At 39.1% G+C, this 60,948-nt stretch overlaps 1 protein-coding gene and 1 pseudogene across 1 annotated transcript; both read left to right on the forward strand.

Moving 5' to 3' along the window:
* Nucleotides 1–2,535, forward strand: part of LOC140338478 (cadherin-1-like) — a 21,351-nt pseudogene extending 18,816 nt beyond the window's left edge.
* Nucleotides 2,536–19,750: 17,215 nt separating this feature from the next.
* Nucleotides 19,751–60,274, forward strand: LOC140338377 (cadherin-1-like). Its single transcript, XM_072422580.1, has 16 exons — nt 19,751–20,071; nt 22,776–22,884; nt 46,170–46,378; nt 47,489–47,593; nt 48,821–48,976; nt 50,126–50,270; nt 50,434–50,609; nt 51,357–51,485; nt 51,626–51,808; nt 52,738–52,982; nt 53,365–53,507; nt 54,383–54,607; nt 55,047–55,265; nt 56,726–56,856; nt 57,189–57,332; nt 57,520–60,274. Exons 1-16 carry the CDS (start codon nt 20,015–20,017, stop codon nt 57,721–57,723), a joined length of 2,580 nt encoding a protein of 859 aa, XP_072278681.1. The 5' UTR covers nt 19,751–20,014; the 3' UTR covers nt 57,724–60,274.
* Nucleotides 60,275–60,948: the final 674 nt, after the last annotated feature.

The following is a 60,948-nucleotide window of genomic DNA, read 5'->3' on the forward strand; positions in this document are numbered from 1 at the left end:
TTTAACGCAGCCGCCTGGTTGGTTATCAATAGCGCCAGTAGTGTGAGGGTCCAATAAGCCTTAAATGTTACCTTGCATCCCTTCCAGACAGAATGACTATAACCAGTTCAGTTATTCTTGCCTAAGGTGGCCATTTCTTGCCATAGACCCAGGAGATTGGCTTACCAACCTTTTACAACAATTCCAGTAATCTTTTCATTTCTGTAAATACCTCATCAGGTATTGGAAATTTGCCGGGAAATGTGGACATCCAAGCCAAGTTATGGTGCTGTTTGTTGGACCCAGAAAAGGATTGCAATTATTCGGTACAACAGCCTGAATCGGACAAATTTCCATGATCTTCAAACAAAAGGGTCGGCATAGGCCACTCTCTATCAACGCACATTTCACCACATCTCTATAGACATCCAGGGCTGAGTAAATTAGTCCATCACTAGTTGGGAGTACCCAACTGGTCTCCTCTTCTATTTATTTATTGTGGAAATTCGTTAAGAAAGAGGGGAGGGGAAGGCTATTTGAAAGGTACCCATTATTCAAAATTATATTAGAATAAAATCATATCTTTTTTAAAAAATATTGCTACATGAATAAAACAGTAATATGTATAACTTGCAAAAACATACAGTACAAATAGATAAAATCTATGGGATATGGGAAACCAATAGCAATTTTTTGAGGCTAGGCCCATACCGGTCAACCGATTTACTGGGGCTAATTTAAATTTCTCTTGTGATAGTAATATTTATTTATTGTATTTTATTTATTTTTTGGTTACTGTATGTAAACAACTCAAGTTTTAGAAAGGCATTGTATGCCACGTGTATTGCTTTAGATGCAATAGATGCACAAGGGCAGCACCCAACTCTAGCCCCAGGAACGCGAACTGTAGACAGAATCATTAATTACACACAACAGTCCCAAAATGTGTGGAAGCTTCAGACTCGTGTTATGTACACAAAGGGACAAGGCTGTGATTGTGTGTGCATGGTGAAGAAGGAAAAAACAACCACGCGATTGAATATATATATATATATATATATATATATATATATATATGTGTGTGTGTGTACACAAAAAAGCCATATTTCTCAACTGTGATTGATTTGGGGGGTTTGTCCCTCCTTTAGGTGCCTTCTTGCTCCCCCTTTGCGCTTTGTCTTTTTGGGTGGATGTATCCTCTATATAATTAAATAGTTACAAAGTGTTACTTTGCACTAAACCTTAATCCAGTCTCTACATTACTCCATTTGTTACTTTGCAAAGCTAATATAATGGAAAGGAAATGTAGTTATGTAAAAAGCTCTTGCTGGTTTAATCAATCACTTTTTGTGCATTCATTCTTTTTTATTGTCTACAAAATTAGGGCTTTGCCGGGATGTCATTTACCCACATACAATCAGCTAAAAAAAAAATAAAGTGTCCCAGCGCAGCATCAGTAAAAGTTGTAAGGTGTGCTGAAAAAGGGATAAAAGTGAAAGCAGTGATCAATTGTACCCTAATAATTATTTGCCCAAGGTGTATCTATAACCATTTTTTTCTAGTTTAGAATGGTAGGGTTATAGCCTTGTTTAGGTTTTATTACTATCTGGGGCTCTGTTGAAGCGAAGTTAAACTAAAAAATAAAAAAAATCATACTCATCTCTGCTTCTGCGGAGCCCCCAATTCCTCCAGAGATGTCAACGTTTGGATCCAAAGCCGTCCTGAAATCCGACTTCATCCTGGCGTAGAGGAAGCCAAGGCAGCTCCATATTCATCCGTCTTCTTTTGGCCATGTCACCCAATCTCGCACTGCGTATGCGTGAGATTGGCATTTTTTCCCATTGCAATAAAAAGCATGAATGGAATAATATATAGTAAAAAGGATAAAAAAGCTAATTTTTACTTTACATAAAAGGACTGTCTACACTTTTATGTAAAGAAAAACTTTGATAATAAGTCCGATTTAAGCCTGGTTCAGATGATTGCTGCTGGTAGGAGAATGTGAGAATATGAGAATGAATGAGCACCGTACACAAAGTGCTGATCATTTCTATAAAGAGGTGAAAGGGGACGACAAGCAAGCAGCACCCCAGTCAGTTTTAATTATTTATACCCCTACTGCAGATTTTTCTTTTTGCTTCTTGGCTGGTAAAAAAGTTGTCCCCAAAAATGGAAAATGAGATTTTCAAACTGTTAACTTTTTTTAATTTATTGCTGATCACTTGATTACTTTTTATATTAACACTGTTATTGTATATTTATATTCTGATAACTGTCATTATTATATTTATTATATGAATTCCTTTTGTGTTTCACATTTATTTTTTATTTTACAGGCAAACCAATCCATCCAGCATAATGATAGTGACTTGAGTGGGAACAGAACACTGCTGAAGGGTTTTTATCTGCAAAGTAGATATGAAGAGCCTAGAAAACAGGAGAAAAGAGCTCACAGCGCTACCTATAGGTTGCATATGAAACTACAAAATATAATTAAGCAATGTTTTTTTGTTTAACAAATAATTAATAATGGAAATAAATACAAAATCATTTTAAATTCCCTTTTTTGGCAAATGAAAAGTAAAATACTTTCCATAAATACTTGACTGGGCATTTTCTGACTGAAGGGAAGCGCAGAGGACATGCCATGCATCTATACAAAGCCACACACATAGGGACAGCATAAAATGTAATTTGGTTTCAATACATTTATTTAAACAATAAAAAAAAAACTCCACAACAGGACAAAAAAATTTTAAAACAGTCCAAAACCCAGACGAAGATCCAAATGAAAAACAAGGTGCCAAAACAGAATGACAGGCCAACGTGGCCTTAATACAGCAAAGCAGCAAACAAAAAAACAAAATCATGATGGTGCAGATTGAAATAATGACTTAATAATAACTAAAGACGATGCAGATCTATGGCGTCGTCTCCACCCATTTCATGCCTGTAGGGAGCGCTGCTCACCATCAGGTGTCTGCCAATGGATTGCAATGGAAAGTAGGCCCTAAGACAAAAGAAGTTGTTCCACTTCTAGTAGATACAAAGTATTACTTATCTTAAAAAGAAAAGGAGGGTCTATAGGGGAATCCCCAGTGATGGCAAATTTGTTTAGCCTGAAGCTAAACAAATTTGGTTGGTGAGCCCAACAAGAAGCCGTTTGGTAAGGGCCCAGTGAATTCTATGAAGTTCAAGCATTGCAATCACAATGCCAAACAAAAGCTCCTAAAACAGGGTCATCACAGTAGATTGCAAGTCCAAGACGGGCTCAGGGATACCCTGTATGTGCTGATAAGAGGGCCTGTCCTTATTAGAGCGCCCTCTAGCTGTTAGTGAATGAGTTGATAGTCTGCTTTAATCTCTGAATTTCATCCTCATGCCCCCCTAGGACTGTAGTGACATCATTCATCCTACCTTCAATAAGTGATGTGTAGTGACCCAAACCCTTAATTTCCCAGTAAACATGTTGCCTCCATCACCAAGCACAGGTTCCAGAGACCTGGATCAGTTAAAAACTTCAGGACAGGGCTCATTTATTGGTTTGAAGTACAAGATAGCTTTAATTTGTCAAAGCAAACGTAAACATTTTTGTGAAGCACCAATAATCAAATTAGGGAGTCAAAAAAGTATTCTGGGAAACTTTGTGAGGTGCATGTGACATTCTGAACACTAGGTGACGCTCTTCTAATATCTTACCAGGGAGGTAATTACACATGTCAAAAACTCCCTATAATGACACCAAAGGTAACAAGTTTGTTCTCATTCACAACTGGCTTTCGGTGTAACTAAAGCCTCTGCCAAAGGAAAAAAAGATTTGCTTTCATTTTTTACATGTTCTGATCTCTGTCAAGTGTGATTGGAGAGTGTTTGGCCGTGCAGCACGTCTGTCATTGTCTGTAAATGGCAATACTGCATTATGAATAGACATGTCCTGTGTATATGTATCCAATGATTATGTGGGGCTTCTGGCCACTGGATAGTCATAGGATCCCCATTCTACACCCCTATACCAGCAGGACGGGCACAAGGCATTGTACTACAATTACATTACCAATATTATTTATCATTTATAACTAGCTGCTTGATCTCTACACATAGGGTTCATTTCTAAAGCAGTGAATTTGATATTCTGAAACATTCTTCTAGGTCCATGTGTTTCAATGGCAGTTATTATTCCCCACCAGGGAATGTTGTGGTGTTTACTAAATCCATTCCAGGTTTGATGGATCACCTCGGTTCTCCTATGATAGTCATTTCCAGTCTTGATGAGCTTTATTAAATCAGGTCCAATGATTTAAAATGCAACCTGGCTGGACATGCAACTTCAATGGTCACAATGTCAAAAATCAATTAAAAGTCCATCATCTGTAATTCTGTTTTGGATAGAGCGTGAAAAGGTGAGAACATCTGAAACGTTTCTATTGCTGTCTGTAGCTTCCTGTCCTGGTGATAACTGCAATCCTCCATTTATTTCTTCCTGGTGTCATAAGAATAAGACATGAACCAGCTGTACATTGTGATGCCCATTTCCAATCAAGGTGCTTTGCCAGCCCATTCAAATGCAGTTGGGGAGGGGGTTTAAAAGCCACTTTTCAAGTCTTTCTCCACTCTGTCTACAACTTAAAACATTTAGCTGAAACAATTTGAATACACAAGCATCTGATACTAATCTGGCTTACCTGGCGAGAAAGTTGAACCTTTTACACATCGCCAGGAAGTGATCTCCTAATAAGGAAATCCAGAAACCGGTGTGATTTCCCTGAACCGGCTCGGTAACATGAGAAAGCTCATTATCAGGAATTCAGGCGTGACACATCTGACTATTTGTCATTGGAAGTAGAAACTAGAATACCAGCAGAACAGGGCTCATTGCAACTCATTGCGGTGGGTTACATTAGTGCACCATAAATGCGTAATGCCTTGCAGGCGCACTAATGCAACATTATATATTGTGGTGTGCTAATCAGGAAGTGTAGTGCATTGGCAGCCCCACAAATATAGCTTTTGGGTAAGCCATTCCTTTATTGTATTGAAGTGATTATTACACAGTATTTATATAGCGGCATCATATTATGTAGCGCTGTACAAAGTCCATAGTCGTGACACTAACTGTCCCTCAAAGGGGCTCACAATGTCCTTACTTCATATGTCATTAATACAGTCATTTTTTAGGGGGAAGCCAATTAACCCAACTGCATGTTTTTTTTGGAATGTGGGAGGAAACCCACGCAGACACGGGGAGAACCTGCAAACTCCATGCAGATAGTGCCCTGGACGGGATACGAACCTGGGATCTAGCGCTGCAAAGGCTACCGTGCTGCCCATGTCATATCATAAAGTGATGACTTTAACCCCCTGGCGGGTGAATTTTAAGTACGAAAAGCGGTAACCCTGAGCCACATTCGGGGGTAGCATAAAATTTTTTTACCTGCTTCCCACAATCCAGCGCCGTCCTCCAGCGAACCGCGGCCGTCTCCTGCATCACATCCTCTGCTTGATCAATGGTATGCATGAAGCGTCCGTATGCGGGGGAGGCATGGCCTGGGGGAAATTTAAAAGCGAATTACATTTTAATCCGCTTTTAAAACATTGATCAAACATTAACTAAACCCAAATAATAAATAATAAATCCAAAAGTTTATCTATTATTGTACCCTTGTTTGGACAAATTATTATTTTTTTTAGTTTTTTTTAATAAAATTATTAAATTTATTATTTTTATAATTAATAATTTTATGATATTTCATGATTTTTTTCAAACTTTAGCATTTCTAAGAATTACAGACCTAAAATATTAATCAAAAAATTTCCACGCAAAACAATAAATCTATCCACAAACCAAGCCCAGCGAGTCCCAGGGTGTCCGACTTCTTTCCAACGCTCACTGTTCTGTCCAGTGCCACCATCTTTTTTCTTCTCTTTTAACTTTAACTCAAACTAAGCAGGCGTGAGATTGGGTGATGTGTCTTCCTGAAAATGCAAGAAAAAAGTACTGATCTCATTGCGCATGTGTGAAATTGAGCACTTTTTTTTTTACATTACAACAAAGCCCCCTGATGAAACATTCCCAATTTTGGCCATGCACAGAAGGAGCAGCCCACAGCCTCCTGGTATATGGAGGTTTCCCCTTTAGCCTTTAACACCGCAGCAGTAAAGGCAGAAGGGGACCTTTCCAAAAAATGTAAAACAATAGTACAATTTAAAATAAAACAGAATACTTAAAAAGGATAGCCACCCATTTAATTAATGTGAAAAAAATGTCATGACTTAAAATGTCCCTTTTAAGTAGGTCACATTGGATTTGTATGGGTAGGCGGCACCTATTTCTGAATTTATTACAGCCTCTTGTTTATTATGTAAAATAATAAATTGGTGACATCAAGTCTTCACAACTTCTGACAGCCAAATCCTATGTATTCCCGGACTCGGGATCTGCTGGGTGCTATAATTTGGAGTGCTATAGCTGAAGCATGCAAGATTCAATACCTGATTTATTGTACAGCACTGTATTATCTTTATCAATAAAAGGTATTAATTAGTAAATATTACTAGATCTGTTTTTTATGAACTCATAATTATGAACGTGACTGCACAAGGGAAGAGAAGAACGTCTTGTTAATCCATCGTGCTATCTTTGGAGTTTGGCACAGCCCAGGATGTGTGATGCAACTGTTCTTGTGTTGTATTACCATAATGTATTTGTTAGCTGTTTCTGTGTTTATGACCATAGTTTTGTATATATTGTATTGTATTTATATCAGCTTCCCTGTTTTATAAATAGAGCCCTATATGTTGTACACACTTATCTTTCATAACCTCCTCCTCTCTGGTATTCCACTAACCCGACTCTCTCCTCTACAATCTATTATGAATGTTGCAGCCAGACTCATCCATCCTTCCCTCCGCTCCTCTTCTGCTGCATCTCTTTGTAGTTCTCTCCATTGGCTTCCATTTTACCGTAGAATCAAATTCATCTCCTGTGATTTGCCTTCAAATCCCTCCACAGTTCTTGTCCCACTTACCTTTCTGTCCTGATAGAAAAATTCCCCCCTAGTCGCTCTCTCTGCTCCTCTAATGACCTACTAATGACTTCCTCACTCATAACCTCATCACATGCACGGCTCCAAGACTTCTCTAGAGCTGCCCCAACTCTCTGGAATGGTCTCCTCGTCCTATTCGGCTTGCTCCTACTTTCTGCTCATTTAAAAGAGCGCTCAAAACCCAACGCTTCAACCTCACCTACCCGTCTTCTGTCTCCTAAACCCTCACTACTTCCCACCACTACATATCCCCCTCCTATTGTGTACTACCTCCCCATCTATTAGATTGTAAGCTCTTCTGGGCAGGGTCCTTTCCTCCTCCTGTGTCACTGTCTGTATCTGTCCGTCATTTGCAACCCCTATTTAATGTATGCTGCATAATATGCTGGCACTATATAAATCCTGTATAATAATAATATTCACACCCATTCAGCGTCACATCACACGTGTATTCACAATATTATATGCATACTGCATTACCATCATAGGTATTGATGAAGCATAGTGGCCTTTACAGCGCTAGGTCCCAGGTTCAAATCTCAGCCAGGACACTATCTGCATGGAGTTAGTAGGTTGTCCCTGTGTCTGTGTGGGTTTCCTCCCAAAAAACATGCAGTGAGGTTAATTGGCTTCTCCCCAAAATGGACCTTAGACTACGTTAATGACATATGACCATAGTAGGGACTTTAGATTGTGAGCCCCTTTGAGGGACAGCTAGTGACATGACTATGGACTTTCTACACTGCTGTGTAATATGATGGCACTATATAATAATAAATAATACATTTTTTTGATTTTTTTTTTTTATAATACACAAACAAAATCACAAAATAATACGCAATATATATATATTTAATTATATAAATATATAAATATATATAAACGTAATATTCTATGCAATAAGTGAAGTCTTTATGCATGGAATTCTCTCCGGTCTGTAACTGCACACATCTCTCAGCGGTCTGATATTTGTATTTAATGTGCAGATTATTGCAAAAAGAAGCGACAAATTGCAAGATGGTAATTAATTAATTTTCACAATAACTGGGTTGTTCTGATGCATGTAACTCCAGTGTCATTCATTGAAAACAGCACCCCAATGCATTTCCAAAATGACAATGTGGTGCAACATACTACAAAGCAGCACAGTTTTGTCCTAAGCATTGTGCAGCTTTTTTATTCTCCATTGTGAATTGCCTGACTTGCCGTGCATTGCAATGAACCACAACACACAAAAACAGCCATCCCCCGCAAAGGAGTTTTATGTTTCACAACATACTGGTCTGTTGGTTGTAGATGAAAGGAGATCCATTGGCTCCTACATTGATAAAGAAACACCAACACTGATTAGGAGATGACAACAAATGGAAACCGGAACAGAGAAAATTTGCAAATTAGCCTACAAAATGCTAAATTTTAGGAATTATCCATGTGTCCAGGATTTTATAGGGCGAGGGGAAGGAAATACCTGGGGATGGCTTATTTCAGTGCTTACCTTTAAAAATTCAACATGGCTGATCAATTTGTCAGTTACACAAAAGTTGTCAGCAGAAGTCTATTTATAAAACAGGGAATCTGACATTCCCTCAAACATTCCCGGGTGGGAATCAGTTACTGCCATTGAAACCTGGGATTCCCACTAGATTTTCCTGTTTTATTAAGAGAGTCCCATGTGTTTCAATGGGAGTAATTAATTTCCACCAGGGAATATTTGAAAGAATGTCGGATTCCTTGTTTTATAAAGAGAATTTATGTTTTAGTGTTAAATGATCATTCACAGTCTGTATGCACGCACAATCATTTTTTATGTAATTTTTCTTTCTTTAAAGAAAAGATGAATTGAATCATAGTGAATGATTGTCTTACTGTATGCTTAATAATAATCTCAATCTCTTTCACCACACCTGGGATCTGTGAATCCTGTACACTAACAGACCTTGGTATGGTCTTGAAGGACCCTTCTCCTGATGGCTCCCACCCAACTAGCCTCTTCCCTACTTTATCCCTGCTGTCTCCGCATTTTGTTGTCACTTACAGTATCTTTCCATTTTTCTTATTCCCCATCCACCTTTGGTTGGGTTTCTCATTTCCCCCCTAAGAGATACAACAAAACAAGTTATTCTGGCCCCATAACAATGGGAATCTTGCTGGTGGATTTTCATATTGTGCTGTATTCCAGATGCTCCATTTAATAATATTTAAGGGGATTTCTCTTGTGTGTGTTTGTTTTTTAGATTTTACTTCTATGCTTTGTACCAGTTTTTTATATGCTATATCTATATACTATATTTATATGCTTTTTTATGGCTAGCATACTGTCCCCCTTTTTTCACTTTTCTAGTGTATTTTTTTCCTTGTTTTGTAATAATAATGTTTAAAAAACTTAATTGAAATACAAAATACATTACTTTTCTAACTTATTAGTTTATTGAGACCAGTGGTGGTCAGCTTGTTAAAGTAGCTATATGGGGCCTCAAGGACATTTCTGTCATCACCATTGGACCTACATAATATTTAATGTAGTAATAGTGTGTGAACTATAGGAAATGGTCATACAATACATACAACAGTCATGATTTGAAATTGAAGACATACTGTTGAAGACAAAGAAAAAAATATTTGGCGTCCTGTGGTCCAGGGGAGAAATATTTGGCGTCCTGTGGTCCAAAGGGCCACAGGTTGGACAAAAGAGGTCTAGACCCTATCTTTGTAACCTACTTCCACTATAGTTTATTATACACAAGCATATACATTGATAATTTACCAAAAGATATTGCTTGGTCATCAGTCTCAAAACACAACACCCATGTGTGATATTCTACTCATCGAATCTTTGGGGGTGGGAATGGGAGAACCTGTTTTCAGGATGTTCCAATGGGTGGGAATCGGATTTGCCTAATCATTCGTACACGTACTTCCAGCAAATTCATCCAATCCTTAGCTGACTACCAGCCCTAAAAGTAAAACATAATAAAGTAGTGTGTGCTTTATCTTTACGTCAGAATGCATGCCCCCCCCATCTATGACTCTGACTTCTGACCAACCACCATCGTCACCATCAAGTCTTTTGTCACTACCATTTTGATTACAATTCCCCAACAATCATATGCTTCTCTTCTTGGTCTTGTTTCTGCCATTCCTTGCTGTCGTTTTGCATACAATGCAGCTTGTAAAGTAAAAGAAAGAAAAATACAAAAAGAGAACCACCAAGTGATTGGTTACTTTGGGTGATGCAGAACCTTTCATCCACTTTTATAGATAAAACAAGGTCATGCCTATCCTAAGGCCAGGTATCACACGTCTAAACCTGAGACTCGTTCCTGTGTAACTTCTTGGTTGGCCTCACTCCACCTTCTTGTGTTCTCCTATCCTGGATATCTGTACACACAAGGAGGTTGGAATTTTCCTCCTCACCAGCCCCCATCTCTTATCTCTCTCCCTGTTAACCCTCAGGCTGTTTCAGCTCCTGGTACATCAATTCCATAAAACTGACTCATAATTACGCAGTTCCACAATATTAATGAGGAGTGTCAGGACCATGTTATGTGCTATGAGTTAAAAAAAAAAAAAAAGATAGGAACCCAATGTATGGGTACCTAAAACTCAAATGTCTGGGTCCTGAAACAGGACAGTTAAAAAAAATCCTCTGGCCTACTTCTTATCCTGCAACCCCTACTGTTATAAAAAAATACTCAGTACATTTTTTTTCTAGCACCTTCTCCACGCCCATTTCTTTCTTTCTTTCTTTCTTTCTTTTTTTCTTTCTTTCTTTTCGTCATAGATGAAAGGGATCGATTGGCTGCTACATTGATAAAGAAAAACCAACACTGAATAGGAGATGACAACAAATGCCTGAAAATCTGAACAGAGAAAGGTCAAAATCTGCAATAAAGCCTACAAAATACATCTTAGGAATTATCCATGTGTCTACAAGATTTTAGAGGGTGAGAGGTAGGAAATACCTGGCGATGGCTTATCCCAGTGCTTATCTTTAAAAAATCAATATGGCTGATCAATTTGTCCAAAAATCAGTTACCAAATAGTCTCTTCACTACCTTATTCCCTGCTGTCTTCCTATTGTGTTGTCACTTACAGTATCTTTCCATTTTTCCTTTTCTTTCTTTCTTTCTTTCGAAGAGGACAGCAAATGCCTGAAAATCTGAACAGAGAAAGGTCAAAATCTGCAATAAAGCCTACAAAATACATTTTAGGAATTATCCATGTGTCTACAAGATTTTAGAGGGTGAGAGGAAGGAATTACCTTGCGATGGCTTATCTCAGTGCTTACCTAAAAATCAATATGGCTGATCAATTTGTCCAAAAATCAGTTACCAAATAGTCTCTTCACTACCTTATTCCCTGCTGTCTCCTCATTGTGTTGTCACTTACAGTATCTTTCCATTTTTCTTATTTTTCCTCATCCACCTTTCTATATTTCTCTCTCTCTCTCTCTCTCTCTTTCTTTCTTTCTTTCCTTTCTTTTTTTTTTCTTGTTTCTTTCTTTCGCTTTATACCCTTCACACTTACTAATTTTTTTTTAATTTTCTATTTTCTCCCTTTATACCCTTCACACTTTCTAATTTCTTCTTCCCTCTCCACTTTTCTTCTTTCCTTGTCTTTTTGATTGCATTGTTTTCAAACAAAACTTGAAATATTTGCGCACATTTTGCTTAAATAATAATGTTGTTGCTGTATTATGTGACCATTTTAGATTGTGTGGTCAGACAATTTTTCCAGAAAAAGGAAACAAGAAAACTTTAGACAAATACACCAGACAATGTTAACCAATTAATAGCAGCAAAATTCTTTCCTAATATTGGCTACAAGCTTTCCTTTATAACAAACTAATAAATTGGTATAGCACTTCACATAGAACATGAAAATGTTGCATTTAAATTGCGATACAACCTACCAGTGACTTGAATTTCCATGTCTGTATCCGCAGCATCTTCCACACAGGACTGACCTGTTAGCTAAATCAGTTGCTTGTTCGTTTTTCAAATACTCCTGATTATGATAATGTGAATTTGAAATATGCATTTTCCAAGCAGGTTGAAATAGAAAAAATATCATAAAATGTTGCTACAATTCAGCCCAGATGCACACAAGAAGGTATGCTGAATCTGGTTACAAATGGCCATAATACATAGACACAAATTACAATGAGCATAAAAGCATTCTTCAGGACTTTTAGGCCTTTCAAATAATCATTTTAGTTATCTTACAGCTACAGTTCTAGACTACAGATTTATTCAAATTTCCAATTAAAACAAAAGTAAAGTCATATTGCCATTGTATCATGCAATAGGTCTTTTTTACATTGATGTTAAATATGAGTTCCAACAAATGGAACACAGCTTGCTTCATTAGGAACCTTGAGACCGGCAATAAAACAATAACTTTTCAAATACTGTACAACAAAAATGTAGACTTGTAACAGCATTTATTCAATACAAAGAAGTTGCAGGCATCAAAGACCATTGTATGTCATAATAATGGAATACTAATGTGATTCAATATTTAGTTGGAAACTTTTTTTATTTTTGGTAAAAACGAAAAAGTGCCTGTTGTTATCTGGATTTTGTATGATGCGTGAATTTATATAAGTTCAACTCTTTGGCTGTTGTAATTTTTTGTTGTTATGTGATCCCCCCAAATATGTTGTAAAACACCCTTTGAAAAAACAAAAAAAATGTTTGAAATACAAATACTGTACGATTTATATGAACAGAAAATGACAAACATTTTTACATAGAATATTTATAAATGCTATTTATTTTATCCTCATGACTCACATTTGTGCAATGGCTGGCCATAAATAAAGTGGATTCAAGTGACTTTACTTACTTATATTTCTTGCATGTTATAAGTAAAGAATTTGCTTTAATCTAGGTCCTTTTTTGCTGAAGGGACAGACAATGTAATAAACTTAGCTGCTTGATTGCAATTTTTTTTAATTACACTCACCTGTCATTGCTCCGTCATGGACGCCACCTTTTTCCAGTTTTTCGACCATCTTGATTGGCTAGACCAGGATGCCGTAAGTCTTGCGCATGCTCACAGGATTTCATTAAGTCCCCGGAGGGATATCCTAACATCCTACACTGAGCTGCGCATGTATAGCTCAGTGTCCTTGAAAAAAAGTTTGCAAACTGACAAAATTTTGCAAGTAAATATTTAAAACCATTTTATACTTCTATCTACAATTGTTTAATTGTGTTACAGGGTCTCTATAAGTATTTCATGCAGTGTTATCTAGATAGCCTGGCAGAAAATTGTTTCCCTTTATTGCACCGAGCAGATCTTTAAATCTAGAATTTTCAAATAGCAGACAAAGCAAAGTCCTCCAAATTAATCGCTTGTCTACATTCAACATGATGTCATATTTTTTATTCAGACTTGACAGTCTGTGAAATATTTGTGTCCCACACAAAAATGTGAAGAGCAATGGCTGTATATAAAAGGGAGACATTGTACTCCGCAGAAGTTTATTGCATGGAAGAAGGGGGATATCGGGGACTTATACTGCGATGTCAAACGTTCATCTGTGATAACAGCTACATAATATTACACCTGCTGATATATGGTGGTCCCCTTTAACCGTGATGATGCCAACAAGAACCATGGTGCTGTACCAAGCCATGTAAGTAATATGTATATTACCCTGGGATTATGTACCAGTATGGAAGTGGTATTATAGGGGCAGGATTTTTCAGCACATAGCTGATAGCTGACCTAAATGTCATGGTAGTAATATCATATGACAATCTATTTCTTACATATGACAACCTTAAAAGAAATCAGAGGGATAATTAAAGGACCCTGTGTTTTTCCCATGTAACAGGTTCATTGTACTGGCATTCCTCATCAGACACTGATCATCTTATGCCATATGATTGGGCATGTAGGTTCCTGGGAGGGCTGCCATCTCTTACATAATATCTTATAAGCATCGTAGGGAATGATTTCATTATTTTGGTGTATCGGTGTCACAACTCATTCAGAAGAAGCAGCTGATATCACCAATGAGGAGGACACAGCAGACAAATCTGACCACCTACAGCATTCAAGGTGTGTTTATCACTCCAATACCAATTAAACAAAAGACAAATCCATTCACATTTCATATTAGGCAAGAATATACCCCAGGCAGGCAGAATTAGAACATACCGAACTAGAAGTTTGAAACCTCAAACTTTTATTGACAACATTCTGGTTTTCCTTATTCTTCTACAATGAAAAAAAAATACTATTTTGTCCCTTTTATTGTAACTGAGACAGGTAGTGAAAGGAATGTTTCCCAACTGTAGCCATTTTTTGGTACAACAGGTCTTGGATAGTTTGAAGGAACTTCAGGAACCATCAAAGTCCATTTCACCCCTAAAAATGACCTTCATTTCGCCTTACCATCCCCATGGAAACATTTTGAGTAATCCTACATTTTCAGCAAAAAATGTACAAAATTATATTAGGAATTAGGCAGTATTTAACTTTCTTCAGTGGTAAGAGTAAGTTACAGAACACACAGTTATGTATTCTTGTATACATTTTGTAAAACTTGCTATTCTGAGGATGGTAAATTCCCAGAATATTTTGCCAAAATTGTCAGCCTTTAGCTATTACTTTGTGGAAGGTTCACTCTTTGTGAGATTTTCATTAGTTGGGACTGACCAGGCCCTCTGGGGTATTGGAATTTTATCCACACCCAGCTTTGAGTGACCATCAAACAAAAGGATGTAAACTGCCAGAGGGCCATTCCTGATTTGGAAGGGTGAGGCAGTCTCTGATGGTCTGCTTACATAATAAAGTATTCCTTGAAGTGGTTTCCTTGGAAAGATAGTTCCATATAAAGGGTGTGACCACAGAGATCCTCACTGAATGTGTCTGGGCTTTTCTTGGACAGATAGTAAACCCCCCAAGGCATTTAATTGTAGCCATGAAGATGATCAATATCTCACTTCTGCAGACTATCCATGTAGAAGTAGGCCATGACCTGCTTGGGACTATAATTGGCCATACACTGGTCCTTATGTCTGAGGTATTAAAAAATAGAACATTACTAATCAATGTTTGATCTATAAATCCTTTGAAAATTGATCAGGAATTCTCATTGTTTGCTTTATCAATGCTGCTTCCCTTCATTTTAACTCCCAATAATGTTAACGTTCTCTTCTATAGAAACTTGGTTCAGAGGGGTGGCACTAATAAGCCAAAGAGAAGGGATGGGTAATATGTACATGGTTGTAATCATGTTAAGGATTTATATCTGGGAGATATTTTACATTGGTCATTCACTTATTGACCATTGTACAGCCACCTTAAGAATGAGTGAAAATGAGAAAGTTTCCAAAAAGTTTTGGTGAAAAGTCAATAAGCTTTCGGTTTTGTTAGAAAAGCAACAGGCTTTAAATGGCTTCTGAAGATTACAGAAAAAAATACACTTGAAAAGATACATCGAAATATAGCAACACAAAAAAAATTCAAATGCATACATAAAAACACAAATACATGTAATGTATTGTGATGGACCACTGGAAACCCAGAAAAGGATAGTGACAGACTAGGGCCCTAGGCAAGCTAACAGCTTTGTGCACATCGCCCTTATCCTTCATTTTACATTGGATTGCAAGAGGCTCTGAAGTCTCTGTATTTGCATTGTTCATACTGGAATGGTTCTCAACGGCACCAACTGCCTACAAGCCTACCCCGTTGTAAAGTACCAGGGAGGAATGCAGCTCAGCATTAGTTTACTCCAGGTGTATGAAGGTTGTTGATGGACCCACTGAACAGTAACCAAAAATCTTGTGTTAGCAAAGTCGGGTCATCAATATGTTTACATACATTTCAAGAGTGTCCGTCTTTTGGATTTAGGTCAGATGTTAGGCTCCACTGACCCAGCTAAGGTCTAACAATGGGCCTAAGGATTCCATCCTGGTTCCTTAGAACAGTCAGGGTACCATTAGCTAGAATGTGTAGGTCTGTGCAGGATATATCCCCCAGACCAGTGGTCGCCAACCTTTTCGGACCCACGGACCACTAAATTTAATATCTCCAGACCGCAAGGAGCCTTTGTCATTCAAAGGGGAAGAAACTTCCACCTGAATGACATCATGATGCCAGAACCTGCCCACTTTCCCATCTCAGGTCTCCCATTTAGTGGTCCGCGGCTCTGGCCGGTGCACCCTCCCAGCAGGCTCCTTTTCCTGATGCTGTGGGGGGGGGGGGGGGGGCACCGGCCAGAGCCATGTGGGTTGTGAGCACAGACTCCATTGTAGGACATCAGACCCACATGCCAACTTTAATGGAGCTTTTTTGTGACAGTTTGTGACAGCACATGAGTAGCTTGCTGGGGGTCATCTTGTAGGGCTCTGGCATTCCTCCTCCTGGTCCTCACAGAAAGATGCAAATACTGATTCTGGTGCTAGGTTGTTGCCCTTTAAGCTTTCTTCACGTAAAGGCCCATCTTCTGGTATCTCTTCAATGCTCTTAAGTCTTCTTGCTACGGCACTTATTGATGTGCCAGCCTCGTAGATCTTGACTACTTGTGCAACCTGTGGGCTGTAGGTACTGCCTCATGTTACTGTACCAGTAGTGACAGGGGCACCACCAAAAGTTATGATTGGTGATAGTCAGGAAGAAAAAGGAAAGAGAAAAAGTCCTTGGTAAAACCATTCTCTCTTTGGGGGGTTGGCCTGCTGTTGCTTCTCCTGTTCTCCTCTTGGTGCTGCCACTTGAATCAAAGCAGGTGAGATGATTCTCAATCCTTTTAACATCCTAACTGGACAGATATCCCAGATGTATAATTGACTTGCTGTTACAGTATATTATGTTGATTAGGTATTCCTTTAATCTTTGGAGCAGTGTAAATTTTTAAATATGTATCTATATTATATTTTTCTATTTCTATCTATTGTCAATCAAACTAATTATCTATCTATCTTTACTTCCTTCTCTTTCTGTCTTCTTCCCATATTTGGTTTTTATATATCAGTAGACTTGTTCAGTTTTTTCATCTCCCAGCCCAGCCTTTTCACACTGAGCAAAGTCCACTAACAGTAAACAGTATGCGTCAGTAAAACTTTAGCTATTCAAGAGTTCAAATATAGACAACTATGCCTAATGTATTGAACTAGTTACAATATCTGGTTTCTTTGCACACAATACTACAAGAGAGATTGTGCACTTTACCTGGGACAACTCCTTTAAAAATATGAAAGTCACATCCTGTGTTTGCAGTCTGATAATCAGAGTGGTGAATCTGCTGCAAGCAACTCATTGGCGTAGTGACTGAGTGACAGTGACTGAGTGACGTAGTTAAGCCTTAAGCTTACCTCTGTGAAAGGTTTCTTAGCTACCCTCTGATGCTGCCAAATCCCCCCAAATAGTGAGTGGACAGAAAAAAACCTATTCCATAGAGACTGGTGGGTGGTCACTAGGCGATTCTAATGCTGTCGAGTTGTAGTCAGGATGGTCCCTATAAGGATGCCAGATCAGGTTGGGGTAAAGTACAATAAGTAATTAAAAATATCTAAGTACCTACATTTTTAAAGCTGCTGTACCAGACCAAGCCTGCAGTATGTCTCTAATATCCAGCCAACTGTACAGCTAGTCTCCATCCAAACCTGAAACACATCACTAGTCTCCAACCAAACCCACGGCACACCTCTAGTCTCCAACCAAACCTCCAACACATCTCTAGTCACCAACCAAATCTTCAGCATGTCTCTAATCTCCATCCAAATCTCTAGCACATCTCTAGTCACCAATTCAACCTGAAGAACACCTCTAGTCTCCAACTAAACCTTAAGCACACCTCTAGTCTCCAACTAAACCTGAAGCACATCATTAGTCTTCAACCAATCCCACAACAAGTCTTTAATCTCCAATCCAACCTCAAGCCCACCTCTAGCCTCCAACTAAACCTGAAACACATATCTAGTCTCCAACCGAACCTATGGCATCTGTCTAGTCTCCAACCAAACCCACGGCACACCTCTGGTCTCCAACCAGACCTCCAACACATCTTTAGTCACTAACCAAATATCTAGCATATCCCTAGTCTCCATCCCAATCTCCAGCACATCTCTAGTCCCTAATTTGAACTGAAGCTCATCTCTAGTCTCCAACCAATTCCACAAGAAGTATTTAGTCTCCAATCCAACCTGAAGCACATCTCTAGTCCCCAACCAATCCTCAAGCACCTCTCTATTCTCCAACCATACATCCAGCATGTCTCTAGTCTCCAACCAAACCCATAGCACACTTCTAGTCTCCAAGCAAACATCCAGCGAGACCTTAATCTCCAAACAAACCCTCAGCAAATCTCTAGTCTTAAATTCCTGAAGCATTTATCTAGTGTCCAACCAAACATCCAGATCTTCTCTAGTCTACAACCAAACCAACAGCATATTCTCAGTCTTAAACCTAACCTCCGGTACATCTCTAGTCTACAACTAAACCCACAGAATATATTTAGTCTTAAACCAAACTTCCAGTATGTCTGTAGTTTCCAACCAAACCTGAAACATTTCTCTAGTCTCCAACAAACCTCCAGCACATCTCTAGTCTCCAACCTATCCCACAGCAAGTCTCTAGTCTCAAATCCAATCTGAAGAACATCTCTACTCTCCAACCAAACCTCCAGCATGTCCAAAGTCTCTAACCATGATTTCCTCTAGCACATGTGCAGTCTCATCATTCCTCTATAGCGGGGGTGCCCAACAGGTGGATCGCTGTCTACTGGTAGATTGCAAAGCAACGCGAGTAGATCACGGAGCCCTGCCTTTCAAAATGAACTCTATCGCACACAGGATTTATTAAGTCCAAGCTTTTATTGTTGGTGGATCATTTTGACTTGGTCATTTTAAAAGTAGCCTGCAAGCCAAAAAAAGTGTGGGCACCCCTGCTCTATAGGGTTACATAAACCAAACATCCTGTGACATGTATTGGTAATATCAGAGACCCCTTCACCAACTTACAAAATGGTAGATAAAAGCACAGAAAAATCCAGTATTTTTCTAATTTCTAACTTGTGCTTTTCTTTCTAAAAATAATTTTTTCCTTTGAACTAGAAAAATTGACAACTCCAGTAGGAATGAATTCCCTAGCAAAATACCCCCCCCCCCCCAAATCTTTGTCACCACCTCCTTTGCACATCATCACCTCTCCTCTACTGTGTCTATCTAATTGCTCTCTATGATGGCCCAGCTCCTTCACCCTGAACAAAAGCTGCAGGGAGAGGACAAAAAAGGAAAACTTAGCATCTTATTTATAAAAACATTAATTGAAACTAAAAAGGTAAATACTATAGTGTCACTTTATCCTTAAATCAGGGAACCAGCAAACATCAGGCTTGAACAAAATTTACACATTGCATTTCTTTGAAACCCTGATCTGTGAAATTTCTAAATTTTGAAGTCAATAGGGAAGTTAAACATAAGGAATTTCTTTTTGCACAGTTTTTCTTTTTTTTTTCACAAGGAGGAGCAGAAAAAAATATAAATTTCTTTGAAATAACCAATTCCCATGCTGGACTCATAATTAGCACTTTGCTGATTGTTTACAGGCAGATTAACCTGAAACTTCCATCCATCCCCACTGCTCTGTGTCAATAGTCTGGGCACTCCCAGCTTTTAGTACTAATGGACTAGGCACTGCTATCATCTAGGAGAATGTTCTTCTCTTTTTCCTGGACAATATTAAAGTAATAGTCCTCCTGATACTTTGAAGTGGCTGAGGGCTCTCTGATAGTATCATATTTCATCCTCCAGGTGAGACTCCACAGGGTGAGTAATCTGCATGCACTGAAACCAGGTGACGTCTTCCAGCAGTCACCTCTCCAGCCGGACCACGCCCACCTAGGTGCAGCACCTGGGGACGCCACGCCCACCAGAGGGAGAGAGAGGAGAGGCAGCTGGGACAGTCACATCGCTCAGGACTTTGTACAGGATCTGACACCAACCCTGAGATCCCAATTTACAGCCGGAGCCCCAATGGGGAGGAATCAGAGGAGCTACCTGGGAGCTGCACTGCTCTGCCTTCTGCTGCAGGTTAGTTCTATGTCCCCAAAAAGTTCTGGATAACTAGGAGATTATCTAACCAGCACCCTATATACACCCACCAAGTGTCCCCTGGATACCTAACATTAGGAGGACACCAGACTAGAAGTTTTTGGACACTTACCTTACTTGTGAATGCTTACCTAGTACCAAGTGGACACCTACCTACTATATCTGTATAATAATTCGGCTTTATGGATACCTACCCTGCTAAATATTAGCAACTGCCCTATGGACATCTACTCTTTCCTATTTTGGCTACTGATTATGGACACTTACCACCTAGTACTTTATTTCTGTAAAAACACCTACCCCTCTCTGTGCTGGCTATTTGACACACACCCTCTCTATATTAATATTTTCCTATGGACACCTACTAATATCTTAAATGGCTATTTTGTTTATTATTACCTATGATTGTCTTCCATTTGACCACTTACTCTTCCCTGTATTTTCTAATTTTTTTATGAACACCTACCCTTCCCTGTATTGACTGTTTTTTTTTTTCTAGACACATAACCTTCTGTGTATTGGCTGGTTTAACTACCCTTCTGTATATTGGCTTTTACCTCTATGGTCACCTAACCTTCTCTATATTATTTTTTTTTTACCTCTATGGACACCTACCCTTCTATATATTGACTTTTATCTATATGAACACCTACCTTTCTATATATTGGCTTTTACTTATATGAACACCTGCCATTCTGTATATTGGCTATTTTTTCCACGAAACCCAACCTACTGTGTATTGGCTGTTTTACCTATAGACATCTAGTCTTCTGTATATTGGCTTTTACCTATATGGACACCTAACCTTCTGTATATTAGCTAATACTTTTATAGACACATACTCTTTCTTATATTGGCTATTTTCCTTTTGGACACCTCCCCTTCTCTTTATTACTGATTACCTTGATGAACACCTACATTTTCTGTATTGGCTGTTACCTCAATGTACACCTACCCTTCTCTATACTGGCTTTCCCCCAATGAACACCTACCCTTCCCTTAAATGGCTATTACCTATATGGACACCTACCCTTCTCTGTATTGGCTTTTACCTCTATGGACACCTACCCATTTCTATATCGGCTTTTACCTCTGTGGACACCTACCCCTCTATTTATTGGATTTTGCCTCTATGGACACCTACTCTTCTATATACTGGCTGTGCATCCACCCTTCTAAATATTACCTTTAAGGACATCTACCCCTCTCTCCATTGTCTATTTTTCCTGACACATAGATTACAATATAGTATACCAGACTAGACAACTCTATATTAGCTTCTTCCCCTTTTTCTGCCTCATATACACTTACTTAACTGTGCAAAACCTAACTACTTACTGTTATGCACTCAAACCTTCTAGAGTGTCTTTGGGCCTGAGCTGCCAGCATATTGGCCCCTTTCTGACTCTCTGCTATGATTTTTCCTGTAATTTGCTTATCTCACTCACCATAATATAAAGTTCCTTCATATGTGATGTTCCTGAGTAATATTCATCTCAGAATTGGTAACATTGTGGTCTTTGAAGAATATATTGTATTTTATATGTAGCGTGTCACTGAAAATTGTCTTAAAATGAAACTTCTATTGGGAGAAATTGAAACATTTCCAATATGTGAGTGATAAGAGTGAAAAAATAATTAAGTTGACACAAACTATCATTGATACAATATTTTACTATCAGTTTGCATGAACCTGAGAGCAGATGGAATCTGATTGGGCACTATTAACGTATTATAACTTGTGCCACCATATGGTTACCCCAAATGTGATTAGTACAAGGGGTGACTGGAAATTCCCTAATTCCCCTTCAGTCACCTCCATGGGTTTTTCTGGCTGGGGTAAACCCCTCAGAAGTGAAAGTGAATGTGCTTCATGGTCTGGAGCAGACTAGATGCTGCTGGCCTCATTTCAGAGAATATGGAAGGGAGGGGGTGCAAATATCAATATGTTCTTTCCAATGTGCAATACTGGACCCAATCTCTGCTTTGGAGATAATGAAGCTTGCTCAATGGTTAGCACTCTGTCCATGCAGCACTTGGGTCTTGGTCATGACCATATCTAAAAGGAGTTTGTACATTTCCTCCTACACCCCAAAAACAAACAAGGCTTTCTAAAAAAAAATGGCCTTAGACTATGTCAGGTTATTAGATTGCAAAAGTCATGACTATGGACCCTGTAAAGTGCTATGCAATATGTTGGTGCTATATAAATACATGACAATAGTTACTGCCTACTTTGCAGCTATTTTTCTCTAACTGCCATCTCAAACTGAGCTGATCTCAATAGCTCAAGCTAAAAATGACACCAACAAGAATAAGTCAACGCTAAGACTTCTCAGACTCATTATTTGCATGGATACATTTAATTATTTATTAAATTGCAAGATTTTATATTTACATGACTGCAAAGGGGATATTAGTTATAACTTTTTCTTTCTTCTAACAATAATAAAGAATTAAAATATGTACAAATCCACCATACTTCTCCTTTCAAGTGAAAATTTGTCAGTGAATGTGGAAATCTGCGGCATTTGTGTGGCTAGATATGTTCTACGTCTCGTTAGACACTTCCTTATAAATTATGCAGTGCTATGTCATATGTAGCCAATATAATAATAAAAATGATAATAATAAAAATGAAAGTTCTCTTGTCTGTGCCAACCAATGTTTTTTCTATTTCAAGATTTCAGGAGGATTGGCATCATGGGAGATTTGCCGCTATGATTTTGCCGATAAGGAATACCATTTTTCTGCACGTAGATCTCTAGAGCCTGGCCTGGTGGTGGGTCAAGGTAAGAGTACTGGTCACCCTTTCAGTTTGATTTGATGATAATTCCCTGATTTTTGTGGGTTTTTTTTATCTTGAAAAACCTTCATTAAGATGCTATCAGGCTGTTGGTGGGGGTGGGTGGGTTGGATGGCACTGACTGGGTGGGCTTCATAACCTCTTCAGGTAAATTGTTTGCATTCTTGAAGCTGAAGACTTTATTTACCTTGTTCCTAGGTTGTGAATGTTATCAGTGAATGAACTGTCTCCTATTTAAATAAGTGGATTGAAGGGCCAGAGGGCTCTTTCAGTTGTTGTGAATATTCATTGTTGTTGAAGGAGGATTTCACAGAGGATAAAGGGCACATTTTAAAGTCCCTTTTTACACCTGTGGTGGAAAACCCTACAGTTAGCCTCACCCAGACGCATGGCCAACCTCTGCCGAGTACCCAGAAGTTGTGATAGTTAATGCATTAGTATCCATTGTCCTTGCACTTGCTGTACAGATCTGTGCAGACAGAAGTAGCTTGACTTTATGGAACTGTGCAGTCCTCTGCAAACTCAGCACTGTGCAAACACGTGCAAAATGTTCCCATTCAATTGAATAGGAACGGTTAGGAAAATGTTTGAGTCTGCAGTGGAACAACTGAAAATCTAAATAGCCCTAAATGTTCTTTAAATCAGGGTATATGCAGGATTGGTGCCAGGGATGGCTGACAAGGAGAGTATAGGATGACAAATGCAAAAAGGGGGTTGGATAGATGAAAGGGCTACAGAACTTTCCTGCATTGTTTGGTGATAGGAACCAAAAGGCAGAGGCAGTAGGCATAACACTTCCAGTGACCCTGTAGGGTACTCTAACTGAATTCTAGCCACAGTGCCATTTAATTTTCAGCACTGCGTAATATGTTGGCACTATATAAATACTGTTTATTAATAATAATACACAAAGTTTTAGGGCTATGAACCAGAACATATTTCAACGTACCTAAATTAGATGTAATGGCTGCATTAGTTATTTTATTGAGCAGGTATAGAAGAATACCCATTGATCTTGAGATCAACTGTCCATTTAAATGGCATAGCCCTCAGGTATGAAAAATTAAGGGTTGCGGGATGGGTGTGTAGTCTAAGGCTGTGTACACACGTGCAATAATTATTGTTGGAAATGAACGACTGACAACCTATCGTCTGATAATCAATAAAAAAGAAAGTGCACAACGATGCCGATGAACAAGGATTGTCGCTGGAAACGAACGACCGTCCTGGCGAATCTAATTGGGTGATGATCGTTTGCAGTCCATTGTGTGTACGGTCCATCGTATCTAGCGTATGGACACTATTGGTGGATTACATGTGAACAATCGTATTGTTACAGCATGTACAGAATTGTGCACAATACAATGGTTCAAAATAATCGTGCTTAATCGTTGATCTGTCGTTAGTTGTTCATTATCTAAGGACAATTATTGCACGTGTGTACCTAGTCTAAATCAGGGGAGCAACCTAGGGGGTCAACTGTTCCTATAAAACAGAAAAAAGAGAAAAGTTGAAAAAAGATGATAATTGCTTTGCATTCATGTTATAGAAAATACAATTTTGCATGGTGTGATATTCACTATCTTTTTTTATTTAAGAAACTTAGTTTTATTCTCATGGGAATCTTGATGGAAGGGGTTGTCTGTCTTGGGCCAATAAATCTGGAAAGACCCCATGGCAGTTGAGTACTTGGTCTTTTGTTGGCCCTATCCCACCCGAGCCCCGAGGACAGGCGTGCCCCTTGTTTGTTTCTGCATTAGTTGGTTCAGTTTCTATTATCTGCATTGTAAAAAAAAATACATTTTTATAATAGCTTTTTACTTTCTATAGAAAGCGGGAGTAGCTGGGCAATTGCACTCAATTATATCATTAAAAACATCAAGTACAGCTCTAAAAGAGCTTTCCATGTGATTGACATCTATAATTCAGAGAATGGAAGTGTCGCCGAGACATAATGATCCGACGTTCGCTTCCTTCTTATGGGAAAATGTACACTTTGTTCACAAGCAGGCAATAATCCTAGCATAGATCTATATTTTTCAAAAATATAGTAGTTTTTTTTTCCATTTTTAGATGTCATGCAGATTATTCTAGCTTCCTTTTTTCATGCTGCCATTTCAAGTCTAAAATATTTGACATAAAGGGAAATACAATGTGGAATATCTTATTGTTCTGTATCGGGATGAATGATGAGGGTTATAGAGTATTTATTGATGGATGTGCCATTATACAAGCCATGCATGTTGTATAGTATCTGTTCTGTATATAGATGGGGGTTATACAGTATTTAATATTGGCTGTTCCAATATACAAGGCCATTTGTGTTGTATGGTATCTGTTTTGTATATAGATGGGAGTTATACAGTACATATCATTGGATGTACCATTATACATGGTCATTGTGTTGTATGGTATCTGTTCTGCATAGGGACAGCAGTATACAGTAAATATTGTTGGAATTACCATTATACATGGCCATGCATATTGTATGGCATCTGTCCTGTATAGGGATAGCAGTATACAGTGTATATTGTTGGATGTACCATTATGCAAGGCCATTGTGTTGTATGGTATCTGTTCTGTATAGGGATAGCAGTATACAGTATATATTGTTGGAATTACCATTATACATGGCCATGCATATTGTATGGTATCTGTCCTGTATTGGAGCCTATTGTGTTGTATGGTGTCAGCTCTGTATAGGGATGGAGGTTGTACAGTGTATATTGGTGGATGTTCCATTATGCAAGTCCATTGGTGTTGTATGCTATCTGTTATATATAGGGATTGGGGGGTATACAGTATAAATACAAAGCCATGTGTGTTGTATGGTACCGGTTCTGTATAGGTATGGGGGAATACAGTATATAATGTTGGATTTACCATTATACAAGACCATGCATGTTGTATGGTACCTGTTCTGTATGGGGATGGGGGTTATACAGTGTATATTGGTGAATGTACCAATATACAAGGCCATGTGTGTTGTATTGTAGCTGTTTTTAAGCAGATACACTTAATTCACTAAGCTTAGCTAAGATGGCTATACATCAACTGATCAATTGATTTTTAGCTTGATCGATTTGTTTGATATAAATGCTGACCATTGATTTCTAATCTATTGATTACTCCATATTGCTGTTAATGCATGATTGATTCTTTAATATCTATTTTTGTGATTGATTAAACTACAAATGAAAATCAAAGCATGTGCTGATACTTCAAAATCCAATTGAACAAATAAAAAAAATATTTCAATGGAAACTTTCTGATCCATAGAAATGAAGTTCTTTTAATTCTAATAAGTCTCATAATGTCTTTCCACTTTCTATATCCCTCAGTTTATTATGGAAGTTAGAAACTGCTCTTATAGGGATTTTCAAGTGTTTGATAAAGCTCAGAAAACAGAAGTAGCTGTTCTAGGGCGCCAAGTGGTTAAAAATAAATCGTCATTTGTATGAAAGCGTTGTGTAACTGCTTCTCACAGCGTCTCGTCTAAAGTCTACAGAAAAAAACTTCCTTTTTTCTCCCTTTAATATTTGCATTGTATGTTCAGGCAGGTTTGTGTCTATTTTAATTTCAATCTATTTGTCTTATTTAAAGAGCTGCCATCATCGGCTAGGAGGTGCATAGCATAGTCACCTGAGTCTAGTTCAATGTAGTTTTAGTATATATCGCCACGGCCAATCAAAGTCCCAATCTGGGAAAGTAAGGGAGATCTCAGACGTTTTATTTCTGATGGTTAAGCAAGTGAAGTTCTGCTTTTAATAAGCTTAGTTCAAGAAAATTTGTGCAAGGAATAACAGAATATTTTCTGAAACAGCCTCAGTAGAAAAGCCTGAACTCTGCAGAGAAGAACCCGTGCTCTGCATGGTAGTAGCAGTCTCTCTGCAGAGGTCCCCTAAGTAAACATTCGACCTCATATTTGACTGTGTCAGTTCTCATATAACCTGTTGTCACCAGACTGCATCCATTGTAGATGTGACAATTTCTAATCCTGATGTTTGTCACCGCACCCCATGGCATTTTCTGTAAACATTTCAGCTCCCAAAAAAAGTAGAACGACACCATATGAATCATAAATCATTTATGACTGTTGTGTTATAATAATCAGACAGAACAGGTATTAATGAGAATATAACAATGTAAAGCTCAATTATATTGAAGTATGGATCACTATCAGTATGTACAGAACTAGGATATCGGCTATTGTGAGACTGCAAGGCTCTGCATGGCCAGGCTGGACCTTCCAGTTCCATGGAAGCTGGGAACAGGCTACAGCTGTATAATTATTGTTCCCTTCTGCCTGCCCGTGGTTCCACACCTTTTATTTTGATATGGCTTTTGTTTTCTTGTGACTTGTGGCATACAACGACTTGTTATCACAGGCCCGCCGTAGAGGTGTGTTCATGGGCCGCGCTGGAAAATTAGTAAAAAACCAGTTGTGTGACATTCTCAGTGCCTGGGCGTCTGGGAACTACAGGAAGAGTGTGTATGTGTGTGTGTGTATATGTGTGTGTATATGTGTGTGTGTATATATATATATATATATATATATATATATGGCAGATGAGAAGCTCAGACTTAATCAATCTTGTGTAAAATTCATGTTGAGCTACTGAGCTCTATAAACAGTATACATATATATCACATTACCAATGTTTAGATATGGAATCTGCATTCTTTTTTTTTTTTTTTTTTGTTCTTTTTATTTTCACCCGATCATTATATATTTCCAATCCTAGATTACAACGCTCACATTCTCTTTTATATCAGGATAACAGTGAAATAAAAAAGACAATGAAACAACATGGAGGTGGTGGGCTCTGTAGTTCTAAGAGACAGCTGACCACACTGTAATTGTTTTACTAGACAGGATCAACTGGTTTTCAGCCTTGCTAAAGTATACTTACAGCACACTAAAATGATATACAGTAACACTGTTAAGGTGCCTTAAGTGATTCTGTGACTTGACGAATCGGGTTACCGTTTCCCCACTTTTTTGGTATAAATTTGATTGTTTCCTTGTTTTAGGCTTTTGGTAATTTTAAAAGCATCTATCTGACCTGTTTGGGACTTTGCTGCTTTTTATTTCTTTGAAAACCTAACAAAGTGCTAATGATGTCCGCTCTTTAGAAGATGATGTGTACTGCTAATGGGCGTTTAGTTGAATATGAATCACCATGGCTAATGTGTTTGTAAATGTGATGAACACACCAAAAGTCAAATATTCATCATGTATTACTATATACAATATGTATATATAGTATGGTCTGGTATCACATATCTATTTCTGCCTACAGTTTATGGTTTCGCAAATTTTTGCTCATGGATCTGGGGAAAGCAAAGAAGGGTCTTAGTGGTCATGTGACCGCCAAATAAAGTGGAAACTATTGTGGTGTTTAATGCTTATTAAGTTATATGGTGTTACAAAAACTTTTACACTTTAGATAGCAGTAAGTTTTTTTTTTTTTTGTTTTTTTTTGCTGGTGTATCTCTTTGGGGAGATCTTTCTTCAGGACTACAAATGGTGGACAACTTGGAGCCAACGGGCACTCAGACCCCACATTTTTTAGGATTCAAACCTCTGTGTTTTTTATCACTGTCTGTGCCTTCCTGCCCCAGTGTCACCTTCTCTTCTCATATACAGCAAGTGTCTCAGGAAAGTAAAGGGAAATCTCCTCTATGGAATCCTGATAGCATTGTTGACTCTTCCTCATTCTATCCTCTATGACAAAACTAAACTAAGCAGCAATATAAATTTATTATATAATGGAGGGTGTTTGTTTTGGATTGCAAACCCCAATTCATTGCCCCCGAATGCTGGCATTACATTGTGTTTATGGCTTTTGTGTACATATTAACCCAGCATATTTATTAGTCTCTGGGTTGTAGGTTTATGCTATTACTTGGCATATGATATGCTGTTTCGGAGGTATTTAGGAACAATATAGTGGATTAGGTTACTAAAATTCCACATCTTAGCAGGAAGCATGGTTATCAGTCATAGACAATATAACTTTCCAGGTTTTCCTATTCAAGGTATTCAGCATTAGAGGCATATCATATGAACATGTAGACTGATACATACTGATACATTCTGAAAGTGGACAAGCCCTTGGGGGACAACAATGATAAGAACACTTTGGTCATAATTCAGGACAAGTTTCACTGCTTGAGGGTAGATAAGTCCAGGCCTGTTTGGTGGAGATATCAGTCTGGGTGTCTGATCTCTCGCTTTGATTACAAAATTCAGATAGTGCTGCCACTTGAAAGGCAACCAAAAAGTGCAAATCTTTCTCTAAATTACTCTTCAATGGGTACACCCCTGAGATCTATTCACAATGGTCTGAGGTCAATTTTATTATCTGTTTATAAGTAATGTTTTAAAATGTTGTATTATATATATATACATACTCGCTGAGATAAAGGGTGTAGGTGACGTTAAAGGTAGTAAAGCAGATCAGCCAGAGAGGCCAATCAATTTTGAGTGAATTTCATTTTGAGCTACTGAGCTCTATATACAGCAGAATCTTTCTGTAGCTGGAAAATATAAGGAACCTAGCCTACAGCCACACCTGCTGACTGTAAATCAAACTTTCAAATATTGCTTAACTCTCTTCTAATAAACAAATAAATAAGATTATATATTGGTTGCAAAACACAACTGCAACCATTTGCTTGTATGGGTGTGGCACAAGGAGGGTAGAAGGTGCAGCAGCTCTAGGCATGAGGACAATATCAGCAAAAGAAAAACGGGGAACGAGCATTTCTTTCTTATGTGCGGGTGGGTTGCTCATGGTGCCGTCGCTGGCGTGTTCCTTTTAGATAAAACCAAACAAATAGGCTTGGAAAACAGATGTGAGTAATAATTCAAATACCTCACACCTACATTTTGCTGTGTAAACATAAGATCACCTTTCTAAGGCGCCCTGTGTAACTTATTTCCAGTTACCGGAAGGGGGAAGTTGTTGCTTTATGGCCTGTAGATCAGACAACCGGTCTGTAGGACAGAGTGCAATGTGCCTATCTATATCAACCAATTAGGTTTACTGACTGGTGTAAAGGTCCAATAGCAGCACATTCTCTCTTTTCTTTAAAAGAAAACCTATAACCTGAAAGTTGTTCCCAACAACATGAATAAGAGAAAGGAATAGTTATTAGTAAGGAATTATTTCCTGTTGTCATCCTCCAACTGTTTTTTTCCATTAGTGCTTTACCATGCTCTGTTCCTCAATGTGTGAAGGTGGAAAAAGAAGCAGGGCTTGCTTCCTCATGCCAGAACTGAAGCCTGGTGGCTGGTAGGGTAATGATTAAGAAAAAGAGAGGTGGACGAAAAGCAGAAATTTAGCGTATATGAGACAGAAGCAGGGAGATCCTTGCATTTCCAGTCCTCAAGTGCAGCTTCCTCTCCAGCAAGGAGAACAGTAAGCACCAAAGTGGTGACATTACTGGATCTTACTACAAATCTGGTAAAAGACCGGTAATCAGGGGCCATGCCATTCTGCAGATACAAGAGATATAAGGAGAGGAGATATAAGGCTGTAAGTACGAGAAGTTCTCTGCTATTTTACAGGGGGAATTCCAGATTCCAGTCTACATGGTGGCTTCCAGGACAGCTTTATTATTATTATTATTATTATTTAATAATAAACAGGGTTTATGGAGCCAAGATATTAAGCAGCACTGTACATTAAATAGGGGTTGCAAATGACAGACAGATGCAGACAGTGACTCAGGAGGAAGAGAGGGCCCTGCCCCGAAAAGCTTACAATCTAAGAGCTTTAGGGGCAACACATTAAGAAAACCATTCCATTCTATGTCTTATTTGTTTGCCTCCAGATATTTCCATGATAGCTGGAGGCAAATATGTAATCAGCATGTTTCAGAATCTCTGTGTGTATTACCAGATTAAAAAATAATGGTAGATTTGGGAAGAAAAGTTTCAGTGGGAGCAGAGGTGTGTCAGTTTCATTGTTGCATCTCACATTTCCTAATGTTTTGGTTTTGTTTTAAGAAATTGCCTGTGCTTGGTTAGCCTAATAGTATATCTGTCTTTTCTTTCCCATTCATGCTTAGACCTCCAGGTAAAATCCTCTCAGTAGGGTGCCCAGCTTCATGTGTTTTTGTTTACAGGAGACAATTAACAGGTTTATATGTTACACAGACACCCAGGGGCTTTGCTTGCTTTCGAAATTCCTGAACGTCTTAAGACGGACTGGTGCAAATTGCCTGGAACTTGACATGCCCTCACTTGTATCCACATCTAATGGGCTTTTGCAAGAATTAGGATGGTGGTTAAAGGAAGTATGCAAATATCAATAGTAGTAACAGCAAACAGTGAAAATTCCCTCCTGGGCAGAGTTTGGTTAGTTAGGAAGTTCTTGATGTTTACTCTTTATTGGAGAGAACAGGGTTTAGTATTTATAGAGCCGGCCCAAAACCCACTTTTCCAGTATCCACTCAAAACATGGTACTCCAAGTGTGCATACATACCAAGGACTCTTTTTCATTTCAGAATCTTCTCATGATGTGTTGCTATTTGCTACATAAAAACTATAGTTCCTCAACCATTTGGGATTGCCTTGAGGCCAGCTATGCTGCAAAATGTATTTTATACATTTTTTTTATTGTGTTCATTATCGAAAGGTGATATTGATGTCACAGAAAGAGAACGGTATGATGCCCAAGGCACAGGGAGGTTCGTTGGCCTCGCCAAGCCTACTGGCAGCAGATCTACAGTCATCAAGGTGCCCTACATGAAAGGTTTACGGGAGACACTCCCAGGCTTTTGAAATAGTTGCTGTGTAAGCAGGGGATGTTCAAAGCCAGGCAACTGTATCATTCATCTCTAAAGGCAGGAGTGTGTGGTTATGAGTCTCAAGTGGCCCTTTTCTCAAAGCAGTCCTTAATTAGCACTAACGGTGCAAAGTTTCATGTGTCTCTATAACAGGTAAAGTAACTAAATGGTCCTCCAAGAATGTAACCAGACAATGGGAAAGTGGACTGGTGAAGTCCATGTCGTACTTGGGATGTTGTTGCTTGTGCCTGCATGTTTAGCTATTGTTGTTGGTAACGATGAGGGCTTATGATACAAAATGTCATCTTGTCCCATGAAGGACACCTATGAAACAGCTATTATCAACCAGGTTTTGTCAAACATTGGGGTTCCTCCAAACGTTTTCAGGTTTTCTTTGAGCTATGGCTGATCATAAGATGGTACCTGTATAGTTCTGGGACCAACACCACTTGGCAATGCCAACTGCATGAAACTAAGGACATTTGTAACTTTCTTTAGGAAGGCATTCCTACTACTAGCAACCAATGCAAATAGTATTTTACTTGCTGATTGAACATGGTAAGGGTTCCCTGGCACCTGAAATTTTAAGGTTGAGGATTGAAAAAGACTGTTAGAACTCAAGCTATGTTTTAACCTAAACCAATGCTTCAGAGAAGCCCTATATTTCCAAATCCAACCATTTAGGGTGTCATGTTTTCCATTTTCCCAGATAAAAGCCCTTCTGTCAACATGTATGTAGGTGGCGTGTTATTTGCTTTTTACTAAGCTGCATCCCAGCAACCTGATTGTGTAGCCTTCAAAGGTAACAAAGCTTCATCTGACATTTTCCACTGTATAAAATGGCCCTTGTTTAAGGTTTAAGCTCAGCCTACAGACTTCAACCTTGTATTTTTATGTACCGATAAAGCAAGCACGCCTCCCCTTCAGCAGCCTGTAAACCTGTTGTATTGTGCCAAGGTTCCAGTTAAACGTTAACTCGCTTATCTGCGGTATTTATACATTCCTCTCTTTTGGTTGACTGATAAACCTATTTCTCAGCCCTGGCAGAGAAATGTACAAGCTCAGTAAAGGTCGTTTTTATAAAAGTTATTCATTGCATTGCAGACCTCATCTGTGTCCCATATATCATGCAATAAAATCAAGGAGAATTCTTTATTTCTACAACCAGCTTGTTATTGATGCCACTCCTTTGTGGTCATTGGTTTGCATTCCTAGGATTTTGGCCAGCAGGCCTGTCTGTTTTTAGTGATTTGTGTTGCTGGAACGTAATTGAGTTCCCTGGGTTCAGAGGTCAGCAATTAATTTCTAAAATGCCTTGTGAAAATGCTAATTTCTCTTGCTTGCTTAGTGTGCTGTTGGCATATACAAACATTGGGTGAAAAGATCTGTAAAACCACATATAGATAATTGGAGCCATTGTGTGTCTGAAGCAAAAATCTAGCATGTTTACAATGGCCCCGATACCATTTATCGACCTGTTTTGTCAAACAACCGACCAGGATGACTGCCTGTGGTTGAGGACAATGATGGTGTGTGTTAAAAGGCTGTAATGTCATATAATGAACAATGGCGGAATGATGATGTTGCGTTCTACCAGACCCGAGGGCCCTGTGTTGAATTTATATTCATAGGCCGGTCTGATTCCTGTCAGGAGAGCTGTAAAGAAAGGGCGAGGCCGTCCCCTCCCTCATAAAGAGCAGCCATTAAATATTGATGGAGGTTGTCTGACTCAGCTGGTTGTTGAGATCCCTCTTTGAAGATAAACAAAGCAGGAAGTTTGTACCGGTCGGGCTGTAATATTTCTGTGTCTGACAAGTACACAACTGCGGCCTGATGGGCTTTGCGGTCAAAACATGTGCTGTTCATAATTTAGTACCGGAAACATCATGACTGCGCCACACTAGACAAAAACATGGCGGAACAGTCTGACGTACAACACCATCCCAGCTAGGTTCTGGAGGGATGGGCAGCTGGGAGTATAATACGGACCTAGGGTCACCACCTGGCTGTTACCTGGTCAACAAAAATCGGGCCTGTTATCTTCATTATTTATTGAAAACCACTCACACCTTTTTTTAAAAAAAGTATATTATTTTATTTTGCTGCAATAAATGCTGATTAGTAAAATATATATTTTTGTAATGTGCTGCCTGCCTTTGAAATTCAAAAGCAATAGCACCACAACAAAGCTCACATTAGGCCTGATTTAATAAAGCTCTCCAAGATTGGAGGAGATATATGGGAGAATCTGGGTTATCCTGGAAATTATATTTTAAAAATCAATTCTTAGCAAATGTGTTCAGTCCTTGACCAGATCCGTTGCAACTTTGCTAGATCACCCAGGTTCACCTATGATAGTCATATATCTTTACCAGTCTTGGAGAGCTTTATTAAATCAGGTCCACTGTCTTTAACCAACTTTTTTTCCAGAATACTCAGAATACTTGTACCAGGTCTATATTCGAGAGTAATATAAAGCTAGCAGATTAGCATGACAGACAGGGCCAACAATGGCCACCTTCATACATCATCAAAACTATTTTTCTGCCATATGCACTTGGCCTTGGGATCTCCTTTAGACCTTGGATACTGGACAGAGAGTAACATCCCTATCCCGGCATCCTTGGCTTGAGTGCAATAGTCAAATACTTCATTTAGGTAGGGGTCCGTAAATAAATGGCACAGTACTATTGAATGGAGACAGGCCTAGCTCTCCATATCCCTAATATGGCTTCTGAGATTTCTAAATAATTGCAGCTTGCATCTGATGAAATGATAATCACCTAACTTCATTCTCTGGAGATTTGCATAATAAATGTAATAATAAAATGAAAACATTGGGCCTTGGAAGCGAATGGATGGCATCACTGGAAGCCTGACTCGGTGCTGGGAACAGTTCCAATTCCAGTTCCTTACAGTTGCCCCATCAAATAACAGTCTGGCATGTCGGACTCTGGCCATATTTACATTAGAAAGGTTGCAGCAGAACAAGTGATACTGTGGGCTGATATGGTAAAACATGGCTTTGCCCCTACCTCTGAGTATTTGGACAGGTTATGCTCACCTTTGTCATGTGCATGGTTAGAGTTAAAATTCCCTTTTAAAGATCCTTCCTGGTAATACGGCACCAAAGCTTTCATTGCATGCATTAAAAGAAGACTCCTGGGTAGGAAAACAGCAGACAATCAGCAATAAAAAATGCTGATCTATCACAACTAAGACTAATGCTGCCCACTTGATTTAATAAAATGATTGTTTCTATTTGATGATCAAATCGAGCAATTATCAATGACCCATATGACTTGGTTTTATGGAATTTCTTTCCATACTGGTAATGGAGCCATTATAGATTGATTCCCAAACAATCACCATTTCTGTTTACTTTTTCCAGTATGAATTTAACACTGAAAGCGATCGTATTGATGCAGACAGTTGTGCTGCTCGCATTTTATCTAATGATCATTTCAGAAATCCCACTAATAAAAGTAATGATATTTCCCAAATTCTTATGTGTATGACTATTAAAGATTAAAAGGGCTCTGTTTGTACAGGATTCATGGCACAATACCCATTCACTACTCCTGACAATATAAAAGCATGTTTAGTTTTAATCATCAAGAGCCCCATTGCACAAAAATCCAAAAAATCGAACTTGAGGGGCAATTTTCAATCACTTTCAGGATTGCATTGACATATTTACCACTTTATAGGTCATTAGAATATGCAAAACATGGTGAAAAATGTCAAAATAAAATGTGTAAACCTTAACTGAATGACCCTTTTATTGTTTTCAAAAGATTATTTTAGGTTTATAAACTTTTCACTTGTAAAAGGCAAACAAATGATTGAATACCTGGAATGAAGGGCATAAAATATCAATAGCTGCCATGTGAAGTTACCAGATATGGCATGTACAGAGGTGTAGAGGTTAAATACCTTTCCTCTTCACACAGCTTTTCTTATCAGAGTGATAGTAAAGTTTCGACCAGGTGGGGGTAGGAACTGAAATTCCAGCCTGACAAGGTGTGCAGCTTCGCCCCCTCCTCCAGGCTTCCACTGACTCACCTTTGCTCAGCCATGATGATGATATCATCCTTTCACCTGAAACAGCAGCGAGACAACCGAACAATGTGAGACATGACAGGACAAACATCCTGGGAACAACCTGCCTGCGGTGCCCTTATATGGAGGCCGATGGGACAGCCAAAACCATGGGGTGTATTTAAGGAGGATCGATACTTTTCTTTTTTTTTATTTTTTTTTTTTATAATAAATGTGAATCATTTTTATTTTACACTATGTTTATATGTTTTTGTATAATGGAAATAATGTATAACATCAGTTTATTACCTTTATTTTAAATATGAAGGCGTATGTCAAAGCAAATTTTATATATATATATAGATATATATAGATATATAGATTTATATATATATAGACACATTTTCTTTTTATACACCTTATTCTTTGACATGAAGACCAGTTATATTTGTGGCTCAATTCATATATCCTAATTCATTTGGCGTCAGTGCTCCCTCCTCCTCATCCCCATATTGTAATCGGGGTGTGTCTTCTCCGAGCATGTACAGCAGGTTTATTATCAGTAACAAAGCAGGTACAAACCAAGCAGGTTTGTCACCTTGATGGTATTTTCAATTTGTGTAACTTGGCGTTGGTTGTGATATTGGGAAGAGGGGGTTGATCTTGTTCTTCTCATTTTGGGGCCATAGACATCTCATATGTAAATATGTGATTTGTCTCTTTCAGTGGGGTTGCATAGACATGTTTTATTTCTGAACTTCCTGCATTCCAGCCCTGAAATAACTGAGGTCACTTACTGGCACTGGTCTTTTAGGCAGACAATTTAAAAAGAAAAATGATTACTTAAAAAGTGTAGACTGTCTGTAGATACACAAGGTTTTAGGAGGTCACCCGGACAAAAAAAAAATTGGCCCATAAGTTTGACATTTTAAACAGGAATGCATTGTTCTCTTATAATCCTCTGGTGCATTCCTGAGAATCTGCAAAGTAAACAATTTTGCATAGAAGTGGCTACTAAAAAAGCAGGTAGCTAGAATAGGCCATAGATATTACTGAACAGCAGTAGGTGCATGCCAATCTGAACATAATTTGTTCAGTTTATGAAAATTTGGCACAAAGATAATGATGTTTATTTTAGCAATGTGCCTGTCAACTTTAAGTCTTATGGCTGACTATATTTGTCACTTTTTGTGAAACAGAAGCCCTATCCTGCTGTATTAGTAATATAGGACGTCTGTGTTGATGACAACTATTGGACAAATTTCTTTTCATATCTTCCTTTATCTCCGAGACAAGAAATGGGGAAACACAGTCAGCAAAAAGTATATGACAGAGGTCCTAACTGGAGTTCCATGTTCATTGGTTCACATTCGCCCAGGGACCTGAGTTTGACTGCTACCAAGTACATCTTCTGCATAACAATTTGGTCTTCCCTTCAGGTTGCATGGGTTTTTCAGTTTCATTCCACAATCTAAAAAATGTCTGGTAGGTTAATCGGCTTCCACCGAATTTAATACAAATATGGTAGGGACGTTGGTTATGTGGATATGGTAGCAATGGATTAATGTTCCATAAAAAAGCCTAGTGATAAAAGCATCAGGTTGTCTGTGATCCACTTAACGTCTAATCAGTCTATCCTTCCAAAAGAAGAAGCTATATTGTTTGGTGAACCAGTATGTCCTTAATTTAGAGCAATGGCTGATAAAAAAAAAAACCCATATGAAATGGTGACATGGTAACCATTTTGTTGGGGGAATCAATTTATTGAGTTGTATGTTGTCAGTTAACTAGGAACCATGGACACTGATGCATTTAACCTTCTGGAGAAGTCAAGTGGCCTTGTGAGACATCCGGGGTTTTACAGACCAAGGCAGGCAAATCTTGTCTCTAATAATGGCCTACAGCCTTGAAGCCTAAATTACCCCTTGTTTTCTGTTTCTGTATATAATACATAATATATGATATGTATCTGTTTAATAATGGGGGAAAGTTTAAGCATCTTTTATGTTTTTTCATTCTTACTGTATACTTTGTAACATTGTGTTGGTAAAGCCAGTTGTGTTGTATGGCAAGGCAGTAAATAGGTATATGGCTCTAAAGCTGCGTACACACTTGCAATTTTTGTCGTTGGAAAGGATCTTTCACGATCCTTTCCAACGACAAGGGGCTGCAAGATGCATGAACGATGCTGTACATACAGCACCGTTCATGCTCTATGGAGAGGGGAGGGGAGAGAGATTTTCGCCCGATAATTGGCCGATGCCGATTATCGGGCGATAAAAATCTGCCGTGTGTACGTAGCTTAAGATTTTTATAGAATGCAACTAGCCTGTTTCTGGAGTAAAAGTATAGAGATCTCTACATGGGGTTTTCAAAATAAAGCATGTCCTGGTGCTGGCTTCAATTGGAATCCACACAAGCAGGGTTGGGTCGAAGTTTTCTTCTAATGGGCTGGTACTTGATCTTAGAATCTGTGGTCACAAAACGTTTGATTGCATTGTGTTGATTACATTGAATTCATTTGGTCCCTGTTATTTTTAAGTGCACATGTACATATATACCTATCCAAATTCTTTATGGTTAGTTCAACAACACTTCTAAGTATACCTTCTTCTTCCTCTGCATGGGATTGCAGTTTCTTAACACCCGACTCTGTGCTGTGCACCTTTACCCTTTAATAGTTACAGCAATACCGAAAACAGGTAAACGCACAACAAATAGATTCATGATAGATTCAGGTTTCATTCAGAAAAAATATATACAATCCTAGGAATTTAATGAGTAAGTGGCCAATTTAGAAAAAGGAATGCAAGGATTCATGCTTTCTGAAAATGACTAAATGAGAAAATTTCCAAGCCGACCAGAACATAGCTTTAATTTGAAAAAAAGAAATACTACAGTTTACCCTTTACCACCCTTTTTGTAAACACAAGTTCTTTTCTTAATAAATGTTCCAAGATGTTTGCTCAGACGAACGTCACGCAATGGCCTTACTGCAGTTCTCCATGCATTGTCTTCAATGGATTGTGTACACACGTCGCTGTCTTTGTAACAATGAATGTGAGAGTTGGCTGTATGTACAGCCGCGGTGTTGTTTTTAGATCTGCACAGAACGGTGTTTTTTGGATTCTGAATTTTGTATCATGTCCAGAGTCAGTGATACTTTATACCAAAGTGTTCCACATATCCATTAATATGAAAGTAAGACGTGGAGCCAGCAATCTCATCCTGGGGTCCCTATACTAATGATGGAAGCTAAATGCTATTAACACATCACATAAGGTGGGGCCCTTGGACAGCATTTGGTAGGTTCACTCTCGCGCTTTTTTGTCTTTTTAGATATTGTGAATATCCTAGCTGTTTGGTTCAAATGCGTTAAGCTTCCTCCAAGCACCCAAAATGTGATTATGCTTTTATTTTTGCTGTGAGTCCTAGTGCAATCAAACTTTGAACAGTTAAAGTAAATTTTAAGGTTTACAAACAATGAATTTCTGTCATTTCTTCTATTTTGCTCTGTTACAAATCTTGTATTTTGTTAAATCTGTCCGGAAAATGCAAAAAAATACCTATTAGAAAATCATAGCTGTCGTCTGTATTTTGCCTGTGTTATCTCAAGAAGTCAATCAGCCCTCCAAGTTTTTATCTTGATCTATACAACAACTCATCCCTATGTATTGTAGATAAAGGGATGGGTTCTGTAGTTTAGCAACAACTGGGTAAGGCTGACGACATTTCCTTTAATTTAATTCCAGAATAGACTCTGTGATGTAAGACTAAACAGGAAATAATTAGCTGTGAGCATGATGGGCCTATAGAATGATTCAATTACAAAGAAACGTGCATTTGCTGCAGAAATGTGTTGATTATTTGTTTTTTTGTTTGCCCTGACATATGGTTCAAAGGCTTAAATTGCTGAAAAACTTAGCAAATAACTTGCAATACCTGTATACCCTGCTGTTATACAAGCCAAAGGTTCTAGGTAGAAGGGTGGGATTCTATTTTAATTATAGCTCTTCAGGTTTAATGTAATGGTGATGTAGTCAGCTTGTGAACAGACGTCTAGGTGCTGAACAAATTGAATGTCTACAGGAAAACAACGTAGTAATGACATATATGTCATCACTAGGGAATAGCGTAGTATGTGAGGGATTCAGGCTTGTAAGCTTGTTCCTCTATAGTCTGCTTGTAGAAGTGAATTACCCAGTGTTGGTATACAATGGTTGGCATTTTTATCATGAATAGATCCTATGGAGTCCCAACAGAGTTCTATATATTTGAAGGTTATGCTAATAGACTTTGGACCTGGTTATGATATATATCATATCAGTTATCCCAAGTGTATCAGCACCTTGAAGGCTTAGGGACAGTAATGGGTAAACCACATAGCTGCCCTTGCTGTGTCTTTTGGACAGGTGCACTTTGTAAGCATCAGGCAGCCTATAGTCTATCTCCCATCTCTACTTGGCTGGTGTCCACACAATAAGCCTGAGCCGTGTTTTTACAGAATCTTTGCTTAGTCCTCACAGCTCCACATAAAGCAGGGGTGTCAAACTCTGGCCCGGGGGCCAAATCTGGCCCCCAACATCCTTTTTTTTGGCCCCCGCAGAAATCCTAAATATGAACTGCAGCTGGCCCGCCGCTGGATTGAAATAGCGCCGTTACAACAATTCCCAGCATCACTCGCATCTATAGACCAGCGGGCTCTTTGCCTATGTGTGGCCCCCGCATTGGACTGTTTTAGAGATGCAAATAATACTGGGAATTTTAGTAGCGGCGCTATTTCAATGAAGAGGGAGTTTCGGTGGCAGGCCACTCATTATAAGATTTAGCTCCACATTGGCCGCGTCTGGCATTTCCAGCACTCCCCCTCAGCTGTACTTTTCCTTGCTACTTTAAGGCATAGACTGGAATGGTTGGATTTTCATTGAAGAAGAATATTGTTATTATTATTGTTAGCCTGTGCAAAAAGGTTACCAATAAAATTTAACTCAGAAGGCTACAAATAGAGAAAGATTTTTTTCTTAAATAAAATGCCTATTATGCCTCTTTCTCTATTAAAAAGCTTGTCCCAGACTGATTGTGATGCAAAACTTCTTTGTTTCCATAAGAAAAGGGTTTATATCTAATGAGAAGCAAAAAATTTCTGCAATTTTTTCAATGAATTTCAAGGTAGCCCCGCAACTTTGTCTACATTTTTAATTTTAGCCCTCTGTGTATTTGAGTTTGACACCCCTGACATAAAGGGTCTGCTTGTATTCACGCTAAAGCGCTCTCCACCTGGATCTTGCTCACCTGGATCAGCTCAATTGCATTATAATGTGAGCTTAACCAAGCTAAGACAAGCGTGTATTGTGACTGAGTAAGGTCTGGTTACAGCTGGAAGCTTTGAGCGTCCCATCGCAGCTTGGATGTGATTGTACAGCACAGGCCGTATCAGTTCACCTTCTTTGCTATCATTGTCCTCCTCACCTGCAGATGGTGATGGAAGCCCATCGGTAGCCACCTTGGGTGGCCATTACAATTCTTGTATCAAAGGGGAGATTTCGAACTTGTTAGGCCCTCGGTGGCAATTAGGCAAAGTTGGTGTTTACCAAAAAGGTTTTTTTGTACTAGCACTGGGGGGCAGCCATTGCTTCATTGTTGTGTCTTTGGGACAGGAAGAGAAAGGAAATCCAACCCAGCCCCCTTACATTGTCCCCATTAGCCTTCTGCTCAATTCCTGTTGTAACCCTTCCTTACATCACCATCTAAACCTAAAAAGGGCTAGAGATGAAAGTAGCTCTACATAAATCAGATTACATGCTACTGCTGGCACTTTTGAGCACTTGTTTTATTAAAAGGTTGCGTGACACATGGAATGAAGCTTCCATAAAAGTGGTATCATCATCTCCGTGTGCCTAGGGCAGCTCAATGTCACCATACATCCCCAGCTGCATCTACATGACTTTCTACGTCGTTAGCATCACACTTTCTGCTTGTTATACTTCTAAATAATTAAATGTTTTATAAGCAGACACAATTCTGAATAGGAGCCAACAAGCCAACTTTTGTTTCATATTGCCAGTGTAAGACCTGGTGTAAGGTAGGCTTAGCTTATCCTATTTGCTTTCAGCTTTGTTATTGACAACTGCATCTGACTTCCCGTTCATGAAGAACAAAGAGCTAAACATTAATATTTCATAGCAGAAGCAGTTTATGCCTATACATATTGTTCCAACCTGATGTCCAGAATTGATCACCTATAAGCTGTTTACAACAAAGACAGCCCCCTATGGTTTGACCTTCTTATATCTTTTACTATATTCATTGTCACAAAGCTGTTGTTTGAAAATAAACTATATGGCTAAAAGTGGCGGGCAATCACACCTGAGCTGGTTGGAAATTGTATTTTTTAACCATGGACATTATTACGGAGTTCCATCTTTCTTTGTGACTTTGTTTCAGCAAGATGTTGAAGTGTGTCTGTGTTCGAATTTGTGCTCATCCATTCAAAAGGGCATTTGTGAGGTCAGTGTCTCAGTTTGTCTCAAAGATGTTCCTTTAAACTCATTTAGGCATGGCATTGCAGCTGATTTTGTACACAGGGCACAGTCCTGCTAAAACTGAAAATGGACCTTTTAATCTGTCACCAAAAGGTTGGGACAACACATTGTCAAATTTTGGGTTGGAAGTGTATCTTAACCTGTCATCATAGGAGATGTTTTTTGTTAAAACGTCCCATTAATAATGCTGATGCTCAGAAATCATGATCTACAATTTAGTCCATTTCTTGGTAAATCATGCTGGAGCAAGTAGGTTCAAGATGGGACTTCTGAGCATGTACCATTAGGCTGAGATTATCAGCGGCCAGCCAGCTTCTTTGGCTCTGTGAACTCTTTACTTGCTTGGTTAAAGATACGTTGCTTGGTTATAGGTTCCAAAGTGAAAAATGAAGCAACAATTGCTCATGTTTTATTTTATCTTCTGCCATATCTGGCATAAAGCTGTCCCATAGGGGAAGAGAATTTTCATTTATGTTTGGACGTTGGCAGTGTCTTCACTTTAGCTGTAAACTTGGCACAGGCACTTCGAATTAATAACATTCACAGAGCAAATTCATTATGGTGAAACTTCCAAAGCCCCGAGGTAGCAGGCCTTAATAACACCCGCTGTTTAACCCAATCATTAAATTTAAATGAATAGGATTAGCAGCAAGCCCTAAACACAAAACACCCCACATAATCCTCTGATTTTAGGGTATTAACTGAAATATATGGCTGGGGCTCATTAGATGATGGGCTTCTTTTTTAAATTGGTTTTGTCTTTTTAAAGTGCGAAATGTGAAATTTTAATCAGGTTTTTGCTTTAGCTATGGAATAATTATTACATAGAAATTGAGTTGTCCTAACTGGGGTATTCATAATTCTTCATGGTATAAGAACCTAATGATGGGGTCTTAGATCTTAAAAAATGATAAAAACCCTAAAGGTGGGTTCTTTGGGTTATTGAAGCCCAAGTCAGATGACTGTAACCGTACCTGGATTCCATGTTTGATTTCACAAAAACAACTTGTTAACTTATCTTTCAAAATTGCACCTATACACTCTGTCTGCACAAAAGATGGAGTCACCCGACACTCAGCTTTTAGGCCATCGCCCACCACTGCTCTCAACGCCTCCCACCCCATCGCCAATTACCTTTCTTTCACCAATGCACCTGTGTACACTTTACCCCACTCTCATCAACACACCTGCACTATCACTTCCACCTCCTTTCCTGCAGACTAATTTCTCAACTTACATTTGCATACAATACCCCTCATAACTCTGCATTTGCATGGCCTCATTGTCTCCCTCTTAAGCTGCGTACACACTTGCAATTTTTGTCGTTGGAAAGGATCTTTCACGATCCTTTCCAACGACAAGGGGCTGCAAGATGCATGAACGATGCTGTACATACAGCACCGTTCATGCTCTATGGAGAGGGGAGGGGGGAGAGCGACGGAGCGGCACCCTGCTGCGCGCTCTCCCCTTCCCTTTCATTACGATCGGCTGTCGTCCATCGTCCGTGGATCCGGCAGGTCGGTCGTCCGGACGATGGACGACACCGACTGTACACACGGAAGATTTTCACCCGATAATTGGCCGATGCCGATTATCGGGCGATAAAAATCTGCCGTGTGTACGTAGCTTTACTTTCCCCGGTCCCTCTCTTTAATCCTTCTTTCACCCAGTCTGTTCATATTTCCTTTTCACCCTCACTGCATAACTTCCCCATGCCAACAGTTTTTCTCAACCTATTTAACATCCTTAAAATAATATTCAGGTCTTGGGAAACCCTTAACAATATTATCAATATATCTGCAGCTCACTGTATATTAGGATAGTGGTCATTGGGAAGAATCCCTCCGACATTTCTGGCCATTGGGAAAAATATCACCCTTACAGATAGCCAAAAAGACCATTGGTGTCACTTGAACTGACCTCGGAGGCACAAAGTCCTCATTGCTCAAGGAACCCCTAGCAACCTCCTTGGGTTTTGAAGAAGCCTGGTTGAGAAACACGTGCCTGGAGCTTCATTTTCCCTTTCTGTTCTCAACACTGTACTTACATGGTCCGCCTGGTGTGCTAACAGCACCCCAAATCTTTCTCATTTGTAAGTTAATTAAAATATCCACAGTCAGGTAATTGCTTTATGAGATCGTTATGTAAAAAAGTTGGCAACCTCCTCGCATCCTTTTGGAGGCAGTTGAATAATTAAGCAGAACTAAATCTAAGAAGAAAAAATAATTTATTGCAGTTTACTAATCCTTAGATGTGTTGGCTGCATTCAGAACCAGGAAGCTGTAACTTTGGATACAATTTAAAGTTGCAATACACACGAGTTTGGAAGAAGAAGTACGTGAAAGTCACACATTGGCATTCATGATGACCTTTGTGTCTGCACCACTGCTACTAACTGCTGATCAGTTAGGTGGATTCCTGGCAGGAATTTGCTTTGTAACAGACAGGCCTCGGCTTGTGTGTACCTGTCATCAGGCACACCTCTCATCATGTTTTTATGGAGCTGATAGCAAAGAGCAATTTCAGGAAGCTTTCATGGTTTTCATGTGAAAAGAACCTTTTACTTCCCTGTTCTTTCAGGCTCAGGAAATATATACATATACAAGGGGGTGCTGAGAAGTTCCTTGCTTTGCCCCCTTCCAGATGACATAGAAAAATGAGTGCGGGGGCATATGACAGCCTAATATCTTAGTATGTAACTATCAGGTCCTTGCGATTCTTAAAACTGTTTTTTCTTTTAGTGAGAAGCTGTGATGGCAGAGGCACAAGCAAGTTTCACATCGTTAGAGTTACGAGCCGTCATGAAGTTTTTGTTTCTCCGGGGACAGGAAGGACACTTCTCCCCCAGTGTTTGTGACATCTCAGTGTGAATGTTCTTTGCTGACAAAAACTTCATGACGACCCATAACTTCAACGACGTGAAACTTGCTTGTGCCTCTGCCATCGCAGCTTCTCATTAAAAGAAAAAGTTCTTAAGAATCTAAAGATCTTAAGAATCAGTTTTAAGAATTGCAAAGACCTGATAGTTACATACTAAGATATTAGGCTGTCATATGTCCCCACACTCATTTTTCTATGTCATCTGGAAGGGGGCAAAGCCAGGAACTTCTCAGCACCTCCTCATCTATGTTTCTTTTTAAACTTAGCCACAACAAAAATCCCCTTCATTTGGGGAATATTGCAGAGAACACAAGCAAAGGAATAGGCAATATTACTCTTTAGGTACTTTTAACATGCAAACCACCTCCATTCCTTACACAGCAATTAATATAGTGTATTAGCTCTGCCCGGCATTTCAAAGTAGGTTTTGTTTTTCTAGTTCTGATAGAGACATCTTCAGGGGAGATTTAGGTGCTGCACGCAGTGGTAATGTACACAGAAAGCACATCAAAGAGTCTACAAATGGTGGTGCATCCAGTTTGTAAGGCAATGAGCCAATATTTATTCTAAACCGCCTTGTATTCTTTATTTATACTGAAGGAAGCTGCTAATTATTCCACCTTTTAGTGATCAGCCCCATGTGTCCACCTTGTAATTAAAGCAGATATTTTACATTGCATAATGACAGGGCCCAGATCTCGCAGAGGAAGGTGCAGGTTTCAGGTGAAAACAATTGGTAATAATAGAAACATTGCACATGGCTGTGACATTTAAATCAGCCGGTTATGTCACACAGTTTAGCCGGACAGACCAGAAATAAAAGGTTGCATTGCTATTGGTGAAAAAATAAGTGTAAAAATATTTTGCTAAAAAAAAATTCCATTTCTGTGCATTATATATTTAAATAAATTGAACATTTTATGAGAAGAATTATTGCAACAAGAAATAATTCATTTATCTTAATGAGTTGACCCAATTGCTGACATCTCCCACTTTTTGATTTTTCAGTGGTCTTTGATACGTGTGGGGTGAAATCGAACATAAGCTTTGAATCATCGGATTCTCACTTTGAAGTTGATGCCGATGGCTCCATTGTGGTAAAGGATCATTTAAAACTTCACGGACACAAAGAATTCAATGTTCTCGCATTAGATGGAGACAATATCTTATCGGAAACCACTGTGACGCTAAGAAAGCAACATCTCCATCACAAGCAGGTGAGTTTGCTGTACAATACTGGTAGATTAGATTCCAAAAAAAGATTTTTTGAACTTTTAATACTTCCAGCCAAAACTAGAACATATTTAACAACAGTTGTTCACAGGGCTGCCCAACTAAGGCTAAGTACACACGTGCAATATTTGCCATTGGAAAGGATCTTTCACGATCCCTTCCAATGAAAAACGACTGCTTGATGCATGAACAAGCGCTGTATATACAGAGGGGAGGGGCGAGAACGATGGAGCGGCACCCATGCTACGCTCTCTCACCTTCACTTTTATTTATGATCATTCCTTGTCTGTCGTCTGTGGATCCACCAGGATGGTTGTTCAGACGACGAGCACTGTACACACGCAAGATTCTTGTCTGATATCGGCCCTGAGCCAATTAACGGACGAGAACCATTGCACGTGTGTGCCTTAGGGAGGGCTTACCAGGGGTGTCCACTATCACTCTTGGGGTGAGCTGAGATGTCAAAAGTTGAGATCTGTTTACTGGAGAAATCAGGAAAAAAAGAAGGATTTGATTCACCATTGAACAATCATTTGTATTTCAATATTTTTAGTGATTTTTAAACATAGGAATAACAATAACAAGAAATTTTTTTTTTCATACAAATATTTGACAAACCATGCAACAACAAGACATAAGCGTCCTTTTGAGATGCTTGTTTAACAAGTATTTCATATATAAAATGACTATTGACAGGCATAGATCCGGGAAGGAAACAACTTTTGCAAAAACCATCTCGAGTTTCAATCAAAAATAAAATTACCAAAACATTTGAGACATAAAGCCATAGAGATGAACAATGCCAGATATAAAAAAGGGGGAGGAGGAAGGAAAGGAGGTTGGAGACTGTCAAAATAAAATATGTGGGTATAGGTTGGGATCGTAGTAAGCCTTAAAGTGTATTACAATTTCCAGGGTTCCCAAATTTGGTCAACCTATCCATTTTATCACTCAAGATTCTAGTGAGTTTGTCATTGGCCATTATCCAGTTTAATTTTATAGATATTTGACCAATCATTTGGATGAACCTATTTTCAGTTATAAGCTATTTGCCTTTTTGCTGATCATGATTGCTTTTATTATGTCCTCCACAGGCTGAACATGCACGTGAGCTTAAGAGACAAAAGAGAGACTGGGTCATTCCACCATTTGCAGTGTCTGAAAATGAAAGAGGTCCATTTCCCAAAAGGCTTATCCAGGTACCTACAACGCATACCCTTGTCATCGAGTACGAAATAGAAATTGTGTTGCATTTTATTACAGACATTATATCACATATTGATTGTGTTTAAAAATGGTAAAAATTGGAAAACTATCCAGTTTACACCTTTTTGAGTTTGAGCCACATCATGCACGACTGATACACTATATCGGGGTCAGCAAACTTTTTTAGCTACTAGGCCATTTTAGGAGGTCAAAAAGGCACACTAGGCCGGACTCTCTCTCTCTCCCCCGTGCTAATGGCTCCGCCCCCCACCAGGAATGCCTCTAAAGGGAAATCCCTCTTCTCCTCAATGCATGGAAAGAAGAGGGAACGCCCCTAAAAGGAAATACCTCTCCTCCGTATGTATTGCAGAGGAGAGGGATTTCCTTTTAGGGGATTGTCCCCTTACCCTCGCATGCGGCCCTGGAGCCGCGAGTTGCCGGCCCTTGCCGGCCGGGATTAGGCCGGATCAGTCAGGGACACATTAGGCTTGAACAGACTACTGGCTAGGCCGTATCTGGCCTAAAGGCCGGAGTTTGCCTACCCCTGCACTATATTGTCCATAGTTCATGGAATCTGACTGTCACACTTATATGAGTTTGTAAGATATCTTATTCAAAACCATGATGATTTTGGAATATTGAAGATTGTGTCTGTGAAAGTTAGGTACATTCATCCAAAAGAGAATTTGTCAGATTAGGTACTGATGTTGGATAGAAGACCTAGAGCTCAGTTCATCCCAAAGGTGCTCAGTAATGTTGAGGCCAGGGCTCTGTAGAGGTTACTCGAGTTTCTTCACACTCATCGAACCATGTGTTAATGGACATTGCTTTGTACATGGGCACCATCATGCTGGAAGAGAAAAGGGTCTTCACCCAACAAAAGTTGAAAGCACATGTCTGTTTTTGATGTCTGTATTCTGTGGCAATAATACTACAGTTTCCTGGAAACTCCACAACTCAATCATTTGGAGGGGTCCACATATATTTGCCTATATGGATTAGTTGGGGTCAGATATTCACAAATGTTTCAGCATATATTGTAGTTACAGTCTAGTTCCAGCTATTTCATACATCATCTCTGAGTGTCAGACCTGGAAAAATAATAATAGGTGGGGTCAGAGCCTAGTGAAAGAAAAACGGATCACTGGCCAAATAATACAATAATTGGAATAAGTATCCATTTATCAAAGCTTATTATTCTATCTTTTGCTTTTCTTTAGGTTAAATCCAGCAGGGCAAGTGAGCTTACAGTGTATTACAGCATCACAGGCCAAGGGGCCGACTCTCCCCCTGTGGGGACCTTTGTCATGGAGAGGACTACTGGATGGCTCAACGTGACCCGGCCACTGGACAGAGAAACCATTCCAAGATATTTGGTAAGCAAAAATTCAACTAGTAACTAATTCTAATTACCCATGGGACTTACCTGTCTGCCCAATCTACTAACATATATAAATTCATGATGTGACTGGCTGATCTACTCCCTAAATTGAACGGGTGTTGGAAATTAATACAATTGTAAGATGTGTTTTTCTCATTGCTGTCATGTTTTATGGTGGTTTCTTATAAAATTATCCCTTTGTAAAACATAGAAGTCTAATGTAATATGGTCCAAAGTAGGTTGGGTTTTAGCCAGGTCCTTGGTTTGGGTAAAACCACATTAGTATAGAAAAAAAAAACTTCTGATTGCTGTTCCAAATAAAAAAAAGGTTGGTGTGGTGTAAAAGGAATCATCACCAATATTGCTGAATTGAAATTGATTGGAATTGGAGTTGATCTTTCCCCAGTACTGGTGTCCATGGGCCTGATTTATTAAAGCTCTCCAAGGCTGGAGAAGATACACTTTCATCAGGGAAGCTGAGTGATCCAGCAAACCTGGAATGTATTTCTTAAAATTAATTTGCTATTTGTTAGCAAATGTTTTCAAACCTGGACTAGATCTATTCCAGGTTTGTTGGATCACCTAACTTCACTGATGAAAGTGTATCCACTCCAGCCGTGAAGAGCTTTTATAAATCAAGGCCCATATGTAGAGGTGGTCATCTAGGTAGAGGCTTTGCTTCCTCATGTAGGAGCCTCCAGCAAAGAGAACAATGAGCAGCACAAAAGTGACATCACCAAATCTCATTCCTCCTGAGATTATAGTCTGGGTAGCAGTGCCATAGATGAGGTTTAGGGTACATAAGTGCCTGGGCACCCCTCCATACTAGAGAGCTCACTCATACTAAAGACAAAGGAAGAATGTGTCAGGGTATGGCCTATGCTCGCCGTGCAGTCTCCTTTAGAATACTTATACAAATCTAGCATTTGTACAGTGATCCCTTGACATTTTTTTAGTTGTCCACCATGGCAAATCCCTAAATGACCTGGACGACTGCTGACATTTTCTATGGGGAGGACACAGTGGAATTCCACCTTCCCTGCTTCATATTTCTGAATATGTCTGTGTGAACAAGATTCACTTCCATGTGTTTGTGTTAAGCTTTAGATAACAGTGAAATAATATCTCCTTCTTACCATTTCAGATCTTGGTCTATGCTGTGTCATCCAATGGACAAAAAGTGGAGAATCCAATCGAAATTATTATTAAAGTGACAGATCAAAATGACAACCGCCCATTTTTTATACAGGCGATATTTGAAGGCACAGTAGCCGAAGGATCCAAACCAGGTAATTGTTGCATTTTTAGCTAGTTTTAGACATTTAGGTGAACTTAAAGCTATTACCTATGTAATATAAAAAAGTTAGCTGATCATATGTAATGACTTTAGTGAAAGCATTTTTTCCAGAATCATCTCATTGTCATGTTTCTTCCCCTCTCATATCATTTTAGGAACTCCTGTAATGACTGTCACAGCAACAGATTTAGATGACACTGAGGACACCAATAATGGCATTCTTGAGTATAGCATCTTAAGTCAAGAGCCCCCTCTTCCAAACAACATGATGTTCACTATTGATTCTGTCTCCGGACTGATCAGTGTTTTGTCCTCTGGATTAGATCGCGAGGTTTGTGATTAATATAAATATTTTTGTAGTTTGCGTGGCAAGATATCCCTCGCCGCCACTCACAGTCCTAGCTAAGTGTTGCTGCCGTTGGCTTGACATTGGGCACTTGATAGGGCTGAGATGGATTCTTGCAGCAAAAGAGTAGGTTTGGAGCAAAATAAACCTTTTATGAGTGTCCAAAATATATCTTGGTTTAAGCAAACCTATACAATTTTATACCGTCCCTGCCACTAACTCATGTGACAGAGCTGGGCCAGTCAGTGATATCATATGGGAATTCCATAGCACCATGTAAGGCATGATTACGGTGACTTTTAGCCTTCATAGACCTTTATTTTTGCTCATCTTCTGAGTGGTAATTTTACCTGGTTTGCATAATAGTTTTCCTTTTGCTTACCCTTGCCTGGACAAAGCACAGCTCTACTTCAAGGTGACTTAAAGAAGCATTCTATTATTTAGAAATTAAAGGTCAGACCCTTCACCCAGTAGGAAATAAATTGGATTATATGTTAAACTTGCAGGTTGATATTCCTTAAAATCATTGAAGCACTGAAGTTTTTTTCTATGGGTAAGTCTTTTAAATGATCCAATCAAAAGATGATCAAGAGCTTTGATCCTCTATACTGGAGCCCATTGGGGGTCAGCAGAGAACTGGCCAAGAGATTTGAGGCTATAGGCGGTCATCAAGAAAAGGTAAATTTTTATTTTGTTTGCTTTAATAATTCTTTTTTTCTATATTCTTTTTAGCTGTATCCTACATATACATTGATCCTCAAAGCTACAGATCAGGAAGGTTTTGGATTCTCGGCCACGGGCACAGCTATGATCACTATTACAGATACCAACGACAATGCTCCAGTTTTCGATCCCACTACGGTAAGTGTAAAAAAAAAAAAAATAGGCACAACCCCGGGCCATTGAGACATTGTGTTATGGTCCTTCAATTGCTGCAAAATAGTACAACATGCACACAGATCATTATGTAGCAGTTCTGATAGAAATTCTCCTAATTTCAGTACACAGCAACGGTTCCTGAAAATGAAGTGGGCTTCGATGTGGCACTGCTGACGGTCACAGATGACGACACCCCCAACACTGATGCCTGGAAAGCCGTGTTTAGGATTATTAAGGGAAATGAAGGAAATCAGTTTACCGTAATTACAACTCCTGATAACATGGGTCAAATAAAAACTGTTAAGGTAAGATACGTTTTCAAATTGTTTTGCAAAAGAAATGTTTTTTTTTTTCAAAGCTGAACACCAAGCAAACTGCAAATATATATAATATTCATAAGATAAATATAAATATATACCCTCTAGGAGGGTGGACAGCACCAGCTGCTGATTGTAAAGTGCATGCAATCAGAATCCAGCCCCATGATCTAAGAACATACAGAAGAAAAAGGTCCAGAATTTGCAGCACCGAACAATTTATTTAAACCTAACCAATAATTACATAGATTCCATCATTGGCCAGTATATTTGTAATTATTGGTTAGATTTAAATGAATCGTTTGGTGCTGCAAACCCTGAACTTTTTATGTATTTTCTTATATACACATTTATATGTAAGTATAAAATAGATACAAGAAACTGTATCTGTATTATATATATTTTATATTAATATGCAGTATTTCCCCCAGACATGTTTTAAGATGGATGGGAAGAAGCTGTAGGTGGGTGGTGGCCCTGTATTGTAATCCAATATTTCTGTAACCCAAAAACAGCCGGGGAGTTACTGAAAAGTGCTGGGTGGTGAGCCCAGCTTAAAGGGGCTGGGGGAGAACACTGATATGTGATAGGTAATCTCTGGAACCTGATGAAGGGGCACCTCTGGAAAATCTACAACAATCACTATAGCAAATACTGTAACTTCTGCATACATTTAAATGTGAAAATGGTCGAATCCCTACCAAAATGATAAGCGGATAAATACATGCCATAGATTGAAACTCTCCTCCTTGAGTTTTTCGTTAAACCTTTTTAGTAGGTGCACATTGAGCAAAAAATAGTAAGACAAAGCACTGTGTATCACTTGCAGACAGGATATGTAATGGGCTACAATGAGAATAAAAATTATTATAGAAAGGGTTTATATATTCTTTTAATTCATTTTTTTGTGATTGCAGGGCCTGGATTTTGAAACTAAGAGACAGTATGTGCTGACGGTAGTGGCCCTCAACGCAGCCAACTTTTCTGTACCGCTAATAACTTCTACTGCCACAGTCACAGTAAATGTGGAAGATGTGAATGAGGCTCCGATTTTTGTGCCGCCAGTGAAAGATGTCACTGTGCCCGAAGATCTGCCAAGTGGTCAAGAGGTAGCATCCTACACAGCTCAAGATCCGGACAAAGCGCAGAATCAAAAGATCAGGTTGATTTTTTTGTCTTGTCCATGATAAATTTTAATTCTATATGCTCCTAATTGGCCCTGAGACACAGCTCTGCCTGAAGCCTTATCAAGGAGCTTGGTAAAACCACAGCCAGTGGTGGGCATGAGCTTTAAATTTGTCTTCTAGTCCATTAAAGTCCAAAAAATGGCAGCATATATATTAGCATTTTTTGGAACATTACATGGTCATCTTACACTTGATTTTCCATAAAGAACTCAGCTATGTCTTATAGGGTTTTTTATCTGGGGTCTATTTCACTAATGGTTGAACTTGTTTTCAACCTAACTATATAAGTTGGTATAATGTGCCCGACATATCAAGTTAAGTATTGGTCCTAATAAATGTTTTTCATGTGTTTTGTAGCTACTACATTGGCAATGACCCAGCTGGGTGGCTCTCTGTGAACCCGGAAAATGGAATCATTACAGGAAATGGACAGTTAGATCGAGAATCCGTGTTTGTCAAGGATAACATTTATAAAGCCATCATCTTGGCCGTAGACAACGGTGAGTCAATAGCTGACGTCATCTATGTATCTGAACCTACTGTCGGGTTGCTGTTTTTTTTTTTTTTCATTTGTATGTTTTGTGGTGGGGTAAACCATTGCATTGCTGCACCAACATTAAAAAACAAGCATAAAGCTTCATAGAATATGTATTTCAATGCCTAACAAGGGGTGGACGGCCATGGTGCTGCTATCAGAACATCATCTTGATGTTCTGATATTCAATGCCGTGTTTGTTTCTTGAAAGCAATTCTTAGTATCTTTCAAGGACACACAGGTTTCCTTTAATAAAATAAATCCATAAAATATCCTTACCTCGTGCATTTGTGGTTTGTGTTGTTTTAAATGGCCACATACCTAGCTCCTAAATGATTTGTATTTGTGTCCATCTGTCCAATATATACAAAGCTTTGCCGCAGCAAGTAAGAATCAAGCAAGTAAGAATACATATTACAGAAAGGACATCGCCTTTCCTTTTCTGCAATAATGCCTTGACTGATCTTTTAAAAGTGGAACTTTAGTTCTACTTTAATGCACGCACATTACACATCTTCCCCCACCTCCTAGATTGTAAGCTCTTCGAGGCAGGGTCCTCTCCTCTTGTGTCACTGTCTGTATCTGTCTGTCATTTACTAACCCCTATGTACAATGCTGCGTATTATGTTGGCGCTATATAAATCCTGTTAAATATTAAAATATTAATTGGGGGGCCAACACACCTCATTGTATCAAACACTGCACCTTACTCTTATTCTAGAAAGCAATGCATCCAACATGTGTCACCCTCAGGTACAGTGTTGCAGATACTGATAAACTTTTCACATGTGTATTGCAAATGAAGTTTAGTTCTTGAAACCATATTGCTTTTGTCTACAGGTTCACCCGCTGCAACCGGAACAGGCACCCTCCAGATACTCCTTACGGATGTGAATGATAATGGACCTTATTTGGAATATCAAGATGTCATATTTTGCCAGAAAAGTCCAGATCCCCTAAATATCAATATCATTGACAGAGATCTATCGCCATTTGCAGGGCCATACAGGGCACAACTGACCCGCGAAGCCCGTGAAAACTGGACAGCCAGTGCAGTAGTAAACAGTAAGTTTCCATGCATCCTTTTATTACTATATTAATAGTCCATATGGTAAAATTTATCATGTTACGCTAATTAGGGACTATTGGTTCCATGAGAAAAATTGTTTCTGCTTCTGAGTATGGAGGTAAAAGGAGCAAGCTGTAGCGAAATCTGGTTGTTTTCTAAATGCACGGAATATATTAGGCTATTAGTATTTATGAAAAATAACACTGTTGACCCAAAGAGTATGAAGAAAAAAGCTCTTTAAAAGATGGGGTGAAAGTTGTCATTCAACCCACCTCCTCTGAGCCCAGGAATCCCTTCTGCAATTCTTCTTTCCAGCAGCAGAATTCCTTATACAGCCTAGGCTCAGGATATTATTGCATTGGTGAGGATTTTGCATATTGTACACTACTCTTTTTGGCACTGTAAATCATTTTATTCTTTTTTTTTTTTTTGCAGAGTTTGAGATAAAGCCAAGTAAGGATCTAGATTCAGACATCTACCTTGTACCTGTCACCCTAATCGACAATGGCGATGTGACAAATGTGACTATGCTGAAAATACAAGTATGTCAGTGTACAGCTGAGAATAACAACTGTGAAACTCCAAAAGCATTAGCTGGAACCATGGGCATCCCTCTTATCCTTGGCATCCTCGGGGGTATCCTAGCACTTCTGAGTAAGTAGAAACATTGTGCTCAGGTCTGGGCATTGTGGAGCTCATAATGTGAAAATTAGATACCAATTTTATGTGGTCTTATATGCAAAAACCTAAACTGGCCCATGATAGCAGTCCTGCCGAGATAAATCGTTACATTAAAGTAACTAACTGCAGGCTTTAGATGAAATAGGGCCTTGGTCAAATATGAGGTGGGGCCTCCAAATGCACAGCATTCTATTTCTCATTTTGCTATTCTGTTTACTGGGGCTCTAGAGAAGGTGGGCGGTCTGGGATATTGCCCAACCATAAAACTGGCCCTGAATGCAGGCTAACCAGAGAAAATGCTGTTTCAGGTCTGCTTTAAGGCTTTCCACATGTATGACATCACTTTGTCACCTGATTTATTCTGAATGGGGAGATCAAGCCAGCTTGAACTCTGTTCCTCTTCTTCATTGGGGGGATAGGGCAACCTATAACAATGTAACCAACACTGAAGTGCCTGGAGCAGCATTTATTCCAGAAGAGATACCAATTTCAGCCTTTCTGTTATTTTTAACTGTATGTCCTTCTTAAGGAGGACCAGGACACTTGAAGCTTTGCCCGAAAAAGGCAAGCAGTGGACAAAAACTCACCAATACTGCCTGTGAGCTCTCTGCAGCAGATCTTTTTCTTTTTTCCTATTAACTTGTGTTTCTGTATGGAAACAGCTATGTTGGTGGAGGCTTTGGTTCTGATTTCCAAGCTGCCCCTCTGATGACTGGGGTAGGGATCAAGGAGCAGCAGGAGCAAAGCAGAAAACAGAAAAATTAAGCTGGGAGAAGCAGGGAGATTTTTGCTCTGCAGGTCTCCAGATTCAGTTTGCCTTCCAGCAAGGAAAATAATAGGCAGCACAGTAATTACATCACCAAATCTCAGTCCAGACATAAATGAGAACTTTAGGCCTATTAGAAAACAGCATCTGTGTAATGTTATTGTTGATTTTATTTAAAAATGTTCATAACAACTTTAAACAAAAAAAAAGAAAACAGCATAAAACAGCATTTTACTCTGTATAAAGTAGCAAAGATCAGAGTGGGGTTTGTGTCTGTTTAAAATATGAGAGTTCAGACAATCTTGGTGGAGGAAGGAAGGGAGTAGCTGTCTTATTAAGCTTTGTGCACAATCTGAGCTTCAACTACCGAGCCTTGTACGGAACAGATTGTTGAGAAGAAATGTAGACCTCCATCTGCTGGCTTGGAGCTGTATAAATTTGAAATATCTACATTCAATATTTTATAATTACCCAAGATATATTAAAAACAATATATTATTAGTCTTGAATATGAAAAAGGAATTCTTTACAAAATCACTGCCTGTTCTTTCATAGTTCCTCCTTAGCCCACCCTTACGTTACCTGTTGTATGTTGTAGATAAAGGTTTGCCTACAGTCAGCAATAGACTATTATTCATCATGTTCTTCACTTTGTTCTTCCTGATAGTCCTGCTGTTGTTGCTTCTCCTGTTTGTGAGGAAGAAGAAGGTTGTGAAGGAGCCATTGCTGCCTCCTGAAGAAGACACACGAGATAACGTCTACTGCTATGATGAAGAAGGTGGCGGAGAGGAGGATCAGGTATGGCACAGTTTGTTTTTCCTATTTTTCCACACCCTTTAAGCCATATAGAAGTCTATGGAAGATTCAAGATGACCACAGAGTACAAGTTAAAGCCCATTTGCTCCCCCGTCCCCCTTATTTAGTCCGGTTCTACCATATGTTGTCATGAGCAGTTGGCGGATAGTTCCATTTGACTCTAACTCAGAATGGAGCTTTGCCACCCTTGGAGTAGAACTTGGAACATATCCTCAAGTGAAAATGACCTTTTCCAGACAAATATGATGATGCAAAAGTTAGGAAAAGTCATAATTTGCTGAATAATACTAACTGAACTTGCTTTACCCTTTCAGGATTTCGATCTGGGCCAACTTCACCGTGGTCTTGATGCCCGCCCAGAGGTCATCCGTAATGATGTTGCACCAACGCTCATGCCCGCGCCTCAGTACCGGCCAAGACCAGCCAATCCTGATGAGATTGGAAACTTTATTGATGAGGTAGGTTTATCTGTATACATATCCTTATTTGTGGAGTGGCCAATTACATGGTGCATGATAATTACATAATATATTTGCATGAAGTTGATATAGATAAGAGACAATTATAGGAAGTAAACGCTGTCAGGGCACTTACAGAAATCATTTTGATTCTTATTATTCTAACCAAATCTTTCTATCTTATCAGAATCTGCACGCTGCCGACAATGACCCCACTGCTCCCCCATATGATTCACTGCTGGTGTTTGACTATGAAGGCAGCGGGTCAGAAGCCGCCTCTCTCAGCTCCCTGAACTCCTCCAGCTCTGGTGACCAGGATTACAGCGCTCTGAACGACTGGGGACCACGCTTTACTAAACTGGCGGACATGTATGGAGGAGATGAGGACTAACCAGCACACTGTACCCCTTTCTACGACCTGCAGGAACTGTCAGAGCATGCCATGTGATAGCACTGTGTATATAGCCAGTGGAGGACTATCAGTTCTGCTTCTCTGTTTTCCCATCACAGCACCTCAGCTTATCACTGATGGGGGCATGCCAAATTCCAAAATCAAATTGTCTTTGTGGTGACTTCAGAAATATCTTTCTCTGCTGCAGTCAGTTAATTACCTGCTGTTGGCATTTTGTATAGATTTGCGTCTTTTAAAGCAGACCTGTCATGCAAAAGGTTTATATCAGGCACAATTTTTATGTAAAAGAAAGTATTTTGTATATAATATTTACTTTATCAAATTCCTGTTAAGTTATCACATGTAAGAATTCTGCCATATGCCACTGGTAGCCAAAAGTGCCTGAAAACGTAGATCAGTAGGTTATTCTGCATTAAATTCTTCAGTTCCTGAACACACCTTAAATAAAATACAAATATATTTGTAAATGGTTTGTATATATTGGTCTGGAAGATCTCAGAGATTATATGAAGCTGATACCATCAACACAAGGCAAGAACCTAATTGTTCCAGAAGCCATTGGATTATCATGGCAGCCTCCATATTCCACCAGTACCAGTTTGCTTTAATATCTTGCTGATAGGTCTGCTTAAACAATGGTATTTGCAAAAAAAGAATTTGGGTCCTTTATGTTGTGCTTACGTATGATTTTTTTATATATATACACTTTTTAATCTTTTCAGAGGGTCCTTAATTTATCGCTGGGGTAATGGTTGGGAAATTTTTATATTTTGACAACTGTGACACAAATCAAGTTCAGTTCTAAGAATTCTTTAAACCCTATGGAAATGCCATTAGTACAAGGATGTGTCCATTTTTGTTTTGGGAAGAGTGTCATACCAGAGACCAGATGTAGATATAATATAACTCTTTTTTTATTTTTTTTTTTTAGAATATTTGATATAGGGAGAACACTGCACATATAGAGTTGTTCTTGCCAAAGTCAAGACACATGAAACATTTATTTGGGACATTTAGGCTATGTTCAGATTGATAGTGAGGTTGCAGTTACTGCTTCGTCAAGTTTCTGGGATTCTACAGGAAGTGCTAGCTTATTGAGAATGAATGGGGGTGGCAGGGAGCGGTTCAGTTTCGTGTGCTGCCAATGTAAAGCTGGTTCTTTGAGCAAGGTACCAACTATGCCAGAAAGTCAGACAACATGGGGTTAGGACCTCATTGTCTCTTTGGTCATTCATCATTCCTTTCCTGGTTCAGACTGGTTGTGGTGCAGGTACTGCTTTCTCAAATAATAAGCCTCATGTAACATATCACCCACACTAGCCCATTGAGTATGAATGTGGTGGCAATGAGCAGTTCAGAACTACCTGATGCCACTTGCTGTAAAATTTGCAATTTCTTCCTGGTTCCTGTGCAGCCTCGCAGCTGGTTTAAAGGACCAGCATTTGCATGTTACAGCGGGTGGCAGCGGGTAGCACTGAACCACTTGCTGCTGCCTCTATTCATTCTCAATGGGCAAAGTGCCAGCCGCCAGAAGCTGCACTGTGCCGAAGCAAATCTGAGCATAGCCTTAGAGAGAGAAAACCCTAATTCTAACTTCTGTCTGATAACTATATTTTTGCATCTGAAAATAAACCGAATGTTTATTACCTATAGTGTGCCTGTGTGTAATGTCAGACCCCATTGAGAAAATCTATCTTCTACTTATGTTATGCAACCTGATGTCGCGAAAATTTGTATTTTTGTACCTTAAATATAACGTCACTATGAAGGTGTAATATATTACGATACTTGTGTTCCATTATCCATGAAACTGGATCAGCATTTGCTGAATGTACCTTGTAGGATGTGAAAATCTCACAGCACTTTCCTAAATGTTTACAGAAGCAGAAATGATGGTGGTGAGGGGTGGTGCTTAAGTTTACACGGGGCACCAAAAAGAAATGCTTAAGTATTTTTAGGTTCTTTGTGAGTTATTACTTCTAAAAATCCTGGAAGAACCATACCAGAAGGTCAGAGACCTCTAGAAACAACATGGGACTAAGACGTCCTCTTCCCTTTGGTCACTCATCTTTGCTACTGGTGTAGATTTGTTCAGAAACAGTTCTGGGATGCGGATCCTACACCTTGGTGCTGTTTCCCCATTGTGGTATGAATAATATTGGCCTTGATAGGTGATAATTCTTGGTGGCCAAACCATGGATGAAGGTTGAAGTCAGCATAATGCTCCTATCAGTTGGTGCTCTTCATGCTAAAATCTATGCTGAGGACCTTTGTAAGGTATCCACATCTCACCTAAAGAAAAAAAACTCAACCAGTAAAACATCTGTCTTTCAAAAATTCTCAGTCAGTGGTTTCTTTTTATGTGTTTAGTATTTGTGCTCCAGGTTCTGCCTGAAGGAACGTTTCCCTGTATCTAGATCCAAATCGTAGGCATTATTGTAAGAGCTCCAGATGTTCATTGTGTTTATCATCTTATGTTGTTTTTATATAAATAAAGTTGTTTATATAAAATAAATGTTTTTAAAAGTAAGTCTTGTGTTACTTGGTAAATATTCACCACCCAAAGTCAAACACTGGCTGCATTCACAGCTGTAAGTCTTTTGGGGTATCTCTACTGGCTTAGCACATCTAGGTGCTGTGATTGTCAACCATTCCTAAAAACAAAAGCATTTAAACATTTCCCTTTAAACCAGTGGTCGCCAACCTTTTCGGACCCACAGACCACTAAATTTACCGGTTCCCGGCTCGTATTACCGGTTCATGGAAGAAACTTTCCCCATACTGACATCCTGATGCCAGAACCCGCCCATTTCCCTGAGTCTGAGACCTGTTTGGGGGACATGGACAGCAGCTCTAGCTGGTGCACCCCCCCCAAGCCCCAGCACGGTCCTTTATCTGACCCCGCTCGGGGGTGCACCGGCCACAGCTGCGGACCAGCGGTTGGCAACGGCTGCTTTAAACCACCCCAGAGTAGTTTTAGCCACCACATGCACTCCACTGTTGGATGCTCTCAGGGCAATGAAAAGAGTTTTTTTCATCTAAGCAGAGAACCTTCTTCTGTGTGATTGGGGTGTCTGCTTTTGGGAAAAGTCCAAACATATTTTATTATACCAATGGCTCTTTTCGTGCCACTCTTCAATGAAGCCTAGTTCTGTTGTGTGTATGGCCTAAATTTGTCTTGTAGGCAGAAATGCCTACCATGGA

The sequence above is a fragment of the Pyxicephalus adspersus genome, chromosome 9, assembly GCF_032062135.1.
Source record: "Pyxicephalus adspersus chromosome 9, UCB_Pads_2.0, whole genome shotgun sequence".
NCBI classification, from domain to species: Eukaryota; Metazoa; Chordata; class Amphibia; order Anura; family Pyxicephalidae; genus Pyxicephalus; species Pyxicephalus adspersus.

Coding starts and splice junctions, on each gene's coding strand:
- LOC140338377 (XM_072422580.1), top strand. CDS start 20,015: ATGGGGAGGAATCAGAGGAGCTACCTGGGAGCTGCACTGCTCTGCCTT. Junction 50,610..51,356: donor CCTCTGGATTAGATCGCGAG/GTTTGTGATTAA, acceptor TATTCTTTTTAG/CTGTATCCTACATATACATT. Junction 55,266..56,725: donor GGGTATCCTAGCACTTCTGA/GTAAGTAGAAAC, acceptor TCTTCCTGATAG/TCCTGCTGTTGTTGCTTCTC.